Raw genomic sequence first — 72089 nt, 5'->3', positions numbered from 1 at the left:
AAGATTATATACATAATAATATTACTGATATTGAAAATGAAATCTTACCAATACAAAATACAAACAAAAAAAAGTCATTATTAAGAAAAACTACATTAGAGAAAAAGGATGCATGTGAAAACATAATTATAGATAGTTCTTCAGGTCTTAATGTACAAATTAAAAGTAAGTATAAATGTTATATCCTTTACAATTTTAATAAATGTTGTAACAATTATAAATATTTTAACAATTTCTTTTATATTTGAGATCAAATTGAAAATAATTCTAAGAATAATGAAGTGAGAAATTATTTGAATCCAAATGGATATTATATGTCCTCTGATTGCGAGGATAATATAATAAATGATGTTTTTTTAAATGAGACTAGTAAATTAAATAAACAATTAAAACAGACATCTGAAACTGAAATAGCATATTGTGATATTCAGAAAGGTGATACTACTGTCAAAGAGTCAAAAAAACAATTGTGTAGTTCTCAACAATTAGATAAAGATTTCACCCAGTTTACGATCACAGAACAAGAAGAAAGTTTAATGACTAAAAACAACGGAATGCAAATCAAAAATATTTTACCTTCTGTTTCCAAAAACATGCATGATAAGGAAATCACAACATATTTGAATAATGATTGCAATAATAATTCAAAAAGGAAGTGTATAATTACTGAACATGTTAGATATAGTAAACCAAAGTATATTATTTTAAAAGCAAATTCAAAAGAAATTAATGAAAGAGAAAATAAACAAGAAATACTTACATGTCCTGAGAGAAAGAAACATAAGCAATCTAACGATCTGAAAAATAACGTATCATATTCAAATTTCTCAAGTTATAGTAAGTATTATAATAAAAACAATAATAAATTTTTTAAAGTAAAGACTTCGAATATAATTAGTAATGTAATTATTAATGTTATTTATATGTAAAGTTTACTTATATTCACTAAGAATATTAAAGTGCTAGGAATAATTTTTTGTTTATAATACTTATTTTTGTTTTTATTTAAGATGATAGCAATGGTGATAATTCATGGACAAATGTAACTCAAGATACTACTAGCGAATATATACCAAATGAAACTGAAAGTTTAGAAATTAATAAAACAGGAGTAACAACAAACTCAGAAAATAGTATTAATGAAGTAAGTAATGTACCTGAAAAAAAGAAATATAATGAATTCAAGTTTAATATTCCTGGAAATAGTGCCTGTGATGAATCTGAACTAATTACTGAATTATCACGTGGTCCTCAAGGAAATAATAAAAAAAATTTTTGTCTATTTTGTCACACTCTGCAAAGTAAAATAGTGCGTCATTTGGAAAGCAAACATTGTGATGAGGATCTAGTCAAAGATTTTATGCATTTACCAAAAGGATGTGCTGAACGTTTGCGTAAAATAGGAAATGTTAGAAAAGAAGGAAATTTCATTTTTAATGTAACAAAAGAATATAATCATGGTCGAATGATAACAGTTCGAAGACCTAGACAAAAAGAAAAACGATATGGTATAAATTTTGTTAATTGTCCATATTGTAATGGATTTTATGCTCGAAATAATTTAAGACATCACGTTCAACAATGTAACGAAATTGAAGGATCACTTTCTTCGCGAACACTTTTACAAAATGCTCGGCGAACTATTGGCAGATATCATCCAGAAGCTAGTAGAAGAATGAGAATAGAAATATTACCTATCTTGCAAGAAGATGAAGTTACTAAAACTATTAGATACGATCGTGCTATCATTCTATATGGAAATAGTATGTGTAAAACACAAATTCATCAACATCAAAATACTTATATACGAGGTCATTTACGTCTTCTAGGTCGTTTGGTATTAGCCTTGAGAAATCGAAACTCTGCAATCAATACTTTAGCAGACGCATATGCTCCACAATTTTATAGAACTGTAATTGAAGCAATTAATAATGTTGCAGAATTAGATTACAAAACAAATATGTACAAACATCCGACTAATGCGTCTACTCTTGGTACTTGTCTAAAAAAAATTGGCAAAATCTTAGATGTTACATATATGATAGATAAAGATTTAATGAAACGCAAAGATGTTGATGATTTTATGAAAATATATGACGTAGATTTTAGCGGAACTATAAATAAAATAGTAACAGAAACTTGTACAAAAGTAAAACGACAAAAAAAGACCATATTACCCCGAACATGTGATATTAAAACTCTTACCGCTTATTTGAAAAGAAAGATGGAAGAATATACAAAAACATTAACACAAGAATTTTCATATGCCATATGGAAATCATTAGCAGAGGTAACGCTCATCGCTATTCAGGTGTTTAATCGTCGTCGAGCAGGCGAAACAGAAAGAATTTTAATTGAGGATTTTAAAAACTATGAATGTGCCTGTGGGACAGGTTCTACGTGTAAAATTTCTACACAGAATTCTGACAGGACTCATAACTATGTTAGATTTACCATTCGGGGTAAATTACGTAGAACTGTTCCAGTACTGTTAGATGCGCATATGTTAAAAAGTACTCAACTTTTGCTACAATTTCGAGAAGATGCTAATGTGTCATCAGATAATCCTTTTTTGTTTGGATTACCCAGTAATGAAAATGAGAATAAACATTTAGATGCTTGTAAACTAATGCGAAGTTTTGCAAGCCTATGTGGAGCAAAAAATAGCTTCGCACTTCGTGGAACAACTTTGCGCAAACATGTTGCAACAAAATGTGTGGATTTAAACTTATCGGATAATCAAATAACGAGAGTAGCAAACTTCATGGGTCATCACGAACATATCCACAAAGAAATCTATAGACAACCTGTTGCTAAAGTCGACATACTGGAAATGTCAAAAATTTTAGAAAAAGCTCAAGGCATGGATTCAACAGTTTCTAATTATGGAACTGATATAACTATCAACAGTGAAGACAATACTTTTTTCTTCAATCAAGGTTAGTAATTACATTTAATTAACTTTAATTAAGATAATTTTATTACGTAGGATCAAACTTTGCGGGTGTCCAAGGAAAACCTATTTAAATTATACATTTACATTTGTTCTTTTTTTAATACAGTACGGATCTACAGAAATGTATATAATAATACCGGCTACACCAAAAAAAAGTTTCGGTATACAAAAATTCTTTAAATCTTAGACCTCTTATATAACCTTAAAGGACTTCTCAAAAAAATCAAGAAAAAGCTAGTATAAACATAATATTCTTATTATTCTTATATATATATATACACACAAAATTTACTGCTCGTTGCTTCTTTTGTGCTACACATAAGAACTACTTTGCTTCAAGTTGACATATTTTTTTTATATGTAATACATTCTTCTTAATACAAGAAAAAAGCAATTAGAATAATATGTCAAATTTGCGATAAATGTTTCACTTTATTGAAAGAAGAATATGTTTGCCATAAAATATTTAGCTTAGAATATGAGATTATGGGAAAAATAATTTAAACGCAAAATTTGTTTTTGGCCTCGATCGTCAGATGAGTGTAAGCATATACTGCATTACTGTAACACTCGAATTATAATATTGTAGAATTAAAAATTTATAGATCTAGTAATTTAGATTAATTTTTTTATCAAAGTAATTTATAACTTTATATTTTAATATTTACTTTTTAAACTATTCAAAAAATATATAGAAGTTTTTATTTAAAAGTTTAGATATATAAATTTAAAAAATATAAGCTTAAGATTTGGGAGAACCTGCAACAATGTTTAATAACATTAAATTAAATTAAATTTCTCCGATAAAAGGGGTAGTCGGCAACTGATTTTTAATTAAAAATAAATATTAATTATATTGAAATTTATTATTCCAAGACTTTTGTTTAACAGTAGAGCTACCTTAAATGTTATATTTTACTTTTAATTTATTATTATATTAAATAAATTCAGGATTGGGAAAGTTACTTCGTAAAAGTAACTAGTTATAGTTACAATTACAGTTTTTCATTAAAAAAGTAACTAGTTACAGTTATCGATTTTGAAAAATAACTCGTTACAGTTACAGTTTTTAATAAAATTAAGAGACGTTACTTTTCAGTTAATTTTTTATTAAATAGTTGTACATTATTTTAAATATAAGAAATAATAATCTTATATTTTATGTTTTGCTAACTGTTGTATATTTTGTATTTAATTATATGCTTTAACGCATTATTTTATGTACACTAAATGAGAACTTTATAAAGGTAAAAGACTAAATTATATGTTACTGTTATCACAATTTAATTAAATATAACGCTACGTCAGCTATCATACATTGATTCATATATTCCTTTTATTGCAAAATTTTAATAAAAATTTTTATTAATTTTATAGAATTTTGAATTCAAATATATCACATAATTAAGATGACCTCTTTGTGACGTCATTATAGAGTCACCGATGCTAAACATGTTTCGCAGATGCAGAACTTAAAATATCTGTTATATTTAATAAAAAGTTTCTTAGTTGTATTGTAATTATTTAGCATATTAATACTGCAATTTGATTTTAGGAATCGAAACATTTCCTCTTGTGTAGACTCGAGTTTCTCCGGTTGTTGATTAAAAATTTTAGTGCATGTTTTACAAAAAGTAACTATTAAAGTAACTATCAAAATAGTTATTAGTTACCAAAGAAATGTAAATGTAACTGTAACTTCGTTACAAGTAACTCGGATTTCCCAATCCTGGAAAAATTGTTATATTAATAATATAATATTTACATATTTGTATCTTTATTTATCAGATGTATCACAAACATTTAATGATATAAGTGAAACTTCTACTAATACTTCAATAGAAAAGAAGAAAAATAAGATTGAGAAAGAAGAACAAAAAGTGAAGCAAAAACTAATTATACAAAATAAAAAAAGAATACGAAAGAATACAATAAAAAATATACAAAATGTACAAAAATTGAATAAAAGTAAAGGTAAATCTTGTTTATGCTTATCTTCTTACTGGTTTTTTTTGTTTAATATTTATTCCAAAAAGTTATGTACATCTGTAACATTTACATAAACTTAAAGCAGGAAAGAAACAAATTTCACCGAAGAAACAAAATGTTTATTCCAAAAATAAAGGTTTAATTTATCGTAAGTACCAGGCATACTATTTTTCCTCAATGTGTAAATTGGCAGACGTTTTTTTGTTAAATATTTAAACAAAGACTTAAATAGCATTTAATTATTTACAGTAACTTAAATTAAATATAGTTTTTATAATATGTTTATGTTATGATCAAAGCTCGTAGCGCGAACGTCCCTGATCAATTGACTGGTTAATGCGCGGAACAACCAAGCATTTTGGTCAAAATCCGAAATAGTTTTGTATTCGGCTTTTAACTGATGTATCTTTAGTTCACCCTAGGAGTGACTAACATGGCTAGTCAGAAACTAGTTAGAAACTAAAAAGTTAGAAACTAAAAAAATTACTTCGGACTTTGACCAAAACGCTTAGTTGTTCCACGCATTGAATTAATCCTAGGTATGATTACAATAACGCCATCTAAGTCTGACCAAAACGCTTGGTTGTTCTGCGCATTGACCAGTCAATCCTAGGAATGCCTGCGCTATGGACTTTAATATTGAGTCATATTATTTATATATAACTTATAACTTTCTCCCTATGCCTGTTTATTTGTATCTCTCTTTCTCTTTCTCTTTTTCTTTTTGTTTACTTTATTTTATTTTCTAATTTTTGAGTGATATATTAATTTTTTTTTGTTTCTAATAGGAAAATATTCAGATAGTGATTTATCAGATTATATATTAAATACAAGTTTAAGCAGCTCTAGTGAGAGTACAATCAATGTGCCAAAAAAACAGAAGAATCAAGCATGTAAATAAGTGATTATTACATTATATGCGTCAAGATTCTATTCGATCATTATTTTATTAATGAGTATATTTGTATTTCAGCCCGTAAAACATATCAAAAGAAAACACGATGGACGGATAAAGAAATAAGTGATGCAACAATGCATTTTTCAAAATATCTGCGTAAAGGAAAACTGCCACCTTTATCAGAAATAGATAAAATTAAAATGACATACAATGTGTTATGCGATAGAAAACCAGATGTAATAAAGACCTGGTTACATAATCAGTTAAAAAAAAAAAATTTTTTTTTTGAATAAAACATATATGCATTCATGATTTACTTAAATTTTATTTTATTTTATAAGGCAGCGGATTTTCCGTAGGAAAAAATTATGCAAAAATTACTGCACAAAAAATTGAATATTTTTGTACATGAATTTCTGCAGTTTTTATAGATTTTTGTACAAAGTTTTCGCCTTTAGAATTTTTCTACAGAATATTTTACAGAATTTTATGTAATTTTTTCTGAAAACTTCAGAAAACATTACATAAAATTCTGTAAAATATTCTGTAGAAAAATTCTAAAGGCGAAAACTTTGTACAAAAATCTATAAAAACTGCAGAAATTCATGTACAAAAATATTCAATTTTTTGTGCAGTAATTTTTGCATAATTTTTTTCTATGGGTTCAAAGCTATATCTCATTAAATTCTTATTTCTTTTTAGATTTTAAAGAAGGTTTAACGTTTATGTTATTCATGATTAAAAATATGTTTGTTTTTCTTTCATAAAAATATAAAAATTCGATACAGCGTTTAATTATTATGTTTGAACGTCTATGCAACATTTGAACAATTCTCTTATTGGTATAAAAGTTATTTAAATTTTATTTATGTGCAAATTTAATGAAGGAGCATTATGAATTAAATCTGATGTCTTACGCATATAGTAATAAAACTTTAATAAATAATTGTAAAAAAGTTGATTCCGTTTTAAAAGTTATTTATCAAACACTGCAGCACAGAATATGATATTCATGGTTTCGTTGCATACGTTATTATTAGCTAAACTTTTCTTTGTCTTTGTATCGGGTTTTTTTTGTAGGACTAAAATTATGGCCAAAGTTATTTGTCATTGTTAAAAAAATAAACCTAAGTAGTTTACATTTTTCAAATTTAATAACTTTTGACTGTTAAATGTATAGCTAAAACATTCTTAACCTAATCCTAATGAGCCCAGATAAGTTACATACTTCAATATATCTGAACGATTAAAACATTAAGGGGATACTAAAGTGCCTGTCAAACTTAGGATTAATAAATGTCATTCATGCACATTATCATCAAAGTTTCATGTATATTTTTTATAGATTTGGAAATCCCTTTTTAAAATTAAAGTATACGTATGAATATCAGTTTATGAATTGGACTTCATAACGAAAATGAAAACTTTTTTCAAAATGCTTTTTTTATCATCCTGTATCCAAATTTGTAATATAAAAAGCTAAACAAATTAATCTTTTTTCTAAACTTTTAATTTATTTCCACTTGCATGATATTGTTTTTTCACGCTATCCCTAGTTTGCACATATTCCATTTTGTACATATATATTGTATAATTTTTGCATTACGGATTTTAGTATTCTCGCCAAGTGACAGCTCTACGTATCAAAAATTAGTAGATATTTTTAATTCTATTTTATTTTTTAAATTAAGTTGACATTTGCAGGCTTCATTATTGTGCACATTTTAATTCTGTAAAAGAATTTCTCTATTCTATAAAAAAGCCAATTAAGAATCACTCCATTAAAAAAATTTTACATTTTTAAAAAAATCTACACATGTCCTGGAACATGCCATACAATTTATATGCATTTCCTTATGTATGGCATATTCCAGGACCTAACCTCTTAAATTAAAAAAAATAATCGTATACAAAACTGATTATAAACATTTTCATATAGATAAATTTAAAATAGTAAAAATTGGCTACTCATTATTGACTTATCTTAACTTTACCAATACAAAAAAGTTTAATTTTAATTAGTTTTGTAGACAAATATTTTCTTAAATTTAAGAGGTTATGTCCTATGTCCTGGAACATGCCATACATAAAGAAATTATATAAAATGTATGGCATGTTTCAGAACGCGGGCGGATTAAAAAAAACAATATATTTCTATTCGCACTAAAAGTTTATATTTTTTATAAACAATATGTTTAAAAAAAAACCTTTATGACTTAATCTCTATAAATTAACAATTAAATAAAGTTAAGAAATATAGAACGACTGAGAAATATTTCAACTAGTTAATATATTTTAATGCAAGTAGCAGTATTTCAATTAATACTATACTACAAACTTCATTATAGTTAAATGAATTTTCTACAACTTAACGCATATTGATAGATCTACAATATAACTATTAATTGTATTATTGCTACTTACATCATGATATTATTTAACGTACTCGTAGGCGATGCATATTATCAACTGTTTTACATTTATTATCTTATGTTTTTATTATTAGTTTTAATATAGAGTCTTTTTAATGTATTGTTTAGAAAAGATACGAGAATATTTATTGCAGATAGAAACATATTACTTTTTTTTTAATCTACACGTGTCCTGGAACCTACCGTACATAAGGAAATGCATATAAATTGTATGACATGTTCCAGGACATGTGTAGATTAAAAAAAAGTAATATGTTACAATTTGCAATAACTTCGCATTTCTTATAAACCATACATTTAAATAACTATCTATAATTAAATTAATAACAAAATTATAAGTTAATAAATGTAAAGTTGATAATATGCGTTGCTTACGAGTGCGCTGGATAACATCATGATGTGGATAGCAATAATTAAATTCATAGCGTTATATTGCAAAAAATTTCTCAATATGCGTTGAATTGTAGAAAATTCATTACATTTGACTATAATGAAGCTTCTAATATAGTGCTAACTGAAATATTGCTACTTGCATTGAGATATTAATTAGTTGAAACTATTTCTCAGTTGTTCTATATTTCCTCACATTGCTTAATTGTTAATTTATAGAGATTAAGGTATAATGGTCTCTTTAAACATATTATTCATGAAAAATAAGAATTTTTATTGCAAATAGAAGTATATATTTTTTTTTTAATCCGCCTGCGTCCTGGAACATGCCATACAATTTATATAATTTCCTTATGTATGGCATGTTCCAGGACATAGGACATAACCTCTTAAATTTAAGAAAATATTCGTCTACAAAACTGATTAAAATTAAACTTTTTTGTATTGGTACAGTTAAGATAAGTCAATAATGAGTAGCCAATTTTTACTATTTTAAGTTTATTTATATGAAAAAATTTATAATCAGTTTTGTATACGATTATTTTTCTAAATTTAAGAGGTTATGTCCTGGAATATGCCATACATAAAGAAATGCATATAAATTGTACGGCATGTTCCAGGACATGTGTAGATAAAAAAAAGTAATATGTTACAATATGCAATAATTATTCGCATTTTCTAATAAACAATACATTTAAAAAACTCTATCAATAATTGAATTAATAACAAAATTATAAGTTAATAAATGTAAAGTTAATAATATGCCTTGCTTACGAGTACGCTGAATAACATTATGATGTGGGTAGCAATAATTAAATTCATAGCGTCCCAGCAAGCAAAATGCTAGCAGCTTGCCGGCAATATGCCAGCAAACTCGAGCATGATATCGCAGCAGATTTCAATCTGCTGCTTCCTCATTAAGCTTAGTTTCTAACAGCATAGATTATCAACAGAAAATATTGATAGAAATACAGCAAAAATCGAATATCATCTGCTACCATAACATGACAGCAAATTCATAGTAAATATCGAACACAATCTGACAAATTAAACTCTAAACGCAGAAAGACAGCAAAAACGAAGCATGAAATGCTATCACGCTGCGACACCAGAAACGCGGCGAAGATACAGTACGATGTGTCACATGAAGTACTGACAGCAAAAATGCAGCAGAAATCGAGCAGAGCCTGCCGTCATGACATGCCGGCGAAAACGCAGCAGATATAGAACGTGATCTGCTTTATCGGTTGTGACGGCAAAAACATAGCAGAAATCGAGCACCAAGCTGTCGTCACAAGTAATCGGAAAAATATAGCAAAAATTTAACACGATATGACGTATTATTAATAATTTTTAATTAGTAAAATAAATAATTAATGTATGCAATGTACATGTGTTTATTAATATTATTATTACATTTAATTTACATTATATAATTTTATAAATTTGATGATATCTAATTTACATATACATTACGAATTATATATTTTATGATTTTATGATACTTAAATTTAAATGTGGCGTTTTCGACTGACTGCAGAGAGTTAATTAAACCCAAGATATCACATGCAAGAACCGTCCAATTTGAACTTTTTTTTATATAAAGGTGGAAATCTTTGAGAAGACTTCTGGGAGGATCAGGTCCGGGAAGTGTGGGATTCGACGGGAGACACGTCGGGCGATCAACCTTACTACCGCCCACTCACTAAAATCATCTATTATAGAGGATTCATGGCTCCTGCACACAGGACGCGGCAAAGCGGCATCGCGGTGGCCAATCACCGTCTTGCTTTTTTATTAAATACATATATGTATTATCAGAAAAGCAAGACGGTGATTGGCCACCGCGATGCCGCTTTGCCGCGTCCTGTGTGCAGAAGTCATCACACATCTGATGTAGCAAACTCGCGTTCTATACCTGCCGCGTTTTCGCCGTCATGTCATGACGGCAGGCTCTGCTCGATTTCTGCTGCATTTTTGCTGTCAGTATTTCATGTGATACATCGTGCTGTATTTTCGCCAAGTTTCTGGTATTGCAGCGTGATAGCAAATATGTCAAATTTCTAGCTACATTTTATTAATTTAATGTGACATCATGACATATCTGTTTTTTTATTTAATTTTTAGTGATATATTGTGTCAACACACAATGTCTGATTTTTGTTTTGTTAATGTCTTTAAATTTTGTTGTACTTTTGCTGCATTTTTGAGGGCACATTGTGACGCAAAGTCTACTCGATTTTTGTCGTGTTTCTGTTAATGTTAGTTGAAACGGCAAACTGTAATTGCTTGCTGTCCAACTTTTGCCAGCATAATATGTGTCAAAATTTTTCAGTTTGTGCTCTCGGCAGGTTTGGCTATCTGGGGTTATATTGCAAAAAATTTCTCAATATGCGTTGAATTGTAGAAAATTCATTACATTTGACTATAATGAAGCTTTTAATATAGTGCTAACTGAAATATTGCTACCTGCATTGAGATATTAATTAGTTGAAACTATTTCTCAGTTGTTCTATATTTCTTATCATTGCTTAATTGTTAATTTATAGAGATTAAGTTTTATAAAGGTTAAGTTGTAAAGGTCTCTTTAAACATATTGTTCATGAAAAATAAGAATTTTTATTGCAAATAGAAGTATATATTGTTTTTTTTTAATCCGCCCGTGTCCTGGAACATGCCATACAATTTATATAATTTCCTTATGTATGGCATGTTCCAGGACATAGGACATAACCTCTTAAATTTAAGAAAATATTCGTCTACAAAACTGATTAAAATTAAACTTTTTTGTATTGGTAAAGTTAAGATAAGTCAATAATGAGTAGCCAATTTTTACTATTTTAAGTTTATCTATATGAAAAAGTTTATAATCAGTTTTTTATACGATTATTTTCCTAAATTTAAAAGATTATGTCCTGGAATATGCCATACATAAGGAAATGCATATAAATTGTACGGCATGTTCCAGGACATGTGCAGATAAAAAAAAGTAATATATATTACAATATGCAATAATGATTCGCATTTTCTAATAAACAATATATTTAAAGAACTCTATCAATAATTGAATTAATAACAAAATTATAAGCTAATAAATGTAAAGTTAATAATATGCTTTGCTTACGAGTACGCTGAATAACATTATGATGTGGGTAGCAATAATTAAATTCATAGCGTTATATTGCAAAAAATTTCTCAATATGCGTTGAATTGTAGAAAATTCATTACATTTGACTATAATGAAGCTTTTAATATAGTGCTAACTGAAATATTGCTACCTGCATTGAGATATTAATTAGTTGAAACTATTTCTCAGTTGTTCTATATTTCTTATCATTGCTTAATTGTTAATTTATAGAGATTAAGTTTTATCAAGGTTAAGTTGTAAAGGTCTCTTTAAACATATTGTTCATGAAAAATAAGAATTTTTATTGCAAATAGAAGTATATATTGTTTTTTTTTAATCCGCCCGTGTCCTGGAACATGCCATACAATTTATATAATTTCCTTATGTATGGCATGTTCCAGGACATAGGACATAACCTCTTAAATTTAAGAAAATATTCGTCTACAAAACTGATTAAAATTAAACTTTTTTGTATTGGTAAAGTTAAGATAAGTCAATAATGAGTAGCCAATTTTTACTATTTTAAGTTTATCTATATGAAAAAGTTTATAATCAGTTTTTTATACGATTATTTTCCTAAATTTAAAAGATTATGTTCTGGAATATGCCATACATAAGGAAATGCATATAAATTGTACGGCATGTTCCAGGACATGTGCAGATAAAAAAAAGTAATATATATTACAATATGCAATAATGATTCGCATTTTCTAATAAACAATATATTTAAAAAACTCTATCAATAATTGAATTAATAACAAAATTATAAGTTAATAAATGTAAAGTTAATAATATGCTTTGCTTACGAGTACGCTGAATAACATTATGATGTGGGTAGCAATAATTAAATTCATAGCGTTATATTGCAAAAAATTTCTCAATATGCGTTGAATTGTAGAAAATTCATTACATTTGACTATAATGAAGCTTTTAATATAGTGCTAACTGAAATATTGCTACCTGCATTGAGATATTAATTAGTTGAAACTATTTCTCAGTTGTTCTATATTTCTTATCATTGCTTAATTGTTAATTTATAGAGATTAAGTTTTATAAAGGTTAAGTTGTAAAGGTCTCTTTAAACATATTGTTCATGAAAAATAAGAATTTTTATTGCAAATAGAAGTATATATTGTTTTTTTTTAATCCGCCCGTGTCCTGGAACATGCCATACAATTTATATAATTTCCTTATGTATGGCATGTTCCAGGACATAGGACATAACCTCTTAAATTTAAGAAAATATTCGTCTACAAAACTGATTAAAATTAAACTTTTTTGTATTGGTAAAGTTAAGATAAGTCAATAATGAGTAGCCAATTTTTACTATTTTAAGTTTATCTATATGAAAAAGTTTATAATCAGTTTTTTATACGATTATTTTCCTAAATTTAAAAGATTATGTCCTGGAATATGCCATACATAAGGAAATGCATATAAATTGTACGGCATGTTCCAGGACATGTGCAGATAAAAAAAAGTAATATATATTACAATATGCAATAATGATTCGCATTTTCTAATAAACAATATATTTAAAAAACTCTATCAATAATTGAATTAATAACAAAATTATAAGTTAATAAATGTAAAGTTAATAATATGCTTTGCTTACGAGTACGCTGAATAACATTATGATGTGGGTAGCAATAATTAAATTCATAGCGTTATATTGCAAAAAATTTCTCAATATGCGTTGAATTGTAGAAAATTTATTACATTTGACTATAATGAAGCTTTTAATATAGTGCTAACTGAAATATTGCTACCAGCATTGAGATATTAATTAGTTGAAACTATTTCTCAGTTGTTCTATATTTCTTATCATTGCTTAATTGTTAATTTATAGAGATTAAGTTTTATAAAGGTTAAGTTGTAAAGGTCTCTTTAAACATATTGTTCATGAAAAATAAGAATTTTTATTGCAAATAGAAGTATATATTGTTTTTTTTTTAATCCGCCCGTGTCCTGGAACATGCCATACAATTTATATAATTTCCTTATGTATGGCATGTTCCAGGACATAGGACATAACCTCTTAAATTTAAGAAAATATTCGTCTACAAAACTGATTAAAATTAAACTTTTTTGTATTGGTAAAGTTAAGATAAGTCAATAATGAGTAGCCAATTTTTACTATTTTAAGTTTATCTATATGAAAAAGTTTATAATCAGTTTTTTATACGATTATTTTCCTAAATTTAAAAGATTATGTCCTGGAATATGCCATACATAAGGAAATGCATATAAATTGTACGGCATGTTCCAGGACATGTGCAGATAAAAAAAAGTAATATATATTACAATATGCAATAATTATTCGCATTTTTTAATAAACAATACATTTAAAAAACTCTATCAATAACTGAATTAATAACAAAATTATAAGTTAATAAATGTAAAGTTAATAATATGCCTTGCTTACGAGTACGCTGAATAACATCATGATGTGGATAGCAATAATTAAATTCATAGCGTTATATTGCAAAAAATTTCTCAATATGCGTTGAATTGTAGAAAATTCATTACATTTGACTATACTGAAGGTTCTAATATAGTGCTAATTGAAATATTGCTATCTGCATTGAGATATTAACTAGTTGAAACTATATTTCTCAGTTGTTCTATATTTCTTAACATTTCTTAATTGTTAATTTATAGAGATTAAGTTATAAAGATTAAAAGTTATAAAGGTCTCTTTAAACATATTGTTTAACAAGGTAAGATTGTAAAAATTGACTATTCCGTATTGACAAATGTAGAAGAAGAAGTTTTGGCTTATTTTTACATACAGTAACAATTTTATTTATTTTAAATGCGGCAATTATTAATGTCAATTTCTCATGGCATTTGCAGAAATATTAAAATATGTTATAAATAAATTTATTTTCAAATTATATAAGTTTTGCAGATAATATTTTTCATATACAATATTTATATTGTTCTACTTCTTTAAAGTTAATAAATAGTTCACTAACCCATTAAATCCCATGGCGAAACGATTTGCGATATCGAAAAAATATTAACGTTGTTTCTAGCAAAGATTTTTGCAACAAAAGTTTAGTAGCAAAAAATTCTAAACAGTTATAAATAATTAGGAAATTATTAAATAAATAATCCTCCTAGATTAAAATAATGCCAATTGATTCTATGCGAAAAACTACTACGAAAATATGTATAATATGTCCATGTAAATACCCCCATTTATGCACATAGAAATTGTTTATAAATTTTTTATAATAAATAGGGAATTTACATAAACATATTATATATGGTTTTTTCGTAGTTTCTCGCGCAGAATGAATTGTCATGTTTAATTTAGTCTAGGATAATTATTTATTAATTTGTTTACAAAAAATTGTTTAAAAAAATTTTTTGCAACTAACTTTTTGTTGCAAAAATAATTACTAGGAACGCTGCCAGGAAACGCGTTAATACTTTTTCGATATCGCGACTTGTTTCACTACATGACTTAATAAAGTTATTTAAACACAAAATGATTTTAAAATATAAATTATTAATTTATAGTTATGACAATAACAAACTTTTTTACTAATTTTTTTAGTAATTTAACCATTATACGTATTGACTTTATAATAATTGTGGTTTACACATTTGTCCTGAAATCTGCCAATACATTTGGATGTATATACATTCAGATGTATATACATCCAAATGTATATACATCCAGATGTACAGTCCCGGAACCTGCCCTTCTATTTGTGAGGCAGATTCCAGGACGTCCTGGAAACTGCCGTAAGACATAATTTTTTTCCAGGACAGTCCTGGAAAATGCCAAATGTCCTGGAATCTGCCAATACAAAATGAAAAAAGTCGCGGAAACTACCACTGGACATACATATATATATATGTATACACAGTATATAATTTATATTTTTCTATACCTTGTAATATAATGGAATGAAACCCTTTGCGATTATAATAATCATGCGGATTCCTTACTGGTTGTTTACACGGAATGTGGCAACCATCAATTGCACCTATAACTCCTTGAAAACCACGTGAACGATTCTCAAAAATATGAAATTATTAAATAAATCAACAAATTTTAATAACATCAAAATTTAAATTAATTTTAATATAACTTTTAACTAATTATACATTGCAGGATATTTGATATTCGTTAGCATCTGGCCATTTGATGTAGAGAGGCATTAGATTTGCTAAAATGGTTATAACACTTTTGAAAATGTTATGTCCACTAGATTTTGTTAAACCAAATCTATCGCCCGTAGCTAAAAAACTTTCTTGTTTGGCCAAAACCCATATTGAAAATAGAAGTTTCTTTGATGCGCTTACATCAACATATTCTGGATTTAATAATGGTGCCACTATGTTTAACAATGCCTTAAATTATTTTAAATAAAATTAATTTAATGAGTTACTCAATATAATTGTAAAAAAAAATTTTTTTTCTATATTTCTATCTTTTATAATTACCTCAAATGTAATTCGCGACATACGAAAGTGTTCTACAAACTGTATGTCTGTATATCTCGGAATGATACCTTCAAAATAATTTTCATTTTTTGGTCTTTCATGACGTCTAATTATTTAATTTTCCGGTAAGGGATTGATCAAATCATTTATTATAAAATTAAGAACACCAACATTAATTCCATTATTAAGCATGTTAATATTAATTCTGTTATTAAGTATGTCAATATTAATTCCATCATCCATTGCAAATAGTATCGCATCCATATTTCCTACAATAGAAGATTAAAAATATATAATATAACAACTTAAATATAATATATTTTATGTAGAAATATTTTTTTATAATATATATATCCATATTATGTTACATACCGTGAAATTTAAATTCTGCTGTACGTACCACATATGCGCTAGCTGACGACACATAAGAGCGTTCAGCAAAACACTCAACATGTTGCAACTTATCAGTAAACGGTTGTGCAACCGTTGTGTTCTGCTGAACGCAGCCAATATCTTAAGATGCTAATACAGCTCTGTGATTAGCTGATGGCATCTTAAGACAGTACTTAAGATGATCTTAAATATAAGATCCGACTATGAATACTGGTCCATGTGACTCTGAAATTCATCGGTGGAAATTTGTACTTACTGATCTGAATATAACGGATAGCTGACGCACCAATTTCACTGAAGTCAACAGAAGATCACATTCATCTATACTCATAAACGCACACATACATGTAAACATACATATACACATACTCATACATAAAAAATAAAAGTTCAAATTTTATTTTAAAAAATCAGTCTTTTCAGGGTCACATGATGTACAAAATCCGATCGTCATTCTCCACGTAGTGCAGATCGGGTCACTTTGATGACAGCGGTATGATTGAGTTCAACATGAATAAAATCAATGTGCAATATCATATTAATACTCAAAATTCATGATATTAAAAAAATACCGTATTTATTCGCTGAAATACCTTAAAATGCAATGCAAATTTCAAACTCGCGTGCAATCAACAAAAAACATCGTATCGACGTGTATTTTTTTTAAGTTGCTTAGAAAAGAATGAACTTTAAGGATCTAAATTAATATTAGCAAGATTTTAACGAGAAACTTGTGCAAAGTGATAACAAACTTTTACTTTTTTCAATTAAAAAACACAAGTTTGGTTTTCATGCAATACAAAAGATTCGCACTTAACAAATCAAACTTTCGCATAGGGATTCTCAAAGTAGAGTCTTTGCCCTTTAATTTAAAAAAAGTACATGTAATTTAGATGATTTTTCGCGAAGTTGCATCACTTTGAATATTGCCTAAAAATCGGTCAAAATTTTTTTTTTTTTTTTTGCGCCAGTGTATATATATATATATATATATATATATATATATATATATACATACACACACACATATTACAAGTTTTTTATACACATTTTATACACTTTACAACAAAATTTAAATTTTATTGTAAATATTAATTTAAAAGCAGAAATAAATACAATATTTCTTTTGAACTTAAATATTTAAAGGGTACTTTCCATTTGTTGCATTTAACACAGTAGTTAACAGGCACGGGACTATCTATATTAAACGGAAGTCATTTCATACAATAATTGCAATAAATATGGTTGCACATTAACGCTTCTATGTCTTTGTTTGTTAATGAAATACAACACATATTGCATACTGGTTTATTATAAGCTTTAAAACAAAAACTTTCTGTTAATTCATCTTATTTAAATTGCAACTACCTACAACAATTATTAAATAATAGTAATATTACGTCATTAATGTTATTTTATTCAACAATGTAACTTACTATTATCGTTATGATCATCTGTTCCACATGCCAAACAGGGCCATATACATTCTCCCAGCATGTATAGCGTACAAGTATGCGTTTTAAATTCGTTTGGGAAAGATTCTCTTAAGAGATACACCAATCGCTTCATTTCTTTATGTATATTTTTCTCGAAATGGTCGTACGTTTTTATTTATATCTGAGAGTTTGTCCTCGGTGATATGTACAAATTTACATGAAATTTGTCCATTGCACGACGACCTTGTACACATCCTAACTTCGTGGTGCATTTTGCAAGGATTTATTTTACATACGCGAATCATGTAATCGCGACAAATCTGTTGTACCTTGCGGTGCAACAAAATGATTTTGCCGTACCTTGCAGTGCGACAAATAATCTTGTTGGGTTTGTTGCTGCTTTAGGAGTAGGAACTCGCGAAAGGAAGCTTTCGTTGGCAGGATCTTCGAGTCACAAACACACTTGTTATTAGTAATTAACAAAAGAAGTGTTTATTCTCTGTAGTTACAAGGCAGTTCTTTACACTTGCGATCGGCGAAGGTACCGTGTCGTTTTACTCAGAGGTGATAAGATACGGCGCGCGGCTCTGAGATAGCGCGCTATATATTCGTTCGCTCGAGATGCGTTGTAACTAAGTCCTGAACTCTAAGTTCGTATGCTAATCTCGCGGGCCGTATGTATCGGCTTGATTGACTATCACTGATCCCGCGGCTCGTTGTCCAGCAGCGGCTTAAATAGTGCCGCGGATTTGGCATAATAGTGGGGCAATGGGCCTTCCGCATGACTATATATGGTCATAACCGCGCGCATCTGGCGCGCGGGAAATATTCGCGAGCTTAGCAACCATTGCCAAAACGCAAATATGCATTTCCGGTGGCATGATCGTTACTAAGCTGAACTTCGCTGAATTCTATGCGATGCCCGGTGCGTTAATCGGTGCGATGGTCGGTCGGCAGCGCACGAGGCATGTTACTTGACATCTCGCGATAAGAAGCCTTTCTTGGCGAGCTATTCTAATCTATCTTTTATAATTTAATTTTAATATTCTATATTATATTATATTATCGGTTGTGAGTGTTTCGCTCACAACATTTTAATAGAATAATTTACTACAATATTTAACGACAAAAAAATTAACTACAATACAAGAATTAATGACACAAAAGAAATGACCCCGATTTCTGATGTCCGAATGTAACGTGTCACAGCACGTGGATACAGCGGCGGAGTGGGAGATCTGCTGTTTCTCCCCGTTTCGAGACGTCACTAGAAAGGGAAAGAGACAACAGATCTCTCGCTCGCACAGTCTCCCATCGTGAGCATGTGAACTGATACCGTTGCACGGCGCATGCCCATGAATACAGCGCGTCGCTTGTGTATGGGTATGTTCCATGATCCGCATGCATCGTCCATCCTTCTTATTCGTCAAACGTTAAACGAGGGTGAATAATGTCTTATGCGCATCTTGCGTGAAACGGAACACACCCTATGTACTTTATATAGGCCTGTTCCTTTTAGCTGCACTGCTGCACTGGTGCAATAAGTTAAAAAGAGAAAAATATTTGTCTCACTTTATGCATTCAAGTTTCTTATTGCAAATAAATTGTTTCTGACATTCAACAAAATATTTCTTTGAAAATTTTTTAATTTATTAAGCTTCTTATTACAAATAAATAATTTTCTTTGTCTAATAAAATATTTATTTCACGTGATTTTACTCATTTAAGAAACTTGGTTTTCTTATTACAAAGAAATGATTTATTTCATTTTAATAGTGATACTATTCATGTCATTAAATTATTACTTAGAGAAACAAAATCAAAGACATACAAAACGATTTACTTAAAAGAATAAAATATTTATTTGCTAGCATACATTGTTTATTGCTGTAAAAAAATATTTGTTTGTATCAAAGAAATCTATTTTAAGAGAATGCATTTTCTTAAAACAGATTTTTTGATGATGCATATAAATATTTTTTATACGACGTTAAACGAGGATGAATAATGTCTTATGCGCATCATGCATGAAACCGAACACACCCTATGTACTCTATTTGTTGCACTAGTGCACCAATGCAGCTAAAAAGAACAGGCCATACAATACTAGAGTGCGTTTCGTTTTACGCATGGACCGCATAGACTACAGCGCATTGAATCGTTTCATTTTTTTCATGCTCTTACTGCGCATAGAGAAACGGAACGGACCTATGCGTGCTCTGGCTGTTTGAAATTTGAAAACAGCGTAATGGAAGAATTTAAAAACGTGAAGGGGTTTCCAGGCGTTATTGGGGCCATTGAGGGCTCTTTTATAAAGATACGAGCTCCCAAAAAAGATGCAGCTTCTTACATCTGTCGAAAAAATCATGCTATTCATCTCCAAGCTGTGTGTAATTCTCGAAGTCTGTTTATTCATTACTATGCTGGACATGTCGGCTCTATGCATGATGCACGAGTTTTTAGAAGTTGTCCTATAGCTGAGTTTATTCAGGAACCATATGAATATTTTCCTTCAGATTCTCACCTTCTTGGAGATGCAGAATATACACTGCACTCACATGTTAGTAGTATAGGGGAAGCCATGGGGCGTCAAAACAAACCCCCACTCCTCGCCCTCACAGTGGGGGGTGCCTGCCCCCCTTCCCCCCTGTCTGGGGCAGCCATGGTGCATCAAAACAAACCCGAACTTTTTTCTCGGACTGATGTCAAACCTAACCCCTACTCTTCCTCCGATTGGTGTCAAACCTAACCCCCTTCCCCCGTCTGGGGCCTGGTGGGGAAGACTAGACGCTGTGACGTCACGAGTTTGAACGGTGCGTTTTGATTGGCACCCCATGGCTGCCCCGAGCCTTGATTGGTACACCATGGCTGCCCCGAGCCTTGATTGGCTGCCTGAGTATACTACTGAATTTTGAATAAGAAAAAGCAGATCTTAGTGCCGAGCGTTTTACCCCAGCGGGGGTGCGGCTCGGTCAGGTACGAGTTTTTGTAAATGGGTCAATAGGTTTATAGGTCAAGTATGCTTTGTAAGCGTGAGACAGAGAACTTTTTGCTACTATGTAGTGATACCTAAGGTAAAAACAGGTGCGAGTATAATTTTTGACTCGGATATAGGAAAGAGTTATATATTATAGAATAAGAATGAGAAAGAAATAGACATTGCTTAAAATTACAAATAAAATATTTATTAGTATAGCTTACTTTCTAGGAATACAAAATTGTACATGGCAGCACGCTTGAGGTTTTACACATTTTTTTATTTCTTTACACGAAAAAATTTTATTAAATATTTTTACTATTCGTCTGTCGTTGAGCTCACAATCGGAAGAAAATAAATTGAGAAACCGATTAAGATTATAACCACGAGACATCAAATATAGAAAAACAGCAGTATTGTCCGCAAGTTTGTGAGAGTAATCCTTGTAGAGGCACGGTGTTCCATCGGTACTTCGCTGAGTTTCGTCGCAGTCGTAGGAGGAATCTGGAGTCCAAGGGTGGTAATCCGTAGCTATCGAAATATGTTCCTGTTCCGCGTTCATCGACGTAAAATGCGACCCAGTGTTCGCCAGGTTGATTGTGATTGTCTGTGTTAGCGACGATTGCTGTCGATCTCGTCCACACCCTCGGTAGTCTGTCTGCAGGATAGACACCGACATACTTGGCATTCAGTTGTCGCAACGCACGTAAAATTTCCAGTGAATTCATACGAAGGCGACGACCGGGAGAGTGGAATCGTTTGCGTAATTTCTGGGTTCTCTTTAGCCGTGCGTTCGTTTTCTTTCTCTTCGTCTGTTGTCGGATCTTCGACTTTTACTTCTACGTTTTGTACGATTTCTCCTTCTTCTTCCTCCTCTTTTTCTTCGTCGACGACGACGTCGTTAGTCGAGAGACTGGCGTGACTCGAGTTTCGAGGCTGGATGGCTCGTTTAACCAACGTTTTAATTTGTGAGCGTTACGTAACGCACAATGAAATTTTGCGTTAGCTCGAAGTCCGTGATGAGTACAACGGTGACCATACTCGTCGACATCAGGGAAATATTTGTATGCCGGAGAATCTGCTTCCAGATTATATATGTTTCTGGAGAGAAGATCACGCAAGTAACTTTTTTTTTCATGGCCTCTGGTAAAGATGCAGCGAGTCCAGCGGGTAATGTCACGTAGTTGGCTTACAAAAAACTTGGGATTAGCTTCACCGTCGAACCACTCGATACCGTGGTAATTCTGTGAAAACCAATTGTTTTCACGTCTTGAACTTTCGGGTAATTCTTCAATCGAGCAAGGAGGCAGTGTAATCCAATGGCCGATGATTGCTGCGTCGAGTGCGACAACTGCAATCTCTTTAGGAATAAATTTTCCCTCGCTATCCCGAAAGCCTTGGATGTCAATAACTATGTCCATGGTTATAATCAACAGCTTGCTTGCTTCACTCTTTTAAGTCGATGTGACTGTCTTCGTGTCTCGTAGGAAACTGATTTCTCTTCGTATAATTTAAAAAATATCAGCGAAAAAGTGCGTTGTTAGCGTTGGTGACGGTGGTGGGGCTAATTGATGATAGTACTGCTAAAGGTAGTGGTGGTGGTTATAATTTTTTTCACACGATTTTACTGACTATCAGACATAAAGTCTAGCCGGAAAAGTCGACGATAATTTGACGAGAAGAGTCGATTTCTAGAACATTATCAAATTCTGCATAAACGATACAGTTAACAGACGTGGATAATGCCCTTGCGAATCGTACTTTTAATCGTAGACTGCCATGTTTCACGAGATTCCAATGTCCGGCACAATTTGCGGATAAATCAAAGGTGAATGCCAGTTCCGGAAAAGAGCGTATGATAGGCTTCGACGTAGAGCGGTTCGTCTTTCGAGAAGTTCGGCTGTAGCGGTCTGCTAGGAATTTGTACACCGTCGACGTATAGTGAAAAGAAATTTATATCGTAGTTTTTGAAATTAAACGGATTTAATTTTCTATCTCCGTTAAACGCTCTGTTATCAACAAAACCGACAATAACGCGTTTCGGTAGTTGACCGAGGATCACGTTATCTATCGATTCTCCTACGAGCCCGGAGTGTATCGTGAACGTTTTAATCTCTACTCTCGTTAGAGGATACTTGGCAGTTGTCTTACTCAACATTTTAGCGTGAACGAGTAATACACCGGGGCTTATTTTTGCTCTTCTTACGAGTAGACTAGCGTCTAAAATACGAATTTTTGACGTGGAACTAGATTCCATTAGACAGAAAGAATCTTTCGAGCGTACGAGCCTCATTCTAACTTCTACTCCGTTAATTAAAAATTTATCCTGATTAAAAACGTCGCAGTGAAGATGACCTAAGAGATCTAACTCCTGTCCTGCCTGAATATAACGCGCTCGTCTCACGAGAGCGTTATTTGGTGCCGAGAAATCTACGTGAGTGTCCATGAGACCGGGTGTATCCATGTCCCATAGACACGCTGTCAGATGAGAGGATTTTGCGGGAGAAGCATAGTTTAATAATGCTTCGATGTATGCATGATACGCGTAAGCGTTGTTTGGTCACGGAGGTGACACGAGTTTCTGATTAATTAAAATATACGTCAATTTGATTGAACATGGAAACAATGTAACAAATGATTTACAGGGCCTACTTTGAGTATGAAGTCACTGGGCGTCGTATCTTTCTCCCCACCGGCGAGAGGAGTGGTTTCTACGCGTAGCCGAATACTTAACATGGTATGCGTGAGATCTAAGTAATTTTCTCCGTGACCGGGTATGACAAATTCTATAGGTGCATCGTCGGCGAGTGATGTCACAGGCTTGTAATAAATCCATTGTGAACTCTCTATGCTGGTTTGAGTGGGAGGTAACGAGAAGAGATCGAGTTCACTCTTTAAGCACTCGCTGGAATGAGTGTGAAGAAAAGACATACTTATTTCTCACGCAGAGACTTTTGACGTGAATTAAGAGAATATATCGGATACTCCACGCTTCTTACTAACACGACGACGACGATTCGTAGTGGAAGTCTTTTTATTTTTGCCTCTTACCGAACGAGACTTTTTCTTCGTTAATCTTTTAACCGTTTTTTTCTTCCGCCTACTGTTTTTTGATGTTTTCTTTTTGCTTGTCCGACGTTTACGCGATGCCGACTTTGTTGCCACGAAGCGACCAGTGTGACTAACGAAGGGGAACTGAAGCGGCAGCTTTTTCGTCGATATTTTATATCCCGATCCCTTCATTAGGTTTTTAATTTTCTCTTCTGCTTTTCTTTTGAGATTTCCTCGAGATTCTTTGAATCGATTTCTGAGTGCCTCCTTCAAAGGAGTATTATTTTTAACGTCGTCTATCACGTTAATATTTGCACGTAAAGCTTCTTTACCGATCGCACGTACACCTCTACTCAAGTAAGGAAGTGCCTTTCTGAATAATCCACCGAGAAAACTCCCGATTCCGTGTCCGCGCTGATATGGCGAACCGACGAAAACTCGTGGTATCCCTTCCCCACGGGCGTCTGCTGAATTATAATATTCTTCCTTCTCTGGTATCATATTAATGACTTATTAATTTTTACTTTTAACGTTCAAGTTACTGATAACGTCTAAAGTGTAACGTCACCGTTAACGTTCCGGATTGAAATGGTATACTTTTACCAAGTGCGTCTTTTATATCTATTTCGATCGTACGGAAATTCGTTTTTTGTAAGGTATGTAATGTGAAGGAGAAAAATATGTCGTCTGATTTGCACCGTACGTGTAATTAAACGCGTTCAATGGTATCGGAACTATTCGAAGAAGAGGAGACTTGACATCACCGGTTATGTAAGGTTCGCAAATATCACAATAAACGAACATTTTATCGGGGATTCCTCGTATCAGACTATGAGGTTTTTTACCCCAGAAAGCCAAATCAGGTTTATTAATGATAAGAAATTTTGCTGTATAGAAATCTTTTGTGGAATTAGGTTTCAATGCCGTGAGCTCTGTGTAAAAATATCCTTTCTTGGAAAGCAGCATGTGTCCGCAACCGATTATTTTCAAAAGATTGTCGCAAACGTTTAAATAATGATTTTTTCCACATTTGTTTGCACATGTGAGGCTGATAAAAGTTTTAAATCCTTCCTCTGTACGAGCTTCAAAATGAAAATGCGAGCCGGCTTTTTTACACGCGGAAATAATTGTGGAATAAAGTTTGTTGATATCTTTGTAAATACCATTTGGTATTACAGCTTCAGTCGATGTTAACTTAATGTCTATCTTGTCTTTGTCCTTTGGATCGATATCGACGAATTTGAGGGTGTTTTCCCCGTGATTTATGTGGAGGAAAGTATTAGGAAATTGAATCTCACTAAGCTCGACTTCCCATTCACCGTGCAAAGATAAAGTCTGTGGTAATTGCGTGGTGAAAGATGACGTCTTATTATGCGGAAAATGCCGCGTACTGCTATTGCTATTGCTCGGAAGAACGATGTAAAATTGGTCCTCACGCATCTTGAAGAGTGATTAAATTCGAAGAGGGTATCCAACTGTCGAACTTACTGGGATAACCACGCCAGTGGACCAGTACCTGCTTATTTTTCCCGTAGCCTCTACTTTTTATTACTCAATCGACGATAAACTCGTCCTCCCGCAAATTCTTCTCGACTCGAGCTAATTCCTGTTCATAAAAAATACCGTCTATGACTTCACCCGCTAAATCACTCAGTTCGTATACGCGAGGTTTTCGCCACTCGAGAACACGGTGAATACGAAATATCTCTTCGCTCCAACCTGCCTCGTATCCTTTCTCGAAGGTAGCTTTTGCTCTACTGACGCGAACGAGATCACCAACGCGGTATTTAGCTTTACGACTTTGATTTTTAACGTTCCATCGACGAAATATATTTTCACGCGCGATTCGCGCGTTTTCTCTCGTCACGATCGTCGGTTGCATTTTGGTGGAAGAGTGACGGGTATGGTTGTACGCACAAACGATATCTTGCAAAACGTCAATGTAACGTCGTGTATTTTTATGCGTAAAGTACCGCCACATTCTCTCCTTCAACGTCCTATTAAAACGTTCAACGATCGCGGCCTTGATATCGGGATTACGCGTTACTCGAAAACGGATATCGTTTTCTTTCAAAAACTTTTGCACTGTTTGTGCGACAAATTCTTTGCCTTTGTCTGTTTGCAGGTATACGGGTGAGCGTCCGTCGCTTCTCGAGAGTACACGTTGAAAAGCTTTTATTACGCTATTGCTCGTTTTGTCCCGCAACGGCTCTACCCAGACAAATTTATTGAGCACATCGATAATCACGAGTAGATAAGAATATCCGTCATTGTAACTTTTGAGATTCCGCAGTTCGATCAAATCGGCTTCCCACACGTCGTCGATATTTGTTACATTGTAATGCAAGCGTGGAAACTTTCGCCGTAAAGGTCTGTGTAGCGTGTACGCGTCTTGTGATTGGAGCCAGCGCGTGACTTTGTTACGCAAAAAATCTGGTTCAACAGCATGTGTTAGATTATCTACAGCGGAATATCCCGCGTGATGCGTCGGATCGTAATAGATTTTTTCAAGTTCTGACATTACTGTTTCTTCACCGTACTCCAATTGAGTAAGCGCCTTTTTGGAGGCGAACGCGTTATATTAGGCGTGGAACTCGCCAAAGACTGAGGTCTCGCGTTTATTGAAGTTCCGTAGACTGTTTTTAATAATTCTTTATTTCCCACCAGTGCCGTACGTGTATTTAAGCTACGCAGTAATCGGGCGAACTGATCTCTTCCCGTTGCTTTCGGTTTTTCTTTCACGCACCGCGTCGTTTATCAGTTCGGTTATATCGGAATCTTTCACGACGTTGCCGTCTATAGTCACGATACCCTTCTCGTCCCAATTTAATCGGGTACCGCTTCGTCTTGCAAATGACGCATTAGCATACGAGCTTGTGTGCGATAAGTTTTCGGGACCGTTTCCAATATTTTTTCGACACTTTTTAACACATGAATATTACGAATTACTTTTCGGGTTTTTTCCTTTACAGTATCTATGTCACTAGTCCGAGGGTGTTTGCCGGAAATTGGCGAAGTTTCGTGAAATACGATCGTTGAATCGTCGTCGTCGTCGTCGTAGTCATTGTCGTCGTCGTTGTCGTCAGCGTCACCCTCGTCTCCTTCTTCAGCTCGCGTATCGTTGCTAGTGGTTTCATCCGCACTCCGAACGGCTTTTCGCTTGCGTGCTACTCGAATAAGATGAAGATACCGCCAAAGTGCCTCCTTGTACATTTTCCATCTTTCATCCATGTTGCGTGGCCATGACGAATTAAGCACGCGACTCATCTCCGCATCGAGCCGAGTCAACGGAGTTCCAGGGGTTCGTACAGAATTATTATCTCCGGTGATGTTTCCTGAACTTTGCGACAGCGAATTCTCCATTGGTTCCACTGACAGTTGCTGTTGCTGTTGTCGTTGCATTCTCTCGAAATTTTCCGTAGAAATTAAGACCATTTTTTTGGCTCTTTCCATCGCTCTGTGATTTTACCCTCCAATAAAATGTGATAATAGAGCCGACAATATGGCTGCGATAATATAGGGCAAAAATCCTCCTCGTTATAACAATAGCTTTCTTTTAGACTTCCAATTACCGTGTTTTTTTGCGATACGTCGTAGGGTCGTTTTATATTTCGACAGACGTTCTTTTTCGCGTCGTTCGAGTGGGACGTTACCGTTGAGAGTATTAAAAACGCATTCGTAGATACAGCGAATAAATTTTTCATCCGCGGTTCGAAGAAAAGCTGCCCGTTGGTTTTTGTTCAGATGACACACGGTCTCGAGAAGACAGACGTTTCTCTTTCCGATCGAACGTCTGGCAATTTTCGTTGCACTATCTGTACAAACGTTACGCTTCTCCTTCATCGCATGCGTGCGTGCGAGTTACACGACTGACTCGCGCCAGCACCGTTACGCGGTTTTTATACGCTTCCGTTGGAAAACGTTCTACGCGATACGTATTATTGCGTATCGTTGGGAAAGATACACGTCCGGAATCGATAACTGTCAGGAGTCGATTGTTTCAAGTCGAACAACAAATATCCATGCGGTTTTGACGTGGCGTCGTAGTATGCCTCTTCAACAAATTTCGGGTCGTCGGGATAAACCTGTCGTGCTAAATGTCGAATTTGCGCGCGATCGCGAGGGTTTTTGAAAACCACGATGTAATTAGCGTTGAGAAATATGTCACGTTGTCCGCGTCCCTGATGGAAGAGAGATTTTGCGAGATGAGAATGACGCTGAGATTTTTGTGATGACTGCCTTTGGTAAAAAGATCTACGATCACGTCACTCGACGATGATTCTCTCATAAGATTGTCGATTATGATCAGTTTCGGGATAAGTGGATCGTTCGAGTAATCCTCCGGGCGTAGTAATCCTTCGCGAAATTCAATTACATTTTTCTTCCTCGCTGCAACGTTGTTTAGCGCGTTCTCTTCTTTTACACTCGCATCGTATTGTAATTGACGATAAGCCTCTTGCCACTCCGCGTAATAAAACAAAACTCGTTCGAAACGTATGTCGGACATGTGCGACAAATACCGGAGAAAGTTTTCACAAAAATCGTTTTCCCACAGCCAGTGGGTCCACAAACGATCGATGTCCAAGGATGTTTCCAGCGCACGTCCATTTCGCGTAATGAGCGGTTTGATTTTCTTACGTGACTTTAAAAAGAAGAAAAATGAAATGTAGGAATAATAATTTTCGCTTTTTTTGAAACAAGTAAATTAAATTAAATTTTTTAAAGTTAGAGATAATTTCATCAGCGCGGGGGCGGCGGCGGCGGCGACGACACGCTCACCTCCGTCACGAAATAACCCTTCTCGACAGCCTTGCGCAATTCGCAGGATACCCATGTACCCGCGAATTCACGTTCGGAGGGAGAATCGTGAGTGCAGTGCGTTTTCGAAAAGGTTTCGCAGCAGCTACGGCATAAACCGAATAACAATTTACCGTTAACGCGGAACGGGAGCACCGGATGATAAAGATTGCGCGGTGGGAGTATTTTACAGCGGACAAGACCCTCTACATTGTCGAAATTAAAATTCGGTGCTGTCCCGATTAATCTGTCACATTCTTCTCCGATATAAATATCGGGATGACCAATCGGGAAAGCACCGGTTTTTAATACGAAAGGGTACAAAGAACATACGTCAGCGTAACGCATTTTCTCTGTACCCTTAACTTCGTAAAGGGTCGCGATGTTCTCCGTACGTCCGACGTAAAACGCGTCACGTGGATTGAGAGGTGTGTGTTTCAATATAGCGTGATTTTCTAAAAATGTGTTAATTTCCGAATTTTCTCGCACCTCTCGATCAAAGTCGCACTCCCACTTTTCGGTTACGCGGTACCCTAACCTTTGAAGACGCCACGTCCTCGCGAGAGTACGTTCGTAACGCGTGTCGATGGTGTCTTCGGGATTCGTGGATAAAAGCGGACGATCGCGATTAACGCGAAAGCAAGTTGGACATCCGTGCCAAAAACAGCCGTGAAACTGTAATACGTAACGTCGCGTCTCGTTATCAGTCACTGTTTCGTAATATCCGTCAACTTTTGCGCCTGCAATTTGTTGTTCCCGTCCTCGCTTCGCGTGAATAATCTGTTGTCCTAATTCGCGTTCCATCCACACGAGCCATCTCAGAGCTTTCTGCGATGACTTGTCTGCGTTCCTGTATCCCTTTGTCGGAATCACGCCTATTTCACCCTCGCGTAAAAAGTTTTTCCGGAAAACTTTCATATACGTGGATGCGATAGTCGTGCATTCCTCGAAGGGACACACGTCGCCACGTTCTAAAAAAATTTTACGGAATTCTATGCAGGCGCGACGGAGAATGATTACGTCGTTACGGCAGTAGCGAACAATTTCGCGTTGGAATTCAAAGATGTAACTTTCGTTAATCATCTTTGAGTGCCAAGCTAAAAATTGTTCGCGTTCTTCTGGTTTCATTTGGTCGGGACAAAAATATCGAATGTCGGGTAACGGACCGACATATGTCTGGTTTTCGACTCTATTGAAAAGGTGTGGAAATATGCCTTTATCCGACATATTCCTCAACCCGAAAGCCTTGGGTAAATCGGATAAGCGCATGGGCATGTAATTTACACTGTCTATAAATTTAACACGCCCAAGTGTTATCGCGATTATTTTTGTCTCGTTCAAAATCAACTCGGGTTTTTCAGTCATTTCAGTTCTTTCTATTATGTGCTTTAATATAAACTGCGCGTCGAATGCTTTCGCGTTATGCGCGATACAGATGATCTTTTTGAAACATTTTGTCGGGCGTGTTACGAAATCGACAAATTGTTTCACAGGATCATCCCGAAACACAAATTCACGTATCCCGCACCATCGACATCGCGCCGCGTCTTCCTCTACCGCGGAGCATGCTTCGTAGACTTGATGAGCGATGCAGAGAGTCGGTACATGAAGGTAAGTGTTTTTACTAGCTTCAAGCACCTCGTCTTGTCGCGTTTCGAAATCATAAAACACAAACGCGACGCGACCTTTGTCCCGATTGTTTGCGCGTTCGACATTATTCTTATTACATGAATCTTCCAGTCGTTCATCCGTACTCGTCCCCTCGCCAGGATTTTCGATTACGGATTTGCGGCGAAAAGGATGCATGTAACAATGATGGTTTGTCGACTGTAGCGAACAACACGTCTTACAATATGTCTCGTCGCATTTGTGCTCAGATCCCGATTTTACAAATCGTCCGCATCCGTCGCAAATCTTAACGGAATCACAGACGGAGGCGCACGATTTGCCGTCATACGAGTTGCTTTTGCGATGACGATGTAGCAGCTTTCTTCGAAAAAACTGCGTTTACATTTTCCACATCTGATGAGCGCCACATCGAGATTTTCGCAATGCGTCGCTGCGTAGCACCGTGGACATTTTTTCGCGCAACGGTGCCCCTTATCCGGACGATAGCCTACGTTACACGCGACGCAATACCCTCCGCGCGAACCGGCTGCAGCTTTCAAGCACAATATCGGGTTATAGTGACGCGAACCCTCGTAGTACATAATGTTAAGGCGAAACGTTGGTTCGCGTCCTAATTCGCCGAGTATCGTGGTACCGTTGTACAACGGTTTCTCGCCACGTCCGAAAGTACTGAAATTATATATCACGATCGCAATATTTTCAGTAGCGAAAAACCGTTGGAAGCGATCAATCTCAGGAATTCCGCAACCCTCTTCAGGGACTACAACACCGGCGTTACGTGTTAATTCCTCGCTAATTTTCGCTGTAACGCCGATGTCCTACATTTTACGGAATTTCACAGTCTATGTAATTCTCCCTCGCGCACATTTCCCCGCTGGCAATGTATCCGAGATAGCACCAAAGCGCGAGGGAGACACAGATTATCGTCGTTATTAATTTGGAGAATTGATCGCTTCGCGACGTCTTCGCGCGTCAATTTATTCGATGAGCGTCCCCGATCTACCGGGACCGCGACACTAAAGACGCTCACCAAAAAATTTTGCGCCACGTCCATTCCGCCGGCACTTTGCGCTACCGAACTCACGAGGCGCCATATGTCCTCGGGAGTTAAGTCTCGCGCCGGTCGGAATGATAAGCCGGCCGGTCCATGAGTTAGCTCCGCCGAATAAAATGTTAGACTGACGTAATCGGTCGGAGCACTCGAGCGTATAACGTACGCGTGTACCTCGCGGAACGCGTTTTCTAACCATCGCAACGAGTTCGCGCCGTCAGGAATCGGTCGTATTTTAAAAGACTTCCCTCCCAAGCGTCCTAAAATTCCTAAACCGCCGAGAATTTTCCGCTTTTAGCTCTATATACTTAAATTCTGGTTGGCGATGTTGCTGCTGTTGTCGATGTTGTAGTTGTTGCTGTTGCGACGGCTGCACGAGGATAACGCCGGAATTTTCATTCTCTTCTTCCTCTGCTTCATTACCACTTAGGGTGGCCTCGTCTTCGTCGACAGTTCGCACAACACCACCGCCCGTTTGGACTGAATAATAGAATATTGTAAATTTTTTATATTAATTTATTTCTTCTAATTTCAAAACTTTTTACTGCTACGCCAAGGAAATATCATAGCAAGGTAACGCACCTGTAAATAAGGTAGCGTACCTGTTTTATCCTTGTCTTATTTTATTTTATTTTTCACTGGAACCCCAACGTTAGACAAAATGTGTTAAAGTAACTAATCTAGTTTACTCACTTGATTTAGACAGTTAACGTAAACGATGAGATAATTCTGACGTCTGATTAATTAAATCGATAATTTTTTAACATATTACTCTGTGCTCGTGTAAGAATTAAGTAAAAAATTACACTCTATTCTATTTATTTTAATACAAAAAAGAGTAAGTTTATTATATATAATTTTTCAGTGACAAACAAGAAGGTATATGACAAAAATTTAAAAAACGGTTAATTAGTCAACACTTCGTCGAGATTTAATTAAAATTTTTATTCAAGTAATAAATCCACGTAATAAAATTTATAAAATTTCCTCAAGTTAAATTTAACTGATTAATAATTAAAAAATTTTTTATTCAAAGTAGAGACTAATAAAATAATTTCAAATAAATGCACAGCATTTACGTGGGTAAATGAATATGGTAATAATAATTTTAAAATTTATTTTGTTTTTATTTTAAGATCTGTACAGTATTTTTTTTTTGTATTGTTATTACTATCATTTCTAAAATTGAGAGGTAGAGAAAACCTTAAAAATATTAACCGGAGTAGAGATCCCAGAACAAAATAGTAACCTAGGGTTCCAGTTTTTATGCCCTATTTCTATGCCCCCCAAAAAATTCCCGTAGTTGAGTGTAATTTCTAACAAAAAATTAAAATTGTATTAATATTATAATTAAAATTATATTTAAAATATATTTGAAAATAATATGTAATATTTTAAAATAATATGTTATATTGTTATATTACCTGAAGGCGTTACAGTGGCGTCTCCTCTCTCCTCCTCTTCCTCCTCCTCCTCTCTCTCTTGCGTTCCTTCATCCTCTTCTATTGCACTTTCTCTCTTTTCCTCCCCTCCATGTTCGCTTTTTTCTTCAATGGAGGAAACGTTCATAGTCTCGATTTCTCCTACTAACAAATAGCATATTATTTTTACCTGAAATGTAACGAATTGTGAAAAATCTCATTATAAATACTTACTCTGCGAAAATAACGCCTCCGAGTCAAGTATGCTTGGTAACACTATTTCCTCCTCCCCCATCTTTTCATTTCTTTCCGCATTACTCTCTTCTTCTCTCTCTTCCTCTTCTTTGTTTTCTTCTTCCTCCGACTCTTCATTTTCCTCCTCCTCTGACTCCTCATCTACATGCTCCTCCTCCTCTTCCTCCGACTCCTCGTCATCATCCTCGTTATCTTCTTCCTCCTCTTCCTCCTGTTGTTCCTCCTGCTGTTCCTCCTCCTCCTCTTCTTCATCCTCTTCGCCATCTTCATCTTCCACTTCTTCTTCTTCTTCTTCTTCCATCTCCCGTTCATTATCTCTCTCTTTAAAATTTCTTTCCAGCACCCCTTCCTCCCACTCTGCTAACACTCTATCCATCGTGTCCTCTTCCATCCAGTCGTTTTCTCTTTCTTCTTAGCGTACTGAAAAATAACATTATTTTATTATTATTATTATTATTATTTTTACGAATTAATCTGAATTAAATAGAAAATTAAAAAAATACTTACCCGGTGTAAATAACGCCGCTGAATCGAACGAGTTCGGCACAACATCGGACCCGTTCTGCGTGTCGTCATCTAAAATCATAAATTTATTATTAAACAGCATGGTAATAATAATTAACTTTCGAGTAATATCTTGTATTTAAAAATTAATAATTACCAGACACTAAATCCACAACGGGAATGACGCGAGGTGGTGGAGGTGGTGGTGGTAGTGCTGCTGCTGCTACTGCTGGTGCTACGATAGCAACAGGAGCTTCTCCGATTCGACGTCTCCCTAAAAAATTAAAACTTTTAATATGTACTAAACTTCTAACTAAATTTTTAAGAAATTAATTTTATTTCCAACTTACGTGCAGGTACAGCCTCCTCAGCCACCTCTGCCTCGCGCCACCGCCTCAAGCTTAGGCGGCCGTACTGCGTACGAAAAGGATTTACTTGTGCTACTGGTCTCTCACATACAAAAATACGTAATTAAAATATAAAATACTAACTTTTTCTTGATAACTTTATTAGATATTTTATATTTTTTCTTACCTGTCACTCTTCTATTCTCATTTTCCGGCACCCCGTCTCGACGTCGTAAGAATTGTGCGATACACCCACTCGCGTCGTTTTCATAATAATGTTTATCCGCGTAACGCGCTTCGACGATACGAGATATAATACCTATTAGCCGAACGTTTCCCTCGAAATATCCCATTTTGCACAACAAGCACAGCATCGTGCTGGAACATTCCTTTTCCGCGAAACGCTCGAATAATGAGTAATTAATCTCATCGTCGCGAGACAAATTCTTGAAATAATCGCGCTTTTCAATATTTTTGCTCTGATTGCATACGATTATAAAAAATCTCGCTATTATCGCGCGCAGTTCCATTTTCGACTTGGTCACTCAAACTATTTTTTCTCGCACACACTCAACAAACTCGTACAAGTGACTTAAAGAATAAGTCAGCTCACTCGAAAGTACAAGAACTAACACTTATACACGTCAGAACACGAAATTTATACCCTGTAAGCCTATCTTAGACAGAAAATATTAGGAATAGTGGGCGTGATTTTCTACTTACCCTATTGGTAAACTAGTTTCCCACTTTTCTTCATGTAGCTGAATCTTCTCGAAAAATTCGTTATTTTTCTCATAAAAAAGAATTCGCGCAAAAATTACTTATTTCCATAGTATAACATATATATATATATATATATATATATATATATATATATATAATTTTTAAATAAAACTAAATGTGTAATATATTTTCTATAATTTTTCAGAATTTATTTAGCTGAAAGATAAAATCATACACAAACTAGTTATCTGTAGTATGTAATTCACCTTCTAAATTTTTTTACTTTTTACTTAAATTTTTAACCAAGTGTGCTTTAATTGATGTTAATTAATTTTTCTTAAATTTTATATTTAGATTTTTATAAATTTTAGTTAAGTCGATGAAGAATCGCATTCACATTTTTTATTATTCTACAACCAACAGCAAACAATTAGATTCGAAAAGAAAAAATACATGTTCGTGCAAGTTCGATCTTGTCTCGTCTCTAACGGTTACTTCACATTCCAAATTCAAATTTTTACTCGTTACTTTTACATAAATTTTTATTTCAAAATGTTTTATAAATATTACTTAATTTTTATAAATTTTACATTCAATCTTTGTGATTTGAATTTTTGTGTAGCTATCGTAGTGTAATTATTTAAAATTAAAAAATTTAAATAAAATTTTAGTTTATAAAAAATTTATTTACGTTTTCCCACCACTGTCTCATTTGCGTGCGCAACTTTTATTACGTCACAAACAGAGGTGAGGGCATTTCCCGTGATGTAAACGCGAATTCATTTGATATTCTTCCTTCGAAGCGTTAACCTCGCGAACAAAGTTTTCCTCAACCCTCTCGAACTTTTGAATTGCGAGTGTGAGAGTTACGTGACTTATTTCACTTACTGGTTTCATTTCTGTGTCTTTATACAACACTGAAGCAGAAAGAACAATGGCCAACCAGCAACAAAGTGTTAATTATACCCCCTCGAACCAGGCGATTCACGATAATCTCGGAACGCGCAACTTCGACGAAGGAAGAAACGATAGACTTCATATGCTGCTTACCACTACGTATGGCCCTAATAACTCGCATACGAAGAGAATACAAGTCGGATTACAATCAATGAAAGAGGGAGTCTTCGTTCCATTAATAAAATTAAGCGGTAACAACGCCGACGGTATTAATTTCGACGTCGACTCCTGGCTGCAATTTCAAGATCATACGGATTTCATGAGCGAGTACTTGCGCGGTGATGGCAAATTAAAGCCGAATCCTGTCGGTATAAAAAACATCAACATCAGCTTCACCTCGGCCTATGGATCAAGATCCATTCTAATATCATATAAGGAAACTGAAGAAGAACGCTCTTCGGAGGAAACCGTTGAAGATGCTGCAGATTCTTTACCGGTAACGAAGAAACGGAGACACTACTCCGTTGCAATAGTGATGCAAAAAACTACGTTCCAGGGATTGCTGAATGTGATCAAATGTGTCGACGCACATTTAGAACATTTAAAATTGTTAAGCGAAAGCGTCAATGTGTGTGCGCAACGCTTAATTCAAAAAATTGAACTTAAACTACCACTAAGTTATGTAGATTGCGAAATTATAAAATTAACAATAAAAGGTAATCAGGAGGATATTGAACGCAATGTACGTACTCAAATAAACGATTTAACTTTCCTCGACGTATATTTTAATATAATATTTTTGGAACTGATTACACTGCGTTGTAACGAAATTACCAATATAATTTTGTCAAAACGTAGAGCATAATTTTTGTATAATTTTCGTCAGACACAATGTATTTTTTTGTACGAAAAGTTTGCGTATTAAAATAAAACTATTTTTTACTCGTAACTCAGCATATTTCTTTTTGTTCCTTCCATAATGCATAGTTTTGATTTTTATAAAACTCTAAACATACAAGTTCCTGTTTGTGTCTAAAGTATCTATACATAATAGCAAAAGAATTTTCTTTTCAAAAGTTAATCCCGTCATATTTCTTTTTCTCTTTTCATGATACATAGTTTTTGATTTTTTAAGACAGGAAATGTACAAGTTCCTGTTTGTGCCTAAAGTATCTCTACATAATAGCAAAAAGAATTCTTTTACAAAAGTTAAACTTTCTTATATTTCTTTGTTCAGCTTTCATAATAAAAAGCGTTTGATTTTTATAACTCATGAAAATCATTCTAACCTGTTTGTTCCTTAAGTATCTCTACATAATAGCGAAAGATTTCTCTTTCTTACAAAAGCACCTTTGTTCTGTAAGTCTGTTAACCTGTTACAAAACATACACCTGTCCGAAACGTAACCCCCAGCCGAGCAAGACTCCCGGATCTAAGATCTGACTTCCATCATTTGTCACTTCTAACATTTTTCCGAGGGACCGCTAGTCTCAAAATTTAAAAATCCAGTAATATACTCAGGCAGCCAATCAAGGCTCGGGGCAGCCATGGAGTGCCAATCAAGACTCGGGGCAGCCATGGGGTATCCAATCCTAGCCCTCCGTTTAAAATCGTGACGACACAAACTCAGAGTACCCATTCAAGGCTCGGGGCAGCCATGGAGTGCCAATCAAAACGCACTGTTCAAACTCGTGACGTCACAGCGTCTAGTCTTCCCCACCAGGCCCCAGACGGGGGAAGGGGGGAGGTAGGTTTGACACCAGTCGGAGGAAGTTTAGGGATTAGGTTTAACATTAGTCCAAGAAAAAAGTTCGGGTTTGTTTTGATGCACCATGGCTGCCCCAGACAGGGGGGAAGGGGGGCAGACACCCCCCGCTGTGAGGGCGAGGAGTGGGGGTTTGTTTTGACGCCCCATGGCTTCCCCTATACTACTCATGTTATAGTACTATTTAGAGACAATGGACACTTAACGGCAAAGCAAAAAATTTTCAATTATTGTCTATCATCAACTCGCATGGCTATTGAAAAAGCCTTTGGGCTCTTGAAAATGCAATTTAGAATTTTACTTGATTGTCTACCTCTTACAAACATCACCAAGGTACCAGAATTTGTTGTGTAATACACAACATCTGCATACTGCAAAATCATATAATGGATATTGTTGTTTGCCCTAATAATGAAAATATTGTTTCTGATGCCATAGCAACTATAGATTCGGGTATCCAAAAAAGATTAAAACTAATGAATGAGTTAAGAATGAGACTTGAAAATTAAAATTAAACAAAAAAAATGGTACTAGTAATATGGAATAAATGCGGTAATTTTTTATTAAAACACATCTATTTTACCGATTCTACTGTCTACTTTTCTTGCTGTCTATCTACTTTTTCTGCTCTTTCGGTATTTTGTAAAATTTTTGAGTAAAATTTGAAATTGTAAGGTTTACAAAACAAGTATATATCTAAGCACCCTGTGTGTACATCAATATTATGGGAGTGTACCAGATGCGCACAGTAATAAACGGACACAGTAACAAACGGACACTGTAACAAACGGACACAGACCAAATGCGCACAGACCAAACGGACATAGTAACAAACGGACACAGTAACAAACGGACACAGTAATAAACGGACACAGTAACAAATCGTTTCGCACTGTGTCCGTTTGTTACTGTGTCCGTTTCACTCAGCCTGCTGTGTCCGTTTATTACTGTGCGCATCTGGAACTCACTCAATATTATTAATTAAATGACATAAAATTAATGTAGTAACACTAAAAGTTTTATTACAAAAATAATAAAAAAATTACGTAGTTATCCTTAAATATAAATTGCAAAATAATATTACTTGACATAGCTTAAAATTACATTAAACTTTACTAACATAAATTTATTGATGGCAAAATTTTAAAATGAAAAAACATCGATAGCACATGCATAAGTACATGCAGAAAATGTTTTGTGTAGTTATTTTCTTATGCATAACTTATGCTGGATTGAAATTAATTGTTAATAAAATGGAGAAAGATACAATGTATTCAATATATTTAATTTAAGAAAATTTTGGGCTATTGACACGTCAAACGTCCATAATTCGTTGTCTACAAAAACTTGTAGCTCCTTCATGTTGTTAAATAAATTTTGTTCCAGAAGCAAAGGATCTCTTTACCGGTAAATAACTTTGCAACTTTGCGTTCCGTTTTGTGCATGAAACGCATTCGCCCGCGCGCATGAGCTGTCTCACCTCGAGAGTTGAGGCAATTCATGCGTTCTCATGCGCTACGAGTGGGGGGCGGCAAGATGGTTTCCATGCGCGCATGAATTGCGCATGGAGTGAAATGGTACGATCTTCAAGTTTTCCGTGCGCTTCATGCGTGAAACGGAACGCACCCCTAGAGTGGTAGAAGTCATGCGCGCGGCATATCAACAATAGCTGTGTGCTTGCTCGTTTCTCTTGTGTCGTATTAATTCACTCGTGTTAACTTATAACAATTATGTTGTTATTATGTTATTATAAAATAAATATTATGCGCATGTGAACACGATATGCCGCTTGTGTGCTCGGGCGTCAGAATTGGTAGTCGTGGCTACACAATAAAAAGAGGTTTTTTTACGATACGATACAGAGCACAGGACGAGCTTTTATGTTCTCACAGTTTAGAACGAGTTTAAAATTAATGATCACTCGTGATAATCCAATCCGTTTTGACGCTCTGTCGCAGAAGTGGTGTACGCTCGTTTGCTTTTAATAGTTTTGGTCTGAATTTTCAACACTTTTTGAACACTTATTATTAGACTATATATTATTAGACTAGCTTTGAGATTAAACTTAAAGATCGGTAGAACAAAAGGAATTTTGAGAGAAACACGTGGCACTTTTACAAAAGTATCTTCGACAGTGAGTCGCGCTGTTTTTCGTTTTATCGCGTAAATTCGTTCACAGGTTTCGGGGGGGCGCTCCGATGCTCCGTACGGTGCTGTCCTTGCGCGAGACAATCGGACAGGAACGTACGAAGCAAATATATAAACCTTAAAACGAATAAACTTTAATAATACATTCGATCTTGAACAAATATTATATATCATTCAGTTGACTATGAACGTCTTACAAAAAGAGTTATACAATTGATACATCGAAATCACATTATTATAAAATATTTGTATAGTTCAAATAATTAATTCTAATGAAGAAGTTTATATAATTGTTGGGACGAGGTTATTACTAATTACTTTAGAACTGGTAAAAGATACTACAATCAATAATTCTTTTTTATAGCAGTATTGTACAAAAAAGTGATGAAATAATTTGTATTCTGCCTACATCGATTTAAAAAAAATGTATTATAATGGATTACAGTACACGTGAGCATCAGTATGTAATAATGTCGCTTGTCAATGTAACAGAAACCGATTAGATTTTTTAGAAATATTACACTGTGTAATTGAAAAGTTTGTATAACTTTCTAATAACAATAAATGTGTGCAATTGAATGGTGCGCAATCGAACAGTGCGCAATCGAACGGTGCGCAATCGAACGGTGCGTAATCGAACGGTGCGCAATCGAACGGTGCGCAATCGAACGGTGCGCAATCGAACGGTGTCCAATCGAACTGTGTCCAAACGAACTGTGCGCAATTGAACGGTGTGCAATGTTTCGTGTCTAATAGCACGTGGGTAATTGCAACGTGTCCAATTGTACTGTGCGTAAATGAAGGCTTCTCCGCGATCATTGCCATCTGACCGATCGTTACCGCAGTCCCGCGCATTCTCCTTGCAACTTATTTTATCGAAGTGTATCATACATATCGGTAGTCTTTCATAATTTATTTGGATACGACTCACATTTTATTATTAAGAAAATAGCGACAGTGTTTAAAGGAAACATCAACTTATTACCTATTACGAAAGAAAAGTTTATTTTTTTCACAAAACATGTCATAAGTACCGCCAATAGATTAGACCCACACAATCACATAAAGTTACTGTTCATAGATTTGTATAAATTTTTCAATTCCAGTCTCGAAAAATTAGCATCATTTCTGGGTAAAGAAAAACTAAAAATTGTGTGTTCTGAATTTTCACACTTATCCGACGAAGAATTTGATTTATTGACACGAAAGGGTGTAAACTGATAGAAAAATATATAATAATTCCGATTATAATTGCATAGTAAAAAAATTATACTCAGAAATATCATTTTTATAATAATTATCACTATAATATTTGTAACAATAACCTATGCTTATAGTAGTTTCAACTATCAAAAAAATTTGCTACAAATTATACGGTTTTTAAATATAAATATGATAAAATATAAAATACAAAATATAAAATAACAATTAATACGATAAATTAATCATTTTATGATTAATATAGTCTAAATAATAATTAATTTAACTATATTTATATTATCCATTTTATTGTTTATATAGTAATAATAATAACTTGGGAAAGGTAATCATTTCCATACAATGTATGTAATTTTATTAATGATACATTTGATTATATTTTTAACAGAAAATTTATCATATAATTGGTAAAAAATAACGAAAAATGTTATTTAAAAATTACTATAAAAATATAACTATTTATATAAGTACTAGTCTCTGGCAAAAGAGAGAGACAGAGAGTAAACATATTTTATTTCTCGCTGTTGACAAGGCAGCCAGTTCGTGGAAAACACTACATGCTTACTTGCCAACGCAATACCAGTAGAGTGGCGCTGTGGCATCGTTCGGAGAGGCTTCGCCCTTTGCCATTGTGCGGTACATCCGTGTTCGTGTATACACATGTAGTATCCAACGATCTCTTCAGGAGACGCTTCATCGTTATTAAGTATCCAGTACATTTGGTTTGTGGTGTTCGTGTATATAAGTGTATGCTCTTAAATTACATACGTAATACGTCGTAATTGTAAGTAACTTGTAATAATATTATTGATTTATACGTAGCGCTGTGTGGCTGTGTGTGTAGCGAGGTCTACAATACATGGCGTAAGCATGGAGTAAGGCGTAAAGCGAGGTCTGCAATACGTGGCGTAAGCATGGAGTAAGGCATAAGAGTATACTTTTACGCCTTACTCCATGCTTACTCCACGTATTGTAGGCCTCTGCTTGCGTATGGATATGCGTACAGGTATACATACTTGTGCATGGGAGTGTGCCTGTACGTGCGTATACGTACGTGTGCGTATGAGTGTCGTGTGCATGTGTATGTGTGTGTACATGAGTGTGAGTGTCGTGTACGTGCATGTGAGTATCGTGTACGTGCGTGTGAGTGTCGAATACGTGCGTATGTGTGGTGCATACGCGTAGGTGTGCATGTGCGTGCTTATATGAATTTGTACGTGTGTGTGATATGCGTGTGTGTGCGCGCGTACGCGCGCGCGCGCGCGCGCGTGTGTGTGTGCGTGTGCGTGCGTGCGTATGTACGTACGTATTAAAAATATTTTTATAATTCTACAATTTAAATGTTACTAAAAATTTATTAATATTTAATACTTTTACAAATGGAATATCAATATCAATTTATCAAGAGTACATCATAAACATGTCTGACGATTTTGTTACAAAAAAATTAGAAGAGTGGGGTCTGCCACAGTATATTGAAAAATTTAAATGTGCATAATCTAAAAATTTCATAAATGTTACATAATTATAATAACGTAATTGAGATGTAACATTAAACACGTAATATTTATGTAATTTAATGAACATAAATGTGCATACTTTTAAAAACTTCATAAATGTTACATAATAGTAGTAACATAATTGAGTATTAAATACATAATATTTATGTAATTTAATAAACATTAATGTGCATAATCTAAAAATTTCATAAATCTTATATAAATGTAGTAATGTAACTGACATGTAATATTAAACACATAATATTTATGTAATTTTATTGATGTTGATGTGCGTTCTGTAAAAATATTGTAAAATTTACATAACTGTAATGATGAAACTGTAATATCATCTTAGAAAGAAAATAATACGTAACTTTACTGATGTATCTAAGCATTTGAAAAAAAGAACATAATTATTATATCATTGAAAAATCGTAATCGCAACTAATTCTTGAACATTTTCTTTCAATAATTTATTTCAACATTTGCATAATTTTTTATATTATTTAATATATCTTTTTTATGTAAAAAATGGATTAAAAATTTTAAATTTTGTATATATATAGATATATGTATATAATATCTAATAAATACATGTTAAATTGATATTATATATAGTATTAATTTAACAGGTATTTTTTTTAGATATTATATATATATTTACGCAAAGTTACATTTCTTAACCTAGTTTTTTTGTTATATTTACATCAAAATATCAGCAACATTGTATTGTATATAATGCGTAACAAAATAATGTAACAGATACTTAAAATTATTTACATACCCAGGTAGCAAAAGGAGAATGCACAACCTGTGAATAATATGTGACAATTCTTCACGCATAGTAAATTAAATAAAGAAGCTACCTGTTTCTTCGCTATGTTTACCCACATAGAAATGAAACCTCCAGTAGACGTCTAATGGACGTCTGCCATGGAAGTTTAAACTTCCAGTGGACGTCCATTAGACGTCCAATATAGAGCCATTAGAAATCCACAGTTCCGCACTGTGGACGTCTATTAGACCTTCAATAGAGGTCGTCAAAGAGGTATATTAGACGTTGTGTGGATCATTAACAGAGGCTTCACGGAGCCTCGATGGATGACTTACGGACGTTTCGTGGATCATTAATAGTAGAGGCTTCACGGAGCCTCGATGGATGATTGACAAAATAAAAATTTAAAATAAAAATTTTATTTCTTTTAAATTATTTTTATCAACAGTACATACTAAATTTAGGATAAATTTTTATTAATTAATTAAATTTAAATTATATTATTTTATTTTATTCTTACTTGCCTCTGGTTTTGAACCCGGGACCTTAGGATTACAAACCTTGTACTCTATCTGCTATGCCAATTTGACTCATCGATGGGTACTTGTTATTGTCTACATATACATATATGTTATAATATAAACTGACGCAATTATATTATTTTTTATAAAAGCAATTAAATTTTGCGAAACATATTAAAAATAAATAGCATTAATTTATTTACTTATTAATTTCATTGTTAAATTTATCTTTTTCCATAACCTTAATAATTTGATGGAAATTGCGATCTATTTAGCATTAATACTTTGAAGCGTTCAAATGGTTAATTAGATAATTTTAACCATATAGATCATATATTTTAAGAAAAATTAAATAGTTTATTATTCTGTTTTTGTATTCAGTACATGATAAATTTAGATTTTGTGCATTTTTTTGTGCGCAGTAATTGTAGACAAACCGTTATTTTTGAAAACATCTTTATGATAATTTTTGTTAATATCAAATAGATCTCTCATTCAGGATGCTATAGTGTTGTCTGATTTCTGAGTCAACTACGACGCGCATGGACGGCTCAAAAATCGGACAGCATTGTGATATCTTTTATGAGATATTAAGCTGATATCATTTAGCTGTGATATCATAAGGATAACATTATCAAGAAACTTAAATGAAACTCTTCCATGAGATATCTCAAAGACCTATCTTAGTAGACGTCTCTGATAAATGTTACCATTTGGACATTATTTCCAAGATATCTAAATGTTTTCTTTAAAAAGTCCTCTTAAAGTTTTTATTCTGACAAGCGTGTTGTCTGGGTAACTTCTACCATGAAAATAAATGTTCCATAAAGCTATGGAAGTTTAACGCATCCTTAATGGACGTCTGTCTAACTTCCATCATGGAAATAATGTTCCATAGAGCTATGGAAGTTTAGTGGACCTTAATAGACATCCATCTAACTTCCACTATGGAAGAAAACATCCAATAGAGCTATGGATGTTTAATGGATCTCTAATGGATGTCTACTAACTTCCACCATGGAGGTAAACCTCCAATGAAGCCATGGACGTTTACTGGATCTTTAATGGACGTCTGTCTAACTTCCGCCATGGAGGTAAACCTTCAATGGAGCCATGGAAGTTTACTGGATCCCTAATGGACGTCTACCTAACTTCCGCCATGGAGGTAAACCTCCAATGGAGCTAAGGAAGTTTACTAGACCTCTAATGGACGTCCATCTGACTTCCACCATGGACATAGACGTCCCATGGATCTATGGAAGTTTAATGGACGTCCATTGGACATCCACTGGATGCCAATTTCTATGTGGGTATGTTCTACAAAATTACTTCAATTCTCGCACGATGAATTTGTCATCAATTTTCTGCTGAAAGCATTCTACATGTATCCTACTGTGTATAATTTTTCAAAATTTTTATATTCTTATTTCAGTTAGTATCATACTAATCCGATAGTGTATTTATATTATTCCTAATATTTGGAGAGCATATTAAAAATTGGTTACAATTTAACTAACATGAAGTAACAGTATCGAAATAATGTAGCATTGTTATAATGACTGTGTGTTGGTGGTTTTTATCTGATTACAGTAAAATTATATTTAATTTCATGCATACGCTCTTTACGGGAATATAAAATTTCATATAGTATCATGCTACCGTTGTTGTTTAACGATGAAACATTTTAATTACTATATATTGATGGAATATCTCTGTTACGTATTCCCTGAAAATTACTCGTACTTGTTTAAGTTATGCGCGAAACCTAGAATTATTGCGAATAAGCCCTACGCCCGGCGCAAAACGGCATCCCCCTCTTCCTGTCGCGCTCGCTTCCCGATATTCGGCCCTTTTTATGGATCATCGATCTTCCCCGCCTAGCGCGATCGCATGGGCCGGGCAGAGCTCGAGAAGTCTCCGTGTCATTAATATCGCGTAAGAGCGCGCAAGTAAAAAGCAATAAAGTGTTGTTTCCTTCTAAGCCAGTGGTGTTTAATTAATTCTGGAATTAAAATAAGAGGTGCATTGCCTTGATGGATCGCTTCCGCCCGATGAGAATCACGCCATTGCGGCACCCGCGGAGATCTCAGTTTCAATGGGATCGCAAACGATCGCATACAGCTATCGTTAACAGTCTCCAATTATTATACATCTATACGCATATGCGTAATGTATGTTCACCTATAGCATATAAAGTTTTATCATATTATCATGCTACAGTTGTTGACTAATGAGGCGTCATTTTTTTTCAAAGCTAAGTTTCAATACCTCTTCAGTAGCACCGAAGAAAACATCATAGAGGTTATCTGAGATACAATATTTGACGAAAAATAAAATTACAGAATGAGTAGCGCTGATAAATTGCCAAAACGAAATCGGAAAAGTTTTGACTTATTGTCAAACAAGCAGAAACGACTTCGTCGACAAGCTCATTATAATTCGATAATTATTAGAGCTGTCGAATGTGCAGCTACATCTTCAAATAAAATAATAGAAGATGAACTTAGTACCACAATATCAAGCAATGTAAATATTGAAAGTACAAGTGATGATAGTTTTCAAGACAAAGGTATTGCTCTTTCAAGAAAATTTTATATGAAAAATTAGTATCGCGCGTATGTACGGCAGTAGCCTTAAAGCATGAAGTAAAAAATATTTACTATCAATTTATATAAAACACGAGCTAAGAGCCAAACGTAAGTTGTTGGTACCAAATAATCTGTATATTTAAAAAGTTAGTTTAATTTAGATATTTAGGACTACATTAGACAATTTTCAATAAATGTACAATATATATCTTACAAAGACACGCGCTGATAAATAAATATTGTATACATAGTTTCTCTGTAACTTTTTCAAATGAGACGAAGACACCGTAATGATATGTGCAATTTAAATATAAAACAATTCAGGTCTAATAAATTACAAAATGTTAACAATCATCATTTATATATACGTCAATAAATACGAATTATGGGGCAATAAAATTATTTCTCAGCATTCTTGTTGAATATGGTATTGCATATTTATTGAAGATGTGGTTTCATGTAGACCAAAATATCTAAATTAAACTAATTTTTAAATATATATCAGATTATTATTTTGTACTGGCAACTTGCGTTTGGCTCTTAGCCCTTGTTTATATAAATTGATTTTGATTCTCATGAGTCTATATTGTTCAATCTAATTTTTATTATGTTTAACATGTAAAAATAGTAAAAATTTTTGTAATTTTTTAATCCACGGCTACTGTCATACATAATAATTTAAACAATATAAAATTTTCTCTGTTTATTGATACTAATATCGATGTTTCTTTTGATTTAACAGATGATAGTGATTTTATACAGTAGTGATACTTCAGATATTAATTTAGAAGATGAATATGAAAACAGTAGTAATGAAGAGCAATATAGCAACAATGATAGTTTGAAACATGATAATGATTCAAGTGATACGTGCCCGAATACTGAATTTATTACAAAATTTACTAACGTATGCGTTGAAACTAATATGACTCATGTTCAGATAAATGATATATTATCTGTTCTCAGACAACATGAGTGTTTTCAGCAAATACCAAAAGATGCTCGAACTTTATTAAGAACTCGTTGCATATGTGAAAATATAAAAGTTGTTGATCCTGGCCGATACCTACCATATTGGTATTGAAACCAATATTATAACAAAATTAAAAAACATTAATACAAAAATACCTCAGGTATTACTTGTAGATTTCTCTACTGATGGCGCTAACATTTATAACAATGTTCGATGTGATGTGTGGCCCATTCAATTTCGTATTATAAATATATGTGATAAACGACCGATAATAGCAGGTCTTTATCAGGGAAAAAAATAGCCTGCTAATTTTAAAGACTTTTTTGCTGATTTTAAAAATGAAATTATTAAATTAATAAATATAGATTTCATCTACAATGGACAAAATATAAAATTAAAAATCAACGCATTTATTGCTGACACCCCAGCAAAACATCATTGCCTCAACATTAAAGGTCATGGTGGTTACTATAGCTGCCCTAAACAATTCCTGGAGAACGTCACAAAAACGACACCCATGTTTATATAGGAATAGGCTATGCTCCTAGAACCGACGATGAATTCATTACTTTTCAAAATAATGATTCCATATTCGGAATAATGAAGACCGGCATCATAATGGTATTTCGGCTTTCCACGATTTATCAATAGGATTAGTAAGTCAAGTCCTCTTCGACTATATGCATTTAGTATGCCTTGGTGTTGTCAAGAAGACTTTAGTGGATGCATGGATTGATGGAAAATTTAAATCAAAAGCACTGAATAAGGAAATAAAAAGGCATATTTCCGAGCGTTTACTAACAATAGCTACACGTAGTTGTCCGAAAGAGTTCGCACGTCTTCCGAGAAGTTTAGATGAGTGTCACCGATTCAAGGCTACTGAATTTCGACAATTCTTATTGTATACTTCAATCACAGTACTCTTAGATTTATTCGGAAATGACAACAGAATATTACATTTTTTAAAACTGCATTGCGCTATTCGTCTGTTAATTAAGCAAAAACCGAACGATGTTGAGATTAACAAAACGCAAAAATTGTTAGAATCGTATGTTTCCTACTGCATACAAATATACGGAAGAAATTTTTTGTCATATAACATTCATTGTTTAAGTCATCTTACAGAAGATGTTAAAAAATTTAGATTTTTAGATCATTTTTCATGTTTTTCTTTTGAAAACAACATGACATTCTTCCGTAAGATAATAAGAAGTCGCACGAAGGAACTGGAGCAAATTTATAAACGTTACGAAGAAAAAAGAATTATCGATAAGACGTTTCATGTTCAATTAAAGTCAAGCAAAAAAAATTATTGCTTACGGTGCAAAAATAATTTCTGAAAAAAGTCATCGACCTGTTATCATAGAAAATGAATTATTACTCTAATTTAATCGAAGAAAAATTAATAATTTTACTTACAGTTTAGATGATAAGAATAACTGTTGTATATTACACGATGGCAGAATTATTATTATTGTCAATATTTTAAAATACAGCGATAGTACTTATTGTCTTGTTGGAAAAATGTTTTATAAATTGGACAATCTTTATGAAATTGATAAAGATTTAAATTCACACATGTTGATATTTATAAATGTAGCGAATTAGGACATATATATTTAGACATTTTACCTAGCGATATTAAATGTAAAGCATATAAAATGGGTGGCACTCACTTAGACACGGTTCAAATGGACACGGTGCATTTGGACACGGTGCTTTTAGACACGATATCTTGCGCACGGTTCAAATGACCACGATGTATTTGCACACGGTGCATTTGGACACAAAAGAACTTTTATTAAAAATGTACACCAGTTATATGCACGCGTAAAATTTGACCACCGGATATTTGCACACGAAAAAATGCCCACCGTTCATTTGGACACGTAAAAGTTCCACACCATTCACTTGCACATCGTTCACTTGCCCACCACTCACTTGCACACCAAGAAATGCGCACCGATCATTTGCACACGGAAAGATGCGCACTGATCATTTGCACACGGAAAGATGCGCATCGATTATTTGCACACGGAAAGATGCGCACTGATCATTTGCACACGGAAAGATGCGCACTGATCATTTGCACACGAAAAAATGCACACCGATCATTTGCACACCGTTCAATTGCACACCATATAAGTCGCAAACCCATGTGGTACGAAATCAATTCGAAAGCAGGAATAAAAGTTGGTGGCTAATGTGTTAAGTAGAAACTCATTCGTTTTCTCTCTTCATTTTCCCTATTCGTCGTGCAGCTGATTCCGGGAAATAATCGTGCTATTTTGACAAGTGCAAACAATATTCTTAAAAATAAAACGTTATATGAGTTTATATGAGTTAATGTTATCAACGGAAACTAATTCTTTCTGCAATAGCTTTGTAATACATGTCTGCTCTATAATACACAATGATATATTGGAAGATGGTTGCAATAATCTTAAGTACGGTCCATGTTCGACACAGAAATGTATTTTATGTTAATCTTAATAAAATTATTAAACTGACACGAATTGAAAAAGTGTTCGTAAAAATTAAACAGTTTATGTAATTTAATTTATTTATGTTACATGTCTTTTCAGGATACAGTGTCTTTGTACAATGACTGCAATCTGACGCCAGAAGAAAGTGAGTTACTCATTCTGGTTTTCACAGTTAGGCATGGACTGAAAGATTACGCATTGGAAGATTTATTAGAACCAATTAACTGCCATTTATCGCGTGCGCATTATACTTCAAAATACTCATTTTTAAAGAAATTTGGACCAGTAGTGAAGGCTACACCTTACTTTTACTATCCTCAATGTAAGAATAATATTTTACAATTTATTCATGATAGGTCTGTCAATTGATGCGAAGATTGTAATAACGATTTTAAAAGAGACGAATTAAAAAAAGCAGGACGTTTCTCTCAGGAAAGCTGGAAGACGGATATCGGGAAAAAGATCGAAAAAAACGCGTTCAGCTTGCAGAACTAAATGTGGTTCATTTCGTTTCTTACAATCTCCAACGGTATGCACGAGAAGCTCGCGAACTTGTCTTCGCGTGACAATAGCTCCACGCTCACTAACAATGAGCGACAAAATTTCGACGAGCAAAATTCGAGTAAGGGGAGCGTGAACTCCGAATTGTTGGTCTCGGCCGAGAAACATAACGATTTACTGAATTCCGTAGATCCGCATGAGGCACGAACAATACGGTCGGCCTTCGACTTGTTTTCGTATATTTCATACGCTTAAGGTATCGAGTACGTCGTATATAATTCCATTACAAATTTCTAACATAACTAATTACAAATAAAAATACGAAATTGTGATCAATTTTACGAAAGTACAGATAAATGACCCGGATATATCTTTTAGTTGTACACGAAAAAAACAGTCTGATTGGTCGACACATAAATCTGGTTGTATCAATCAGATTTTATAGTAAAATATGGAACAACTAGGTACCTGTTTGCTGCAACCATACAACTATGGTTGAACGACTTTTGTTGCATCAGTAACTATACCTAGTTGTTCCAACCAGACTAGTTCTTGATACTGCAACTACTAATATTCTAATGACATTATTTGGTTGATTTTGTAACAACCGTTTTCCTACGCGAACGTAGCTCGCCGGGGGTCTATGGTAGAAAGGGTCCTGAGACAACGAATCGTAGCCTTTTGATATTTGAGTATAACAATTATATTTGAGCGATAACTATTTACAGATATGTATTTACAGAGAGATTTACAGGTAGCGCGTGACTCTTTGGAGTCAGCTGTTTCGCTGTCTTGCCTGCTCGATGCCGGCGGGGTACGTGACGCAGTGCCGGACGGTATCCCGCTGTGAAGCACTCGGGTTCTGTGGCGCGGGGTGTGATAGGCGGTAAACCTTGTTTACGCAGTCGAGTGGTCGGCGATGTGCACGGTGTGGTGCAAGGCCTTCCCGTATTGCAGCTGATTTTGACGTTTTTGGCTAGACGGTTTTTGAGGAACGGCAGCGGTCTCGAGAACGCTCGAGTGGGACAAAGAACTCTCGATCTCGTGTGACCGGGTCATGAGATGGATCGGGGTGAGCTGCGACCGAGACTGCCTCGATGAAGGCGGAAGACACTCTATTCTCGACTGGTGAACTCAGGATAAGGATATTGGAGGCAATCGTAGCCAAGAGCGCTTGGCGAAAGCGAAGACTCTCCACTCTGATACTTGATCGTAGAAGCTTCTTGGCGTATCAGACGGATTGCCAGAATACGGTCGGTGGAGAAGTAAGGTTCTACTCCACTGAGACGGCCTTTTTATACCCGTCCGGGTGAAGATTAGACACGTTCGGGGATTTTCGGTAGAGCTCGGCTCCCCCGCACTCGATCCCCCCTGACGGTCGGGAGAGCGGCAGGGGAAGCGCGCGGGTTGTTGAGATTTTTGTCTCAACGAAATGTGGATTTTTATGACGGCCCGGTGCCGTATAGCGACCCGATGTTCGATCGGGTCGTGCGCGGACGATGGAAGCCGAAGACGATTGGAGGCGCTCAAGATTTTGTAAGGGATAGGACTTCTCCTTACATAAGCGGAGTCGTCCCACCCGGTCGAATCGGAGGTGCCATCTGCGGTTGCCGAAGCGAGCCTTATATTGACGGCTAACGTGGTTGGCGAAGTGAGGCACGTCCACGATTGTCCCCGGCTCTACTTCGACGGGAATTGCTGGCGGCGTCGCTGGCCCGTAGACTTGTAGAGGCTGGACCTTGGTTTCTGGTGGCGGTTTTGTCCTCGGCGGTGGCCGTCATGGCATGGCAGGTTCCAACATCCACGCATTCCGCTCTCGGTTGCATCGGTCGGAAGGCTGAATCAGTTGCCCTTTCCGGTAGCCGGCCATGGCTACTTGAGCAGTCGGTAGCGCCGGCGGAGCGGGAGGCGGCTTAGCTTGGTCCTCCGGTCGTACGAATCCGGCTTGCTCCGGATCGTGGGCCTCTGGTTCGGTGAGAAAAGCGTTTATTACTTCTAGTATGTCGTCTCGTTCCATCGTCCTCGAGAAGAGTGATCGTGGTCTTCGGCGCGCCAAGCGTGAAGCGATTTCCCTCTGATTGCCTCGTTTGTTGTTAACGGTCGTTCTTGCTATTCGGCGTTGTTGTTTGTGTTTTCGAGATCGGCTGTTTGCGGGGAATTTGCTCTCTTCAAATCTTGTACGTGTACGTGTCTGTACCACCTTCCCCCTCGGCTTCGCAAGTCGACGATGACAGGGGAGATGATGCGACGAACCTGTAGTGGTCCCATGAACTTCGGGGCTAGCTTCGCTTTAAATGCGTCCACGTGTTTGGAGAGGGAGTGGTCGCGTTTCCATAACCACTCTCTAATTTCCGGCTTCCGGCGCAAATTGTAGTGTCGTTCCTGGTGCTGGAACGCGCGCGCATTTCGTATGCGGACGACATCGTATGCTTCGCGGAGTTGTCGCTGTAGAATGTGCGGTGGCACGCGATGGCCCTTAGCAGGCGATTCGGTCGGACGTCGTAATTCCCACCTGTACATCAAGAATGCGGATGTATAGCCGGTCATGTCATTTTTTGCGGTATTGTAGGCAAATTGTAGTTTACCGACATGCTCATCCCACGCACGGTGATTTCGACGGATCGTACTTCGCGATCATTGTTTTTAAAATGCGGTTTGTCCTTTCGACAGGATTACAGTGCGGGGCGTACGCCGGAGTAAGCCGGTGGTGTATCCCGTTTCCTGCCAGCAACTTTTCGAACTGCGACGAACGCAGCTTGGCTCCGTTGTCGGACAGAATCTCTTCCGGGCACTCGTGTCGTAATATTATTGCCTCCGTGATTCGCTGCACGATGTTATTCGCGGAAGCACGACGCAGGATTCGCACCTCGAGCCCCCGAGTGAACCGATTCTGCATCGTCAACACCCACGTATGCCCCCGCGTGGTTTCGCGGCAGTGGTCCCACCAGATCGATGGACATCTACTGCTAGGGTCTCGTCACTGCGGTCGGGTGCAAAAATCCGGCGGGTCGCACCTGAGCGGGTTTATGCGCTAGACATTCCGTGCAGCGGCGGACGTAACGCGCGATGTCACTTTCGACGGAAAAAATATTACCATTTATTTCATTTGAACTTAGAAAATTTCAATTTATTCCAGTTTGAACTTATAATATTTCCGACTATATCAGTTTGAATTTACAATTAAAATATGTTTTGCATTTGAACTTAGAAAAATCCCGGATCACGGACTTGGAATATTTTCTGAAATACAGACTTAGAATATTTTTTGAATTACAGATTTAAAAAATTTTCAGATTATGAACTTGGAGAATTTTTCAGATTTCGGACTTAGAATATTTTCGGGATTACGAACTTAGAATATTTTTGAGATTACGAACTTAGAATATTTCCAGATTACGGACTTAGAATATTTTCAGATTTTCAAACTTAGATTATTTCCGACTTTAGAATTTAGAACATTTCTGATTATTAAACTTAGGAAATTTTCGCGTTATCGAGAAAATTCAAGGTGACAACTTCCTCCTTATTCTATTAATTAGTTTCCTCTTATCTCACTAGAATCGGAACGACGATTGTAGCGAGCGCTGTATGTGCGCATTCAGATTCTAAATCGAAATCAACAATTGTAAAGGTGCGAGTTCTCTCTTATTCCTTTTGTTTCTTTTTTTTATTAAAGAGAATTAATATTTAAAATCGAATCATATTTTTCCTTTTTCTTCTTTCTTTTTTTTCTTCTCGCGAATCTCAGAGTTCTGAGCTAATCGATGGTGCTTCATTCTCTCTCCTTCACAGAAGGTGAAGGAGAGCCCTGCGCCGAGTTTCCGCAAAGAGCGCGGCAATATCCTGTCCCCCCTGAGCGAGCGCTGCCTAGCGTTCCCTCGGAGTACTCGGGAGAATAGCGTCCTCCATTTCTCTCTTTTTCTGTCCCTGTCGCTACTCATTCCACAGGAGACGGACAGCCAACAGTACGGAAAGGTGCGCGCTAACCACCGTTCATCCTTTTCCTCCAACCGCCCTTACGAAGTCCTTGCAAGTTTAGCGTAGGCACGAGGTCCGGCGCGCTACTGAGCGTTCCGCCATTCTTGACAGCACCGGAGCGGGCACTTCGCTGCCGCTACAACCAGGCGCCTCCACCCACGTGTATGGTGGCAGATGTACGTCTTCTGCTCTTTGCAATCCACGCCTTTCGGCGGTCCAGCGTCCTCCGATTAAATGAACAACCGCCGCGCGAAGCACCGTCCGACTGCGTTGTCGTTCGATTAAGGGGGGATCCTGGTATAAATCGCTGAAGATGAAGGAATTTTCAGGAATTTCTTGTGAAGAGAGTATTTAATACATCAATCTGAAACTTTGAGGGTATTTTATAATAAAAAAGAGGAATATAAAAAATAGTTTTTTATTAAAAAAAAATTATTTTTCATAATTATGAAAACATATATTTGGCGCTACGCTATGAGAAATCGTTATTGGCGAGCCTTGTACTGACTTTCGTATTCGTCAAACAGAAATACAAAAAAGGTTCTTACTTTTTATAAAATTATTTAGACAGAACCTCATAAACAAGAAAAAAATTTCACTAGAAATTTCATTAAATGGCAGCACTTTAATTTTTTGGCAAAATTTTCACTGTTTTCTTTAAACATTTATGCAATAAAATGGCTTAACTTAACTTTTTTATTACTTATAAAGGTTCAATTTGTAGTAAAATTAGTAAACTAAAAGTCCGTAAAAGCACAAGACGATCGGTCAAATATTTTTCGAGTTATCTTTCCCGCCAACTTCAAAAAAGTGGTTTTGAGAAAAACGCGTTTAAAGTTTCTGATACAGAAAAGTATAGAAAAAAAAGCAATTTTAAGGGATTTATAATTTTTTTTCATTAGTCTGCTATTCCAGGAGCATATAATAAGCCTTCAACCTCCTCGAATCGCTGATTAGAGATTCAAGTAAACGTTGTTTTCGAGCCGTTCGAGCCTCTTTAGAGCTGCTTAAGCTGCGTTCTTACCTCTTCGTCCGCTCAAGTTTATAAGAATCAGTATACAGTTTACACTGGTATATCCAATTCTGGTTTCAAGCGTTTCCATTATTTTGAGAACGGCATAATAGCCTTTATTAAATATGCCAGCGGCTATATAAGATGCGATTTCAATAATTTGAAGGCCAGAATGGAGGGGCTTTGGATTTGGAACCAGCCGCCAAATGGTAGAATTAAAGGATTCATTGGCATTTTGTGTATACCCGCCTAAGTATCTTTCTAATAGATCTCTCTTCGAAAGATCCTTGTAAATCGGCAACAAATTTTTAGCAACATCTGGATGAAGCGGAGGCAAGTAATCATAATTTTTTTCTGATGCCAAAGCGACTTGATACTTGCACCAACTGTATTTTTCAGTGGGGCATTTTTCGTGCCTTGGATTATCATTCGTGGAACACAAATGGTAATATGTTGCCATTATAGCGTTTGCCATTCTATCGACAGATTCAATGTTTCTCCTGATCGCTAATCCGTAATATTTTGTTAGTTTTTTTATGACAACGTCGGTCAGCTTTCCCTTATCGCTCAGTTTTTTTCTTTTTTCACGTTTCATAGTCGACTGCCCACGCGTTTCTCGACGTGTCCAATACATTCGCTTTTCATTACTGGAAAATCATCTCCATAAGGATTCAACTCTAACATAGATTTGTACGTTTTTGAATCACGTTTCCTATGTATTAACCGTACTTCACTGCATATTTCTCTTCAGATCTGAGAAACATCTCTTTAACGGTATCCACCTCCATTTTACCCGCAGAATCATCAAGCACATTCTTCCTGATATTTTTCATGTCATTGAAGATATTCTTCAGTGCCTTCTTTTTTAGAGCAAATCGTGCAAGCTTGGCAGTAACTACTTTTTACAATGAGATGTATTACTTTTCAAGTATAGTATCCAATAAGCGTCGTTACATCATATAACGAAGTATAACTGCGCTTTTTCCACGATCCGTCACCAGATACTTTAAAATTTGTTTCTAATTTTCCATTCTTTGCATTTTCTTATTTTTCTTCGTTCGCCGCTTTCTGGCATAAAGCGTTGAATATTACTTTCACGGCTTTGTCCAAATATGTCCAAATATGATATTGTACGCATTTTTACTAATGCCTTGCCCAATATCTATAACGTTGCAGAACAAATTTATGCCATCTCTACCGACGCCAAGTAGCCGCATTACAAAAACTATTCGTCGATTAATTTCAAATCCGTTTCTTATAAACGGCCCGGAGTTAATCTCTCAGTAACCACAGCTGCACATAACGACAAATTTAAAATCGAGATCCCGATTTCCTGCTTTTTGGAATCTCACGTCTTGCTTGCACTTGTTGCACATAAGTATTTGTGAAAGAGCGCCAAACACACTTATGAATTCTATGATTCTATAAAAATGATCAAGAGCACAAGTTACATCTTCAGTTTTAGCGGTAGCTAGTTTTTTTGCTCTCGCGGATTGGCCTACAATTTCACCACTTTTATTGCAAAATTAATTACCGTGAAACCTTCGCTTCGGAGGTTTCGCTGCACGTTTGCTCGAGTATTTCGTTCCTGTCGGCATCGTGATATTTTTGATATTTTGAAACACGCGTACTGAGATATAGAGCACAGTACGACTGACGCTACAATGTAAGATTGACGCTAATGTTTCTGTTTTATAAGCTTTTGTTTTTTATCTATTTACCGTCGACCGAGCCGAACGATATGCCTGAACGGACATGCCGTGCGTTCGTATTCTCGCGTGCAATAAATAATTTTTAGACTCCTTAATACTTCAAATTTTCATCTGCAACTTTGTGGATACATTTTCAACATTGTATACTATCGTTTAAAGCAAAAAAATGTTGACCGTCTACACCAGGATCCCCCCTTAACTGACAATTTTCTACTTCATGCTACTCGTTAAGTATAAACCACGAGAATTACACTGCAAAAAATTTGCGTGTTCAACGTGTGTTGAAAGTATGTGGAAATAACACAATACACGTTTTACGTGTTTAGGGAGCGTCTGCTGTGTTAATTATATGCTTTTGTGTGTTGTTTCAATACCGTAACGTTTAAATTCAATGCGCTTAGCCATGTTATACTTGAAACACACTTCCGACGTGTGTTACATAAATGACAGTCAAAATGGAACATATGTAAAGTGTGTTAGAACCACTTACAAAGTGCCCAATTACACATATCGTACTTCGCAACACAATTATGGTTACACATAAAATGAAATTAACGCGCCAAAAAATAATACATCTTAAACGTGTTATCGGGTCAACGTTTATAATAAAATTAATATAGTTTTTAATTAAAGTATGTTTTATAGATTAATGTTTATTTAAAGATTATTTTGTACACAAAAATTTATGTATATAAACGCTATATTTTCGACTCACGATTCTATCCAATAAATTCATTTCGTTCGTGATTGAACAAGCCAATGTACTGCATTGCATTCAATTTGAAATGCAAAAGCGGATGAGGAAAAATCAAATTTTCGACCGTGATCAACTCTTGACAATCATTGTTCGTCTTTTCAATACAATATGCATTGAGCTTTTTATTATAATATAGGGTTAAAAGAAATGTGACGAAAAAAAAAATACGATCACTAAGTACAAAAATCTCTTTAATCTCACCAAATACAGGCAGTGAGTCATTACATTCCATGAGAATAATGGACTTTGGCTTATACGTGGTACCATATATAATTACCTTAGGTGCCCGCAATATTAAACATGTGTTTCTATCAGCTTCAGCTACGAATCTGTGAAATATTCTTGCATTTGGCAAATTATTTAATAGCAACGTGACTCCGGAAGATATTTTATCGCCTTGATACAGGAATTTTTTCGCGGGCGCGCCAGGATATGTTGCGAGTATTGAACATAATCGTGCTTGGTATCGATAGGCCAAGATGTAGGCCCTATTCTTAAAATTGCGTACGACTGGCACCAACGATTTGAAATAAGCATGGGCAGCTTCAAAGCGAAAACACCATTGCTGTCGTGCTGGTCCAAATTTCCGAATGCATCACGGTATATGAATAAGGAAATGAAACTTTGGCACTATACAATCTGGATAGAGGCGCTGAAACCGTGGGTAATACAATTCTATCATAGCCAAGAGGTCAATAGATTCTGGGCGAGCTTCGTACGCTAAGCAAATGTTTAGTATTTGTAAAAAAAGGGAGTGGCACTCCACTCGCTCAGTAATGTCTTCTTCTTCCCTGTCTATTATCCATTCACCAATTAAAAATAGTAAGCTATGAACCAAGGCAAGCATCTGTGATGCTGTTTGACATAGATGATCGTTTGCACGGAGATGTTCTTGTAATACAACTCCAGGTGCATCCGATTGCAAAGATCCGGAGTTGAAGTTAATACGGCGATCGTTGAATTCGTCTAACGTGAAAAGGTGTTTCTCTTCTATACAAAATGTCAACAACTTTCGACAAGCAATTACAGCGATGCCTTCGATCAAGACATGCATCGAGTCTTGAGGTAAACAGGTAGTCACGTCAAAATTCGGTATATCCAATAATGGGCTTCTGCTGTTGATACCGTATCGTTTTTTCCAAAAATCCATAGTATTCTTCGGAACACGGGGTTCACTAATTGCTGCTATATGATCTTCGTGAGTTATGTTGTCTCGCAGAACAAAATTATCTTCTGAAAAATTCGTCTTCCAGTCGTGTTTCGTCGTCATACACTGACGACATGGACGATAAGCTGATACCGATTCTTTAAAGCCGCCCATCAGCGTAGATGCCGGAGTATCTCCCGCGCAAAATAGAAGTGATCCTTTAAAAATATTTCCCCCTTGTCCCGTGACATTTACACTGATTCCTTGGGTTTGTAGAGTTATAATATCAGCGATGAATGATTCCAGTATCTTTTAAAGCCCATCTTTTTTCAAATATTTAGTTTTAACTACTGCTAATAATTGGATTGTATTCTGTGTCGATATTTCAGGAGGAATGTTTGCAAGAGTCCAATAAAACATGGACAGTTTCTGACTTTTTGCACGGACACCTAATGGATTTGTTATCCCAAGATCGTCATAGTAAACAATTATGGCTAAGGCGTTTGGATTATTACAAAAAAAATTGTTCTCGCGGTAATACGAACCATGTAACACCGACTTTAGCACATCACCTTCTTGTGCCTTCGCATTTTCCACATTAAGCCGTACTTCATCGTTACGTAGGAGCATTTTTAGATTGGCCAGAAATGGTACAATGTATGCATAACGCTGAACCTCGACTAAGTCCCGTATACCTGGAGTTTGTTTTTTTTTTTTTACATGCAAGTTCCTTATAAACAACAAGTTTTTGTGGCATTACCATATGAAGTTCCTCAACAAGCATTTTGTCGAAATAGTGCTTCGAACGTACTTTAGAAAACAGTATTGAAGGAGGGTATCTCTGTTTATACATCTCCTTCACAGTATCAAAATCAAGAAAATTTATCACATAATCTACTTGCTGGTAAAGATCATTCTGTAAATACACATAATAGAATTATTGTATTGTAAATGACAAATTACAATACAGCAAAGTATGCAATGAGCTTTTTTTTCTATTCTGAATATTACCAGTATAACAGACGAATAAGCAGTCAGTAAATATTGAACACCGTCAATTATATAATCAACAGCAGTTTGAGAGATCTTGCAGGTTTCTCGAATATGCAGAAGAAATTGTGCTGCATGCCACTGAAGTTGTTCTGCTGGAGTCATCATGTTTGATTCTTCGTGTACTAAACAGAAGAAAAAGTAGAAGAAACCAAATATCTAAATTGATTTAGTATTACGAGTTATGATACTTAGAAAATATTTTTAAAAGATTGTATACAAATATATTCAAAAATATTTGTAAAATCTTTTAAAAATATTTTTGAAAATATTTTTAGAAGATTGCATACAAATATATTCAATAATATTTGTAAAAACTTTTAGAAATATTTTCGAAAATATTATTTGGACATCATCTCGCGGACATAGAAGCATTTTAATAATATTTTCGTAAAATGTTTTGTGCTGTCTGTGGGGTGGAGTTTAGTAGACAGTATCTTATTGGCTTCTATCAAAACTATTATTGACTACAATACATATTAAGGATATCATGCATATGTTAGAAATAATTGTAAAGATATTCATATAAAAATAAATCATGTTAATTAAATATCCCGCCGGCATTCATTTATTACATTGCAAAAGTATCGGACTCTGCTCTGTGTTGAACGTGTTAGCGTAATAAGTTACAAATCGCAGAATTTCGTCGCAATTGCTCTTACGCCGCGGTCATCATAAAGACGACCTGGTTTTCTTCCGAAATGGAGAAAAAAGTGTACTGCGTGTTTGGTGAACGATGCAAATGTATACGATATGTGAAATCACCGAACGAGACTGATGTACATGCCGTGCTCAGATCTCTTACGAAAGCGAGTGATACAGACGCCGTATTGAAGGCAATAATGCGCGATAAATACATCATTCTACAAAAACCAGATCCCGATCGAAATAATCGCCTCTATGACATCGACTACGATACAGAAATCATGGATAAAGACGAGGTTACACTTCTTTTTCTCATGCAATCTGGAGAAAGTGTAGCTAAACCGACACCTCTCCATGGTGATCTTCGAGAAGGCGAATTTATGGCGCTAAATATTCCTGTCTTATATGAAGAATCATGGGAGAACGCAGCGAGTGAAGCAATGTCAAGGGACATCAAATTTGAGATTCAGGTAAATGATTGCAGTGTGAAGAATTTATTACATTTTTCGTTACAGAAATATAATTATTGTAGAATAATTAATCGTCATAAAATCCAAATATACTAACGTTGATACTATAATATATCGTAGATTGTTACATTATTTTAACTTTATTTGGGCAATTATTATAATTATTATCTTATCCAGTCACATTTAAAATTATTAACTTAGTTGCATCAGTGAAACTCAGTATAATTTATTACTTGTGCCGTGTTGACTCTTGGTTACACTACAAAAATAAAATATAACAAAACTAAAAAAATTGGTTTTTGCAGAACAAGGACAATCAAGCTGCCAATGAGACAGATCCGCTCTCGCAAGCAAGTACGAGTGGCATTGCTGTAATTACACAACCATCGCCAAATACTCATGCAGTGAAATCATCTTCAATAAAAAATCGACCATCAGGAGCTAGAAGTATTCCTTATCCAGCTGCTTTGCCGGAATTAACACTTGATCTGGTCAAAATACTCGAAACCGTTAGTGTGTTTGAAGGAATGAGGTCTTTCATTCATTTCTGGACATCACACTTATTAAGTGTAACAAACAATAATCCTACAAAGCAAGACTACCAAAATTTTTCAATGAGTATCGTGGACACATACCCAATCTTGAAAGGAGGAAAGGATGGAAATGTAAGTTTTTTTATACCTTACGTAGATTTTTATCCACATAAAAAATTGAAAATTCAGAAATTGCTCATATATATATTTTAAGAAATATAAATAAAGAAAAATGCATAAATAATGCATAAAAATACATAGCAATAAATAATAATTTATGTACAATATAAAGTAACATACCATATTAATAAAAATAAATGCTATATATTTTTAGGCATTATCTATCCATTTTCTCCTATTTAATTACTTTTTATTTAATTTCCGATTTTTTTATCAATAAAAAATAAACAATTTGTATATATAAATATCGCAAGGAATCGTAAAGACTCAACTCAGCACTTGCGTTCGAAACAGACGAGCGAACCTAAAGAAGATTTTAAAAAGAGACGCCGCAGGAGTACCAAAGAGCTCGACAGTTGCAGGAAATGCTGTACTGATTCAATCGAAGACGTAAGTTTTGTGTGGCGAATAATGCAGATAATGAATAATGTTATTAATTCTTACAATCCTTGGTCTTCTGTCTTTCTTAGATCACAAACAGTTAATGATAACAGCTCTAAAAGAATTAGAAAAAAAATCTAACAACGTCAATACACCTCATGTCAGACGTTTGCTTCAGGAAACATTTATAGCTCGACGACCTTGGATCGAAAAAGAAGCCAAAGGAATATCTATTATAGTTGCGAAATATCCACAATTAGGAATACATGACTTGGTACGTTTGTGCTTTGCAATAATCATGTAAAATGTGGGAATAAATTGCACGACGATAATTTTTTTCTTTATAGATCGTTCTCGAGTTTATAACTTTGAAAAAAATAATGCTGGAAACTATGTATGAAGACGTTGAGGCGATGATTAAAAAGTTGTCCGCACATTATTGCGCCAATGAGGCTACCACTGAAGAATCAAAAGCTTCTGTGATCGTGAAATTATATGAAGAACTCGCGAATAAAAGAACAAGAAAGACAGTGAAGCCTCTCTTTACAGTAAAGGAGGTAATATATCAGACAAAATCTTCTCATGTACCTTCCTGTATACATGGTGATCCAGATCATCCGGAGAGGAGCTAACACATACGCGTTTCTCATAAAAAACTGAGTTGAAAAGTCTTCTACCATTTTGCAATGGTTGAAAAATAAATTCCATCTTTTCAAGAGAGAATATTCATCTCTCCGCACTCTTGGAAAGATGAAAAATTTTTTCTAACATTGTAAAATGATAGAGGACTTTTCGACTCAGTTTTTCATGTGGAATATGTATATGCTAACTCCTCTGGGTGATCTGGATCACCCTGTATATTTATTACAACGCTAAATACATAATTCGACAGATTATGAATCATCGAGAATCTGGTCACTGCAAAAGAAGATTCTCCGCGTGCGATCTTATATATCGCAGAAGAAGGTGTTGCTTCGTCCTTCGTGGAAGCTGACGCAGATGTGAAAGTTAAAATTCCGGAGCCAACGGTCGCCAAGACTATAATTTCTCTGCTCGCTTCGTATTATGTTTGGGACACGGCGTATCCGTCGGTGTACGCCAATACAATGGGATATATTGATCACGAGGTACTGGGGACCATCGTAAAAAACTGTGTGATTGAAAAGTACATTCGCAAGCTGAACTATAATGCATACAACTGCGTAAGATATACAATGTAATTAAGACCACGTTAATACATATTATAAATATATACATATATTGAAAAATGTAATACATGTTATCTATTTTGAAAAGTGTAATACATGTTAGATATTAAAAAGTGTAAATTTGTATTAATTTTTTATAGCGATTTTTCATATTATCTGCGACAAAAATGAATGTAAATCCAGACTGCACTACGAAAAAACAATGAATTACTACAACTTTACGAATCAATATGCTCTTGATAATTAGTTAATATAGCAAAGTAATTATCAAGAAGATATATATAATCGTAAAGTTAATTCTGGCATTTTTATTATTTTTCTCGGTGTATAGAATTTACACGCAAAAGCAAATAGAAACAATACGCGTAAGACGTGTTGAAACAACACCCATAGACGTGTTAAATAACACACTTTAGATGTGTTCTGTATTTACACACGTTAAAACGTATAAAATATGTCTACAGTGAATAACACACGTTAAACATTTTAAAACTACACACTTGTTTTTGCAGTGTAACAAAATGACATCTCTCTGTGACCGCCCCCCCGCAGGGAGACTCTTGGAGTTAATGCAATAATAAAATAAGAAAAAGAAATAAAACACAAATTTACGCGATCCTAACTTCGCCGGAGGTAACACATTAATAAATTATGCGTAAAGCAATATTATAATTTAGAAAAAAAAAATATTTACCTATTGTAATTATATAAATTAATATATTATATATTATAATTTTGTATATATAAATTGTAAAGCACTCTACGACTGAAAATTCTTTACCAAGCATTCTGCTCTATTAATATCATTTAAAGGCGCCCACTCTTTAAGAAACTCATGAAAATTAATAATATTAGATTCTTGTCTCGCTTCAAAAGTTATGGACCATTTTTCAAGGACTTCTGTCCAAGGTTCTACATTCTGTTTTAGCCATAACATAGCTTGTTAAATATCTAAAAATATTTAATATTTTATTCTTGTAGTGAATTGTTATTAATTATATATTTAATATTAATATACTAATAATTTAACACAATTGTTACAAAATTTACTTGTTAGATGTTTAAATAAAATACCTTTAGCAAATATTTTTTCTTTTGGTTCATCTGAGTTAACGCATTCTTTTTTTCTCTTTTTTATATAACACTTATCACTACTTTTACATAACATGTTTCTACATTTATCTACTAATTTTCCTCTAGCCATTATGGGTTTTCCCATGGGCGATTCATGTTTGGATATCCCTGAGATGTAATAAGTAGATCTGCTCTCATTAGGAAAAATAGTTAAAATTTTCGAAATGATACAATTATAATGTGCATGGGTCAAACGGCTAAAAAATATAAGATATTCATAAAAAATGTAAATAATTTTTTTTATGAAGACATTTTAACGTATGCTTACTGTTTCCAAATGTAATTGTAGAGGTGTCTTGCAATAATGTCGACTAGTTTTGTTCTTAATGAAGGATTTAAAGTTTTGTTTTCATTGTAATACTTTAAAATGCTGTGTTGTGGTCCTCCTTTTGGCAGTGCAATATCCCACCGCTGCCACCACTGTTGTGGTCCTCCTTTTGGCAGTGCAATATCCCACCGCTGCCACCACTGTTGTACCCCTCGTTGTGAGTACGATTTTGGGATCGCTGCCAGAGATCTCGCGAGGAAGGTATTTCGTCACATACACCGTTATTTGTCTTGAACACTTTTATTCTTGTATTCAGTTACAATAGTTAGATCGCGACCCCGCAAGGCAGAGTGTCGCGTCTATGAACTTGTTGTCCACGACCCCGCAAGGCAGAGTGTCGTGGTGGTATATTTAGTATAAGTTATCTCGGCGATACACGACCCCGCAAAGCAGAGTGTCGTGTGTAGTCTTAGTTTGTCTACTTCGAATTGACCCGATCCTCACCTTCTTTCGCCGGTTTATATATCCGATAATTCGGTAGTTGGATCGAAAGAAGGGGAGGATTGCGTGAGGGCGTAAATCGGTCAGTATTCCAAATTATTGCTTAGACAGCAAGTGCTGTCTAAGGAGCATTGCGCTAATTGTCGAGCGGATTGCGCGAAACCTCGCGCGATGCGCTCGATGCTGACTGCAGCTGACCGACTTACGTCATCGTGTTACTGACACCTTATCGTTATGAGTGTGTCACTCATAACAGCTGTTTCCATGTGGTGACGTAGTCAGAAGCATTTGTAAATTGAAATCGGGGAAAGACTGATTGTGAGTAGATTCACTACTGCAACTTTGTTTACTTTCTGGTACAAGTATAAAATCTTCATAAGATTCATTGTCAGTACTAGGCTCAGTACTAGTCCCAGTACTAGGCTCAGTACCAACCTCTATAATAATATTAGTTCCTAAAGTTTCAACTTCATTGACATTTGATTGTTCGAATATCTAAAATGCCTACAGAAAAAATATTTTTTAATAAATATTCAGTTACGCGTTAAATATTCAGTTGTTACTAAATAAACTTGGTAAACATTTTTTTCAGAATTTTTATGCAAATCGGAAACTTTACAGAAATACTGAATAAAACAAAAAATTTTTTTACATATGTATTTCATTTTTTATATGTGTAATTTTTTAAATATTTTAAGATTTCTAAAATATCTCATTCTGGAAATTTGTAAAAAATATTTTAAGCTTTTTCAGATTTTATAACATTTAACTAAAAAAAATGTTATATTTCAGAATTTACAGATAAAAAATTTCAGAAATAATGTAAAATTCTCAATATTTCTAAATAATTTTTTAATTCGTATAAAAGAACTGAGAAATTTTGTAGAGTTACAAAATTATATAGAAATTCTAAAATTTACATTAAAATTCTGAAAAATTATATTAAAAATTTAGAAAAACATTTTTATCAGAATATTACATTTAAAAATTAATGAGAACAATAGGTAAATATATCGATCAAGGCAGCCCGCCCCGATGTCTACCCCGATGACCTTGGCCTTGTTATCAACTTTTTTTGTTAATAACTTTTTAACGAATCATGAGCGACGGCTACAATCTTTTGAAGGTCACTCAGAAGCGTGACCTTCAGAAGATTGTAGCCGTCGCTCATGATTCGTTAAAAAGTTGTTAACAAAAAAAGTTATTCAGTAGGAATATATATCAGATGAGTTTGTAACTTTCCACGTGTAAAGGTCCACCACCCCCCCCCTGCTTACAGAGCGAAACGACGTATCCTCTCACAAACCTTTTTTCGCAGGTTGACACAGTCGCCAGCCTCTTTGTACCCTCCAAGAGGCAAGGGATCGCCCTCCAGGATCGTCGCTCTGCTCTGGAACGCTGGAAGCTCGTCGATGTTGCATCCGTCGGAAGGACTGCTACCACCACTCGGATCACCTCCACTCGGATTCGCACAACACTCAACGTTTTATTCGATCTATTATTAATCGTATGTTTCTTTTTGCTTCAGGTGCCGCCGTCGTCTCAGGATCGTCCGTCGTCGTCCCACGGGAACTTCACCAGGTAAGTATGATTTAAGGGTGTGCATACCCGCGGTCTCGTGTTTTTTAATCAGACTCTCTCTTTTCAGGACACCCGGATTCCATCGGACTCAGGAACCCTAAGAGCACAATTGACAGAAAGTCGACTAAATGTCGACTTCTAGAAGTTGACAGAAAGTCGACTAAATGTCGACTTCTAAATAGTCGACTTCTAGAAGTTGACAGAAAGTCGACTAAATGTCGACTTCTAGAAGTTGACGGAAAGTCGACTAGGGCTACGGTAGACCCAGGTAGAACACAAAATCACAATAACATCATAATGATGTCATTGTGATTTTATTTGTCACTTATAAGTACATAAAAGGTACTCTTATGACATCATCATGATGAGTTAAGTGACAAATGACATTATTGTGACTTCTGTGTTCTATCTGGGGAGCGCATATATTCTCGGATCATCCGACTCACTGACCTCCGGACACTCCTGGATACGTGTCGCGAAATCGCAACTCGCTCATGTCCCGACCTCGGTCCCTCGGCACGCAACAAGTGGCGTGTTTGGGACTAGTGTGTGTGCGTGTGTCGAGCATTTCTCTCTTTCTTCACTTCCGAGTGTGGAATTTTGTATGTTATCCAGATCCAGCGCTATTACGTCGCTCTGTAAAACGTACAATATATTGTGAGTAAACTATTAATTATTCGAATTTGTCAACACAATTCTATTTAAAGTATCACGATATTTCAATTTTGGTCCTTCTCAAGTAAACGTAGAGTATATATTACATGGATTTTACAACTGGCGAAGAAAAGTTCAGCCTATATTGTTGCTTACATAACCTTATAGGTACTACCCATGCAGTATTAAATGTATTTAATATAAAATATTATGTATAAAATATTACGTTTTTTAGATATTAAATATATTTAAAATACATATTTTAAACAAACATGTGCTGCTTGGATAGTGCCTATAAGACTACTGTATAACCTAAAGTTATAATAATAAAGACGTATCAAACTTTGCCTGAGAGGAAGACAAGAATAAAACATTATACTGAATTGAATCCAACTATTTAGTCCTTTCAACATATTTGTTGTAAATGAATTTATTTTACAATTGCAGTTATTACTTCAAAGGAAGATGTCAAATGATTTATTTTATGTTGTGGTCACTGAAGAGTGGGCTGCTGCAGTTCCATCGTCTTGGATATTCCCCGATAGTTTGGTGGCCTAAGGAAGACACAATAACATTGGCTATATCAAAAAAGCGAAAGCCTGAAAACTCTTGGAATAAAACAAAGTATCAGTATTTGATTGGACCTTTTGGTACGTATATTTTTTATACACTTCTAATTATTACTTAGTATTAATACTTAGATAGAAAAAAATTCCAGTACATTCACTGCAAGTCTTAAGAAACTATTCAAGAATTATTTTCTACAATAATAACTACAATAAAGCCAAAAAGTTGTCAACATTAGGGAAACTAATGTCATTTGAGTAAGAAATAAGGAAAAATTGATAAATGTTTCCTCTTAATAAAAAGGTCATAATCCAGATTATAAAAGTCAAAATGCTTTATAATGAGTTGTCTAACGTTTGTACATTATTGTCTTCATTGATACAATTCTCTAAATGTATGCACCAATCTGCTGAGAGAAATGTACGCTACGCTTCAATGATTCGTTCCATTTCCCTAGCGAGTTTACATAGGATATGTAACATGTCCTATATCAACTCGCTAGGAGAATGGAATGAATTATTGAAGCGTAGTGTACATCCAAACTGTTTACTTTTATCGTTTCGACATTTTTTTGCTATTTGTGTAACGATTATTGAATCAATTTCTTGAAATTATTGTTTATTTTAGATACATATATTGAAGCTTGGAGAATAGAGAAGAAAGCTATTTGCATTAGCACGGATGATGACACTGATGCATTATTAAACAAATTTTCTTCCGATGAAAGCAAAAGGAAAAGAAAACCCAACAAACAGGATGATTTTCTCTATGCTTCAGGTACATTAATTTTCCAGATTTAATTATTACATGATGGTTATACAAAACATAAGTATTTCCAGGATTTCAATTTATTTAATGTCCTATTCATAATTAATAAAATATTACTTTCTTTTCTACATCCTCTAATCTTTCCTTTATTGCTGCTTTTTGTCCCTTTTACTCCTCTGTTTTACTTTATTATATATAATGTGTTAATCACAAAAATATTTATTTTTTAAATTTAAATTTAAATACTAGAAGATATTGATCCATCACAGTTATTCTTCTGAAGAATAGAATAGCTGTGATTGATCGATGACTTCTAGTAACCCAACTCAGAGCGATTAACTCATACCATCCAAAAACGCTACATATTTTCGTAATAGTTTCAAAAATTTAATAATTTGTATTATTATTATTTCAGAGAACGTGTTGAAAAAGTTTCCAAACACTACTGTCAGAGAACTTGAAATATTATTTCAAGAATGGTTGCGTCGAGGTGGGGACCAAATTCGCAGCATCCAGAAATCAGCAAGTAGGCCATAAGCTGCATTTAAAATATATATATTTCAGTATTGTATGTTTTTTATAACAATATTTTTAGTATTCTTCGCGGTTGTTAAGAAAAACGTGTTTAAAACAAAAAATATAAATATATAATACAATTATGCATTATATAATTGTAAACAAAATATACGGTGTTTAAGGCTCTTGGATAGTCACCTTAGCCATGATGAATCGTGATGTCAGAAGCGAGAAATAACCGATGAGAATTCTTCCGTACCATTTTTAAATAAAGATATTTGGATTGAAAGCACTCCAAATGGCTTAGTATATTTCTAAAAATGTTTGAGAAGTAACCTTTTCTATTAACAGTCAATTGACAGCCGTAAAATGCCTGTGATATGAAACTAGTCTTGCATATGTGCAGTTATTTTGCGTGACCAAACCTCATATTAGTTATTTTATCATTACATATAAGTTATTACGGCTGTTGATTGACTGTGTTAATAAAAAAGGTTAGTTTTTGAACATTGTAGAAGTATGCTAAAGCAATTTGAAGTTTTTTAATCCAAATATTTTTTTATTTGAAAATGACATACAAAAATTCTCATTGTGTCATTTCTCGCTTCTGTCATCACAAGTCATTATAGCAAAGTACGTCTATTTCTCTGACGTTTCGATAATTCCGGAAAACTTTTCCTCATATTTGACAGAAGTTAAACTTTCTACGCAGATCAAAAACGCGAGCAGATACTCATAACCTTAAAAATAGACTTCCATCCAAAATTCCCGCGTTTTCGACCTGCGTAGAAAGTTGACTGAAATCTGACGTTCAAAGTTGACGGAAAGTCGACTTTTAGTCGGCGTTTCTTGGGACATTCGCCGACTTCAAGTCGACTTAAAGTCGACTTTCGTCCTTAAAAAAGTCGACTTTGCGTCAAGTCACAGTTACGGTGTAGTCGACTTCAAGTCGACATAAAGTCGACTTTTTGCTCTTAGGGAACAGTCATCGGAGGATTGCATCCAGGTAAGTGAGAAACACAACACTTTATAATTTTGGTTTAACAAATAACAAACAGGTAAGTATATTTTCATAAATCTTTTACAGATTACATAATCCTGTCCGCGACGCTTTTTCACACTCGCGTAAACGCGGTTTGTTATTCGATCGGTTTTTTCAAAGGCCTACTAGCATTCGGCCAGATATTCGGCTTTTATTTATAACGCGGAACTACTTTTCTTTGTGTATCCGCGGAACTTTCGTTGAAAAACTCGCGCCTCCTCGCATACGGCGAGAATTGTATTGTATTGTTTGTCCGGGATGTTTCCCTTGAGACATTAAACGCACGAAAGCTCTCGGGAGTTCTCGCCGCACGCTTTTATACTCGCATCCGCGAGTCTTCCCCCTCCCGACGCCATCCGCCAATCCCGACGCATGGCTGCGCACGCTACCGCCGAGACCGCTTGGAGTTACCCCTTCTCGTCCGCACGCGCCAATCCGCGATGTCTTGCTGCCGCGCGACGCTGGACGCAGGGTTTCCCCCACTTGCTGGCTTCCGTCCAATGGGAGAGTGTTCCTAACTGTACCGGAGTGCAACGGGAATCATCCTAAATCACTCCTAGTACTTATATCTATACTTAATAAAATTGCACTCGAAAGTGCAATCGGATTACACTTAAGGTGCAATCCGATTTTATGCACACTAATATGTACTAAGCCTTGAATTATTAAGTAACGGCTACAAATAAACAAAACGCATATGATACAAGGAAAGTAGCGTTTAATCTAAGGATAATTAAGTTAATCAAAACAAAGGTGGTAGCACACGAGTTGTGCTTCTAACTCTAACATCGCAATATAACTGAACTATGTAAAACATAATACTCGCAGAGTTAGCTTAAGAAAAACTATGTTAAGAATAGATTGGCAAACAAACAATAATAATGATAATAACTAAGAGGAGTATAATAACTAGGGTAAGTATTACAATAGAAGGTAAATATATCATTTTTATATATAATATCACACGTGCAAATATTTTTGAACTTAAAACAAACGAAGAGTAAAACTTGTATGATAAGGTAAATTATATGCGCTTATGCGCGCTAGACGGGTCGGGCTTCCACTTCTTCCTGACCCTCTTTGCCAGGTCGCTTGCACGTACGCTCCAGGGTAACGCTGACCACACTTCTGCCCTCGATTATTCTCCTTTCGGTCTTGACCGCTGTGTATATTTTGGCGGCGCCTCCTGTGTGCCCCTCCGCCGATGTGAATGGACAGGGATGCTGGGCGGCCTGGGTGGACGGTTTCAAGGTTAGGTTAGATTAGGTGAGAAAAAAATACGTGGAGGGGATGCAGGGGGAAGGGCGGATCCCCTTTCTCGTCCACGCGTTTTCTAAGAATAAGCCAACCAATATTATGTCGCTATTAGGATAATGCGAAAACATTTTTTGAAATAATGATCAAAATTTATCCCATTAATAATAATATTATTGAATAAAATATTTTTGTACTGCAACATATAGATTTTTGACTTTCAACACAAAGCGAGGTCTACCAACATCTCCTACTTACAATGCGTGAAAGTCGCTGTTTTACCAAAATACAATTAACATATACATGTCTACAAAAGATCCACACTGTTTGTTTCCAATATCCAAATAGCGACATAAAATTGGTTGGGTTATTCTTAGAAAAGACATGGGCGGGGAAGGGCGTAGCTCCTTCTTCTGCACCCCCTCCCGTATTTTTCTTAACCTAACCTTGCAGCCGCCTGACTCTGTCGACACTGCACCGGTACGTGATTTAACCATCAACATCACCAGGATGGAGGAAACGG

General features: G+C 35.0%; 3 protein-coding genes across 6 annotated transcripts in view; all 3 read left to right on the top strand.

Annotated features, from left to right (window-relative positions):
• LOC118646809 overlaps positions 1-6155 on the top strand; it is an 8687-nt gene extending 2532 nt beyond the window's left edge. The window contains exons 4-8 of the mRNA XM_036290506.1: positions 1-165; positions 250-837; positions 1011-2939; positions 4745-5093; positions 5734-6155. The exon at positions 1-165 is cut by the window's left edge and continues 247 nt beyond it. Of these exons, the coding sequence (XP_036146399.1) occupies positions 1-165; positions 250-837; positions 1011-2939; positions 4745-5019 (2957 nt within the window). The 3' untranslated portion in view covers positions 5020-5093; positions 5734-6155. The remainder of the gene's footprint in view (positions 166-249; positions 838-1010; positions 2940-4744; positions 5094-5733) is intronic.
• Positions 6156-41490: 35335 nt separating this feature from the next.
• LOC105841066 lies at positions 41491-69403 on the top strand. The gene is made up of 6 exons (XM_036295222.1): positions 41491-41649; positions 66503-66765; positions 66833-67422; positions 67867-68069; positions 68614-68763; positions 69170-69403. The coding sequence occupies exons 3-6, from the start codon at positions 67370-67372 to the stop codon at positions 69289-69291; spliced, it is 528 nt and encodes a 175-aa protein (XP_036151115.1). The 5' UTR covers positions 41491-41649; positions 66503-66765; positions 66833-67369; the 3' UTR covers positions 69292-69403.
• On the top strand, positions 58255-63411 carry LOC105840437. 4 transcript variants are annotated; one of them, XM_036295196.1, is made up of 6 exons: positions 58255-60979; positions 61285-61644; positions 61987-62082; positions 62163-62347; positions 62421-62630; positions 62966-63411. In XM_036295196.1, the coding sequence occupies exons 1-4, from the start codon at positions 60566-60568 to the stop codon at positions 62175-62177; spliced, it is 885 nt and encodes a 294-aa protein (XP_036151089.1). In that variant the 5' UTR covers positions 58255-60565; the 3' UTR covers positions 62178-62347; positions 62421-62630; positions 62966-63411. The 4 variants fall into 4 exon arrangements, with proteins under 4 accessions (XP_036151089.1, XP_028046436.1, XP_028046520.1 ...); XM_028190635.2 differs by having other exon boundaries at positions 61987-62347; XM_028190719.2 differs by lacking the exons at positions 62421-62630; positions 62966-63411 and having other exon boundaries at positions 61947-62082; positions 62163-62187.
• Positions 69404-72089: the final 2686 nt, after the last annotated feature.

This window comes from Monomorium pharaonis, chromosome 1, assembly GCF_013373865.1.
Source record: "Monomorium pharaonis isolate MP-MQ-018 chromosome 1, ASM1337386v2, whole genome shotgun sequence".
Lineage (NCBI taxonomy): Eukaryota > Metazoa > Arthropoda > Insecta > Hymenoptera > Formicidae > Monomorium > Monomorium pharaonis.
The sequence above is the reverse complement of the archived record's forward strand: the minus strand, read 5'-3'. Positions and strand labels throughout refer to the sequence as shown.

Coding starts and splice junctions, on each gene's coding strand:
- LOC105840437 (XM_028190635.2), top strand. CDS start 60,566: ATGGAGAAAAAAGTGTACTGCGTGTTTGGTGAACGATGCAAATGTATA. Junction 60,980..61,284: donor ACATCAAATTTGAGATTCAG/GTAAATGATTGC, acceptor TGGTTTTTGCAG/AACAAGGACAATCAAGCTGC. Junction 61,645..61,986: donor AAGGAGGAAAGGATGGAAAT/GTAAGTTTTTTT, acceptor CGTTCGAAACAG/ACGAGCGAACCTAAAGAAGA.
- LOC105841066 (XM_036295222.1), top strand. CDS start 67,370: ATGTTATCCAGATCCAGCGCTATTACGTCGCTCTGTAAAACGTACAAT. Junction 67,423..67,866: donor TGTAAAACGTACAATATATT/GTGAGTAAACTA, acceptor TTACAATTGCAG/TTATTACTTCAAAGGAAGAT. Junction 68,764..69,169: donor TGATTTTCTCTATGCTTCAG/GTACATTAATTT, acceptor TTATTATTTCAG/AGAACGTGTTGAAAAAGTTT.